Below are 72,089 nucleotides of genomic sequence, written 5' to 3'. Positions count from 1 at the left end.
GCAAGGATAGGGGACTTATTTCAGTGAAAGCAACTATAATTAAAACGTCAGGAAACCAGGGTACATAACTGAATACATGTGTAGCGTCGTTTTGGAATGTACGAGTTGAGAATCTTGTGGAACTTCCTAATTATAAAATTGACCCATTGGCCAGCAGGAAGCGAAAATGTTGTTCTTTTTTTTTGTTTTTTTCACGATACATCGTTTGTTTCTCTTTATATAGCGAAAGCTATTGATGAACGAGTTCCAGCATCTTTCTTTTTTCTCACGCTTCCATGTTACTTATTTCGCATTCGTAAATTTTCACCTGTATATGCATTAAAATATTGAAATCCTCGTGAGCTTGTGCCCTCGAAGTACACCACTTAGGGTGTATTTCAAGCATTCATATCAGAGAATTCTGATATTTCTTAGTCATGCGCTCATAAGGGTCAGCGGTCAGGAGTATTTTATTCTGTCGTCTGTGATATAAAAAATGAAATGACAAAAAGTATGCATGCGAAATATAATGAGGCAGGCAGAAAATGAACCAATATCCTGTAACTTCAGTTTACTCTGACTTCTTTTGTCAGATACCATCCGTTAAAATTGTGCCCTTTACGTTCAGAAGCCCCTAGAATTTTTCATGGATTGAACGCCGACCTCAGCATGTTTCTTACAAAACAAAGGCATCAGGTGCGTTCTGCTGGCAAAGAGAGTGATGTTGTGGCGACGTTATAACCACGCAAAACTTCATGGAGGAAAACATTTCAGATTTTTTAGAATATTCAAATCTGATGGTGCAAATTGCACAATGCCTTGAGCCTAATTTCGACCTGGTGAAGCTATTATTCACAATAATGTTTCCAGGAGAAATAAAGTGTTTAGTTTGCTCAGTTAGTGACGCAGCGGCACAGCCAAATATTTCCGCCTCGCATCAGCCTAACTGTAAACGAGTTCAGAACGTGCAGTAAAAGTCTTTCCACTATCGCGGTTTCGAAAACCATGTTTGCAATTTTCTTGCGCTGAGTCAGTCCTCAAGTTAGCACATAGTTTGCCAGCACGCACATTTCGAAAGATTATTACACGCGCCGGTGAGTCATTCAATAATGGGGCATTGATTTGGCTTTCAGGAGTCTGCGAAAGAGTTCACTTAAAAAATTAAAAAAGGCGAGTCACTCACTGTTCAGGACACGGCGATTGGCTCCGCTGTATCGCCCATATAGGAATCCGTTGGGACGATACACCGTAATGATAGCATCGCGCGCGTTTGCGCGGAGGCGGGGAGAGTATACGTTGACCTGTCAGCAGCGTCAGCTGCACTCAGCGAGTGATACATCGCTCCCCACCCAGGAAACGTGCGGGAAATTCGCAATGTACCCAGGCAAAAGACATGCACCGTCAATAACGCCAAATGTCGGGAGCCCCTATGATTGGAACTCCCGTCTTCCACTACCATAAAGAAACAGTATCTTGGAAACGCATTAGGCATGCGCCACTGCCTCGACGTTTAATGGGGCTGCAATTCTTATTTGTTGGTACTTTGGTTGTTTATAGTTTGCCTAGCAGAATACGCGTACTTTACGTTCGCGGTTGTTCGTATGCGGGTGGCAGTTCTTATGTGCAAGTGCATTTCCTTAGCCCTAAACTTCAACATCCCTGCCGGATAGTCAGTTTCATTCCTTCAATTCCACCAACGCGCTTTTAAATTACCTTTCGAGAAGTCTCAATGACTGGTTATTAGTGTGATCCGAACACTCGGCCTACGAGCGTGATGGTACTTCCCGAATACCTTTCTCCTGGAAAAGAAGTAATGAAAAGAATTCCTCGTGTCACCCAAAATTCGGAGCACTGTCGGCGATAGCTTTCCTAACTCCCATGACCCGCCAGTTAAGAATCTCATTCGTTCTTGTACTTCGTTGTTGTTGTTGTTGTTGTTGCCTCTTTCATTTCCTGTCTCAGCGATGCTTTGTCCTTTTTGTCCTCTGCATAACATTAATTCAATTTGTGGTTGCGTTGTTGCGTCCAGAACTTGTGAGCCCCAACTTTAGGGAAAACCTTGTTAGAAAAATTAGCTGGAGTCACAGGAAGCAAGTTGTAGGTGTCCTGAATGTAGCAATCCCAACGTGACAGTCAGATGGGCTTTGCGACATTGGGAATGTGGACATATTATTTGTGCAAATCCATGCGGACACATACGTCAAGAGTCACGAGAACTCTCGACCGCTACTAATTTAAAACTGACAAAACGATATTTACCAATCACGCTGTCGGAATTGTCACGTGAATAGTATATATTAAAATTTTGGAACAGAGACCGAGATATAAACTGCTGGACAGGGTAACAATCGGCAGTTCTGCCGTCTTGTTGTTTTACCTAGGTTTACCCTGTAATTAAAAGCAAGTATTAACTCCAGTACTTAGATTTCTAATTATAAAGTCTCGGACGGCCTGCAGCATGGAATCAGAAACTACATCTATGGAATAAAAGTATTATCAGCATATTTCTTGATATTTACTGTCTTTATTCTGTGTGTTCCTGGATCTGCGATCAGAAAGAAGAAACGCACATCTTACTATGCTAGTGGTAACTGCCCTTTTTTTTTCTTTATGTTCCTCAGGGCCTCAAACAGAAGTAATCACAGTCCTCCAATACAAATGTAAGATCAAGTAATGCGTGTGCCCTGTATTTTTTTTAATTCTTTCTTTCTGACTTATCTTGCTCGAGCCATGAGAACTTACCACAAATCACCGCTGTATACAGCTTGGCCTGCGGTTGAAGCGCGCCAATGCTTTTGCGCAGATTGAGAGGATTATGCCAGCCAGAGTCACCTGGCCACGCCGGGACTTTGCAGGCACCTGTACGGTTGATGGAGATGGAACGCGTCATCACAGCTTTCTCTTTTCCTGTACTTTCCGGTAGCGCTGACTCCCAGAGCGAGAACCTAGGAGGCTCGCCTCGCTCTCAAATAGGCTCTCATGGAAGGAATACAAAAGAGAAATTCAGATAGAATCGCTAGCAGTAAGGTTGAGATTTAGACCAGAATTTCCGCAAGTTTCGTCGTTGCTTGCGTGAAATAACGAGGGCATGTTTTTGAAGCACCCCGAGAGTGCCCGTTAAGCCGGGTTCTGGGTTTCGTCAATCCATCCTAATCTTCGGTTCTACGAATCGCTTGACGGTTTCAGCCCCCATTATTCATTCCAAGTGCTCCAACATGCAATCCGCTTAGAGGTGGGGAACTTAACGTATTAAAGGAAAACAGGTCTCAAAAAATTCACCAGCCCTTCCCCTGTCGAGAGAACTGGACGTAAGCAAAGCTTTCATGTGTGTATCTGACCTTCGTTAGGGTAACGTAAAGTTCAGGACATATCACGGTAATAAAACATAAACGTTTAATAAATACATACATCGAGAGCAGGAAACGTGCAGCGCAACAGAAAGAACCGTTGCACGTAATGTAAACAAAAGTAGAAGGAAAGGAAACGAAAAGTGACAGGAAAGGGAACAAAAACTAGTAGGAAAGGGAAGGGAAAGTAGTAGGTCAAGTACACACACGACAAGCTTCGCTTACCCCCCTTTTCTCGACAGGGAAGAGCTGGTGATTTTCTTTCTTTTTCTCTCTCTTTCTCTCTCTATTTCTCTCTTTCTTTCTTTCTCTCTTTCTCTCTCTCGTTTTTGCTTTCTCTCTCTCTCTCTCTCTCTTTCTTTCTTTTTTGTTCCTGGTATGTGCCACTGAGCTTGGACCCTTTCAGCACTATCACCAGGATCGGCCCACTTTTCAGCGTGACACCTCCACCAACGCCGAAACTTGTGAGCCTATAAAGCTTCGCTCAAAAACTTATCTTTCTATATAAAAGCGGCAATCACCGTACTGGAAGCAAAGCTCTGGTTTGTGTTCTTTGTTAATATGCTGTCCTCAGTTTTAATGCGGCATCGCTATACTTTCTCGACTTTCTCTTGCGTGATTCACGGAGGCCAGATATTGTTGCATTAAGGTGCACCGAGAGTTTTATTTATTGCTCCAGCGTTGACGATGGCCATTCGTTGTGTAAGCTTCTCCACAAGTTATGCGATGCAATGAGTGACCTGGTGGAATAGGCTTCTTTCATCAATGTCTGTACGTGGTGCATCGAGTGTTGACCACTTCACAGCCATGCTATTATATACAAAACAAGGTCCGTGTTTCTGCGTTCATACCCGTAGTCATGAAGATCGTACCCACAGTCACGAAGAGCATGTGATGTACAAGATGAGCCGTTCCTTTGAGGAACGCTTCATTAGTATTAAATGCGAAGCTTCATTCTCTACAACTTTATGGAAGGAAAAATGTGGCAGATGTAAGACCCAATCAAGATATGTCAGAGTCAGAAATTGAGTAATTGTATTTCATTTGAAATTTATTGTGCTATAATCTCTTGAATACTAATGAAGTGCTTGCTCAAACTTAGGCCCTCTCGACTGGGTATAAGCGATGACCAGTGGCGTCACAAAAATGTAGTGTGCCCGTCCACTTCTGCTTTCTCCACTCTGTTCAGGGACTGTTTCATATATGAGATGCTTCTTCGGCAATGGTGAACTCTCACTCGCTGGTGAATGGCAGTTTCCCACGCTATTCTGTACCGTCCCTCCGGGCCGTGTCGCTGCACTCCACTCTTCTAAAGCTCGCATCAAAGACGCGCTATCCGAACCCTAATAAAATGACCAAAATGTTATTACCTTCAAGACTTATTTCCCTCCTGTTGTCACTAATTCTTTTCCTACATTAGCTGTTCTCCACATTTTCTTCTGCACATTTGAACATTTGCGATATTTAATTATTCACTTTTGCTTTTATATTTTTATTTATTATATTACACACAGCCATTATTTAGAATTATTGAATATTGATTGATTGATTGATTGATTGCTTGATTGGGGTAAGGTGCCTCAGATTAACATGCAGTAGGCAAACAGTGCCGCTGCCTCTATTGTTGCTTCTTCTCCGCGAACTTTCCATTTCTCCGCTTCTGGTGGCTCTGTATAAGACAAAGGAATGTCGAAGCAATCTTGGATCATCTATGCAAACCATTTGTCGACGCATCAGATTTATTTCAGTGACCCGTATGGACATACTGTTTATGAGGTTCGATGGAAAGGGAGGACTTCAAAACTCTGTAATAGATATGTGCCCAGAAATAACTTCAAATATCTGAGTTTTGTTGTTGTCACTTTTTATTTTGCAGAGGATGACAATGAAAAGCTCCAGGAATACCCTTTCAAAATCATGTATGTACTATCAGCAAAAATATTATTACACAGGGTGCGAGGATTCATAGAATTACACATTCCATATATATATATTGATCAAATGCAAAAAACAGACCAAACTGCCAAAACAGCATTTCAGCAAGGCAAAAGTAAAGAAGTGGAAGAACATTTTATTCTTGGGCAGCATTGACAATTTTCTGCATTAATTCGCTCTCTATCTCATTTTATCCCACTATCCCCTCCCCCCATTCAGAGTAGTCAACCGGAGCTACCTCTGGTTAACCTCCCTGCCTTTCTATGCATCTTTTGTCTCTGTCTTCTGCATCAACAGTGTTTAATGGTCTTAGAAAAAGGAGTTGCTGCTTTTTCATGGCAAAATTTAGTCGCGCTTATATTTCGCACTGGCATCTCATTTTGTCTTCAGAAAAAGACCGTCTTTCTGTCTGTCTTTTTTTTTTTTTTTTACTGCAGAGCACCTTTACGTTTTCAGGCGAATCAAATAAGCATTTCACTTGTTGGTTTAAGTTTCGCAAATGCAAATAAACTAAATTGCGGCTTTTTTTACGAAATCTGTCTCTAAGCAGCACTCGTAATGCGGCAATCACGCCATTGAAGTCAGACGTAAGTGCACTTCATTAGGGCAAGTAAAGAATGAAAAGTTGTGCCAAACTCAGACGTAGAAATTTTGCTAACCCAGAGAATGTGAGTTTTGCAGCTGCATTTTTCTTCGCTCGAAGAGAGCATCCAACGTAAAGTTTTAACTCGCCTTCTAGTGATCGTAGTGTATTAGTCTGCATAGCCAATTATTTTGTGAACAGCTTTCCTTCGGGCACAAGATGTCCCAGAAGCTTTGCGATTAAAAGCCGCACAATTCTGACCCATAGAAATGCGAAAACAGAGAAGTAGTTGGATTGGGTGGACCGGTTGCAGGTTTTGCGATGATTACATCAAAACGCGCAGCCATAGCTTCCCGACAGTGCTTTTCTTAGTACATTGCACTATTAAGTATTTCCATATATATACTATGCGGTACTTTAAAATTTCCTGTTCCGTTTCATTCCTTAAGTATAGCACTTGTATAGTCGTACAATTGTGTAAATGGAATAAATAATTCATATGAAAGGCAGATGATCCATGCTTCTGCACATTTTGAGTATTGGTCATAGGAAAGTTCAACTCGAAGTCGAGGGGCTACGCTCAGAATACACAGTTCAATTTTGTATTACCTGTCTTTCCTGCAACATTGTAGCTCAGGATTTTTCTGATGCCTCACTGGAGCCATAGATTGGGAGGAGGAGGAGGATAATATCATCTCATACCAAAACAAAGCCAATGAAAGCAGGAAACATTCATTTTCGAATATTTCTTGCTTGAAGGAACACACCACCAGTCCTGGTGACTGGTTCATGTCTCTCTACGCTTCTGAAATTCTATCTGATGAGTGAATACATGCTTTCCTCTCCGGAATTTCACTTCACCTGCCACATGACTGCTGATTGGCTCCGTTCCAATCAACTATTTAATTCAGCGTGTAGGACCGTACGACAATAGGAATGTTTGTGTAGCACCACTTACGCTTTTAGCACGGTGGCATTGCCTTTTCAATACAGGCATCGGAAGATATATAACTACTCAGCAGTGTAGGCAAACAGATTTAGATTTTGTCCCTCGTGTGATTCCCCTTATCTGATGTGCCCGGTCTCGTGCTCCCCTTTGTTTCGTACTGAAATAGCAGTGCATACTTTGTAGACACCCATTGTGCGAGTGAAGCTGTTCTCTTTCCTTTTTTATCCTGGCTAAAGAAACACAGTTTCGATAATCAGTTTACAGAAGAGAACTTCGCAATTACCTAATTTGCCGGCGTTTCTGCGAAGCCTGTGCAGCAATGTTGCCTGTTTTCGCGCTTAGAAGTGAAGCCGAAAGTAAGAATTATGCAGATTGACTGTAGCAATAGCCAAACAATTCCTACGGGATAGCGATGCTTGTAAAAGTGGCACTGTGCCCATTTGCCCACCCGCGTGGAAATAGGGAAATTGCGCTATTGTGTTTCTGTATAAGCGGCAGCGGTACAGCGGCGTGTGACGCATAACTGCGGATGCTGTAGTGTGAAGGAACGAAGAAAGTAAATCGGCGTGTAAGCCTGAAGCGGCTGATTGCGTGTTCGATAATTGTGTTATAGCTGCGACGAAAGTAGATTAAGTGCCCGGAAAGCCCTGGCGCCAGGACTGCACTGGCTGCAAGCCTCTTCTGCTTGTTCAGGTAAAAAAGAAAAAGACTCAGAGTACTGGCTTTGAGCGGTGATTCCGAGAACTGACCAAGAGCAGTAGGAAATTCGAGCAAGTAATACCGTAAACAGACACTTTGAGCGGAGTTGCTAGTGTAAGCTGCTACTTTTCATGCTCCCAATGTGGGTGCTTTTGTAGCAGTGTGGCAGTTTATCCTACCTTGTTCGAGCCTTTGCTTTCGGGAAGAATTTAACGCCCCATTAAAGAAAGGCGGCAAACCAGAAACTAAATGGATATATATGTAGCTTACGTATACTGAAACCTCCTAAGGCTTGCGTGGACGACACGTTAATGGCGTTGTTGGTGCCTCACTGCACAATACCTGACGCGTTTGCAGAAGTAGGCGAAACGACAGAAAGAAAGGACAAAAGCACGGTGTCGTATCTTTTATGTTCTTCATGCGCGTTGTATTTAGTATTCGTATTTAATATTTGCAATCTCCATTACGGCAACATCAGCGCACTTTCTATTAAGTTTGTGACTAAGTAAATATGTATTGCTGTGTGCATAATTTGAATCTTGCGAAAAGGTAGAAATATTGAGTTATCGGTGTTCAATGCCGCGAGAGTGCATCCTATACCAACGTAGCAGTGAACTAACGAATGACATAGCTATACGCTAGGCCTCATGCATTGTCTTTTCAAGGGTAACACGTAAACAAAGTGATCTTTCTATCCTACAGAGAGAAATTGCAAGCTGTCTTCTGATGCGAAACATTTCTGTGTCAATAACTAGATAGTTAACATTGAAAATACATTTCCTAAAAGTCTTCATTGTGGTTTACGGATTAGGCGTGTATTAAGGGGCATAGGAGCTAGAAAAGTCCAGAGCTCGCACAAAAAGTGCACGGCTACCTTCAAATTCAGTGCTGGATTTGTATCACTTTTATGAGTTAGCAGCTAACGATGCTGGATCAAGTAAACACTACATTTAATTCTCATTCTCTAGCTATAATGGAACTACTTGCGCAAAGACACATAACAGGAATGTTTAAAACTTTCCATGAGAAAAGGGACACTTAGGAGGAAGGGCGCCAATTACACGTTTGACGCCCACGTTAACCTCTGCTCCAGAATATTCGCGTTAACAGTTCGTAATTTGTTGCGCATCAAAGATATAGAGCGAAGTCGCACAAACTTTAGCAGCCGTTAATTAAAGCCACTCGTAATACCTCACGCTCTCTTTTATCTTGAAGATAAAGGGAAACGCCGGGATTTACGATGAAGGCAACATGAAAACGCCGCTGCTTCAACGCAGCCATACAAGGGTAATCACGCTTATGCACCAATTTTCTTTCCCGGTCAGGAATCCCGCAGAGCCGACACAGTGTCTCTCGAAAGAGAGTAACCACTCTCGGCATCTCGCTGCGTGGTCTGTATTTTTCCACTGACGCTATTACTCACTCGCCCTTTTCATGCGGTAAAGGGGCGTGGCACAGACATCAGTCATTTAGTTTTGTTCTGAATACATGTCCTGCAAGTAAGGGGCGAACGCAGAGAGTAGTCGGTATTTTTTTTATATTTTGTAATAAGGGTACTGCAAGCTTTTAAAGTTTCCATCTTCGGAAATTTATGGTAGTGAGAAGGCTAGAATACACTCAATGACAAACGAAAAAGGAAGTGTATTTGGTTCGCGATCCTTGAGTGAGCAGGCACCGAATCCCCGATTATAAAAAACCCGAACACTCTTAAAACAAACCGGGATCAAGTGAATTATATTCTATATGAAACACGCGAAACTTACTGACCGATACTCATGTAAAAGAACTCGCTCACAGCAAACTGAACTGGACTTCCATCTCATAATGCCATTTGAATGCCTTGAACGCAGCGTTCAGCGTTATTTTAATGAGATTTTTTTTTGTCATGCTTTCTTTTTCGAGCATGCGTGAATATAATGCTCGGAAGCGTGCCAAGCGCGCATTAGAAGCGTATCAACGAGAAACCCTACCGAGTCACCATTCTTACTGATAATGAGAAACTGTTCGAGGCACCGGCTAAATTTACGGCCTCCTATCCATTGTTTTCTATATGAAGAAAAATATTCCTTCTGTGCTTCTTTTCTCCACTGCTGCAAACAAATTCGTATACAACGAATGTATCACAAAAGGTTGTTTACCTGGTATCTCGTACTGTCTTTAGCGCGTTAGTTTGTTCGTCATAACCGGGTTTTGCTTACGCATGCTCGCCTCTCTCCCCTCCCTCGTCTCCCTCCCCTCCGCCCACACAAACACACACGCACACACACACACATACACATACACACACACAAACTTGCTATCACGGAGACGCGCTGCTTATAGTGATATTGCTAGCACACCAATGAAGAAATAAAGCAGGCATAAATTGACGAATATCAAACTGTAAACCGATTTACACGTGTAAATCGTGTAACAGTTCCCAAAAGAACTTGTTGCTTTCAAGCACTAATAGCACCACATGATACTGTAGGACAGCACTCGAATTAACAGCAATGACTTTGCACGTACCTCCATCGCAAGAATGAAATCTTGCAGTTAGCATTTCATTTAGGTGCTTCCCTTCAACATTCACGATGCTGAGTACTCGCAAGTTGGGATAATAGTAAATGCAGAGAGAGACCTTTCTTTTGACACATAATATCAAGCGTATACATGGGCGCCGGCTGGTACGCAACTGTGCCATAAACTTATTTCCCAGTGAGGAACGCGAGGATGAATTCAATAATTGCGCCCGTTCTCGATATCGCTCATGTTCCTTTTTCTTTATTTATTTTTGTTGCTCGGTGCTTTTTGTTGCCTCAGCGGTACTGCGTCATTAAAATAAGTGGTGAGGAAATCTATCCAGACATGAGTACTGCAGCTAGAAGGGGGGGATGGGAGGTGGGAAGGGCAAATACTATTTTCTCAGCAGATCCGGAAAAGTTGTAGAGTATGTGCTCAGCGCGTGTAGCAATAATCTCCACACAAAAAAATCATCACTATGCTCCCCAATTCCTGCATGTGTTTCAATTTTTAAATTCCGGACCCTAAATACACTGCGAAAAATTGCATGAAATATATCTCATGCAAGGAAAGACTGCATTAACGAAGAGGTTACTAGTAACCTGTTTATGTTACAGAATGCGCTTGTTGAATAACTGCAATGTTGTATTTAAAACGTCACGTTACGCAATGTACATAGCATTAACATAGCTAATTCGCACACGTACTAACGCGCTAGCTTAGTTAATCGTCAAATAATTTTTTAATCTTTTAGTCGGGGAACTAGAGTTTCAAGGTGAACTGTGAACAATGCTTCATTCCGCAGCCAATCACAGAACCAAGCGAATCTTCAGTTTAAGTATAATGGGTCTCTTTCACACCTAAGTTGTTAGCCTCTAGTTGGTCGGAATTATTCGTCAGCACTTGGCTCATCCAAAAAATTCGCTGTGGCTTAACTCTGCTTTGCCTCTGTGTGCGTAGCGAGAGGTACGGTGAATCTTATTGTTTAGCTTCCTTCTCTCTGCGGTTACAACTTTATCGTTTAGCTTCGTATGTCTGAGTATTTAGGTTTAGTTGTTACCTCGCGTTAAGTTATGGTTACATTAAAGACTATACATGTTTAAAGTGTTACGCATTTATTTTGAAAGTCTTCATCTTGTTGTTTCTCAATTGCCACAAAGACGGCCCGATGGTCGGTGAGGCGGGAGGATAAAGGGTTGTCGTCCAGGTGACTTGAACACGTTTCGGGTGCTATCCTCATCTGAATCCACTCGCCTGGCCGCTTCGTACTTCCGACGCTTCTCGAGGCGTGCGGCTCGTTCTTCCACCGTCTCCTCGGCTAGCTGCCTCCTCTTGGTTTCGTTCCGACGACGAAGCCTGGCTTCTTTCAGCCTCTCCGACTCACTTTCCATATCTGCCGACGAATCCCACCGAGCCGCCCCTTCTTCTGTTGTTGCAATGCGGTTTCACCGGCTCCTCCTCTGACGTCAAGCCAGATGGCGCGGCGAGTGGCGCTGCCAGCTGCGGCGGTTGCTAGGCAACGGCTCAGCTCGCGGTGCGGCCACCGGTCACAGCGAAACGGCGAGAATACGGCCAATGTAGCTCTCGCTACGAAACAGCACCGCCACCTAGCTGCCGCAGCCACTCGGACCTCAAACGGCAGCTGAAAAAGGGCTTTGTCCTTGAGTTTCCGCGAAACCGAATTACTTTTTTTCGTATATTTTGTTTACAATCTCAAGCTATCATATCTGCAGCTTGTGTGCGTACGTCATACTTTAAGAATTTTCTGGCGCAATTTATTTTGAAAATTCAAATATTTTAATGAAGGAATTGAGCTTGGCGGAGGGCGTACAAGAATGCGGATGTATGCTGCACTTCGGCACACGTGCGTGCACGCGTGACGTACGTGTCCACACAATGTATGTCCTCGATACGTGGGCGCTGTGCTCGTTGCATCTGTCGCACATCTTGTGCCGTGGCCTTAATGGACAGTATGAGAAACACTGTAGAATTAAAAGTATTAAATCATCAGTTTGTGGTTCTCTAACGACGTCGCTTGTGTTGGTGATGTTTGTCTACTGTCGTCTAACGTTAGTTGGGGTCGTGGTACTTGCCTAACGTCGGCTGTGCTTGTCTAACATCGGCAACAGCTTCGCTGTACATGCACTTTCACATGGTGGAATGGAGGCTTGCGTTTTCTTCGAGTGCGTAAACGTAGCGTACAATTGTTGACTGTATGATATTTCGTACAATAATTTTTTTTTGTTTTTATAACTGTGACTCTGCTCTAACTCAAAACTCTGCCCTGATACACGCACACGAAACGAACGAAGAATATTGTAAGCCACTGCTAGCGTAAAAAAAAGAAAGAAAAGGGAAGGGAAATATCCTCGTTTCTGAAGTGCTGTGATAAGAAAGGAATCATCCGGATTTTTTGGTATCACTTATTCCGAACGCAAATAGCCGTTAGTGCACTACAAGGATAGGTGGTCTCATGGATAAATCCGCAGATTTTAAGAGACTTCTGAGAAACCAGTGAGCTATGCTTGCGATGTGCGTATCATGCAATACTTTCTGTCCGTCTATATTAATGGCAAAAGCACAAATCAAATTTATTGTGAGCTAGGGCATATTTCTTTTTGCCCCTAACATTTTGGAGATATGCTGTTGTGCTTTTCTTTGCACCGTAATTTGATGTCCGCTGGCTCACCACGACCATCAATGTCTCGCCTTGACGTGAAATAAAACGTCTTATAGTCTATATAGGCCCACAGAGACACAGAAACAGGAGAGCAGCGGATTAGAAAATGGTGTTACTTTTAATTCAGTTTTATTTTATTAAACATACTGTTTTATATATGCCAAAGGACGGAGCAAACTAATTATCAGGTCATTGTGCTATGCGGTCTTTCGCTCTGCATTGCAAGTGTCAGTTAGAACCTAAAACGGCAAGTGAAAAATAAATATTTCTTCTCCAATGGGTAGTCGAACGCGCGTGGTAGGCAACTCTTTACACCATCGCTTCTCTAGCAATAGGTATTACCTTGCCACCTTCGAAGGTATTATTAGATATTCAATATCTTTCTCATAAATATATTTGCAGTGGTAATGGCACAGTTCCCTATGACCTCTTCTTTTGCGCGAGAAGGTGAATCGGTGATAACGAACGTAAAGAATTTGGATCGCATACTTATTCGCGAAGCGTAGTGCGCGTTTATCCAAGAAGCTAGTCGGCTGATAACATGTGTCAATGTGAAGGTTTATCTTTGTGTGATTATGTCCTCGACAGACAATAACAAGGTGACCTATACTTTATGCCATGGCAGAATAAATGGGCAAGGACATAGAGGACACATCAAACAATGCGAAAGAACGGGAAGCAAGAAAAGGGACTCAGAATAACGACAAGCACAAAAAGTGTGGCGTCAAATAGGTCAGATTATTGGTATGGCAGCTTTTCACCGGCGAAGTAAATCTAGGCCATTTGCCGACGATCCTGACAATGTGTCCATTGGGTGTGGCTGCAACAGAAAGAAGGGAACACAATCTTTGAGGTCGGGCTGCGCAGGCAGACATTGCGACATCAAGAGCAGCCACATGGTCACAAGGGTACGTGGAAAAAGAACAAAGAAAGACGATAAAAGGTATTGGCGCACTGTCCACGCTCTTCTACTGCATCGACACTCTGACGTGAGTCGGTCCGCTGAGATACCCGGGAAAGAAGGCAATAAGTTGCCCTCCTATATAAGAGGACCTTCGGCGTATCCAACCTGCTATGTGGGGGGCTGCAGACAGAGTGCTTGGGAAGAACATCTGAGGGGCTAGATGATTTCTGATTACGGTAGGGAATTGCGGCGCTATTGCACTGAAAGGAACACCAAACAAGAATGCATAAAAAGCGTGAGCTCAGACGGAAGCTACAAATAAATAAATTAAACGAGGGATATTTTATCACAATGTTACCCGACAATCTAGGAAGGAATTTTCGGAAGCGGTAAAACAATATCGCAGTTCACTTTTCAAAATATCTTTCCGAGACAGCGATGGAAGGTTGTGACCAAAAGTCATGTATTCATTTCAATTCTGTAGAGTTGTCGTCTGCGCTTACATCATTTATATATATCTTCTTGCGTAGTGCTAATTTCTTTTACACTAATAACGTATTGCGTTTGCCGCTTCGCACAATTTCATCTCCCGCTCTTCGCCTTCTCTTTATTTATTGTCATAGCCTTATATGTAAACTTCACCTACTTTGGAGAAATCATGTTTCTGCGAAGAAAAATATGCGCCGATCCCGAAAGCAGTTCAGTCTAACTCAGTGACTCAAAGCCCGAGCTGTCACAAGAGAACAGTGCGAGAATAGAACGCGAGCGTACGCGAGCGCATCACAGTGTGCACTGCGTCACAAGTTCGTAAGAGGTACGATATATAGAAACGCAGCTTTGATAAACACAAGTGTGCAAAGTTAGCCTCACGGCCGACTTTGCACCCTTTTGAGATGTCACTGTCCCATTTTAAGTATCCTATCGCATACTTAGAAAGGGATAGTATTTTGTGAGTAATGCACAGACTAAAAGAGAGAAAGCGAGCTGGAAAGTAAAATTTTGTTATCACTTTGATGAAGCACAAGGTGGCCGAGTTTTTGAAAACAGTACGAATGACCCGTGCTATGGGGAAACTATATATATATATATATATATATATATATATATATACATATACGCGTACATGCGAAAATCAGCAAATAAAGTAGCATAATAACACGATTTTCAAATATGAAATGAAAGCATTCGTTAGCTTTGAGCGTGTTCGCTCCAGTTTATTCACTTAGTGTATCAAAAATATTCCCAACTTTAGGCAATTTTGACAGATTCGAATTCAACTTGCAGGCTTCCCCGCCTCGCTATGCACCATTGAAAATTACCTTAATGATGCCAGAGGTGGTTTAGAACATTCGTGCAGCCAATGGGTGACATTTTGCATTAGCTTCACGTGCCAAGTTTGGACTTGCTTGCAGCCGCGATAAATAGTACTGATGTTGTGGGGTTTAGGACGCGATTGTAAAATGTATTTTCTATCTTTTTTTAATATACAGGGTGTTCCAACTATAATGCACCATGCTTTAAAAATATAGAAATGCCACTTAGCTGGACAGAACCAAGGCAATGTTGTTTGCCATCGCTTGGAGATATTCAGAATATTTCTTGTATTCTGCCTAATTACATAATTAGTCTTAATTATTTATTGACTTCTCAAATATCATAATTAGACGAAAAGTGTCAATGAGAAAACTGTTGAGCAATTGTATATTTACGTGAATAAGTGAGGATATGTCCGCACCAAAAGATGCACCAACAGATGGTGCTGGCTACATGGATGAAATGGAAATGCGTCACGCAATGGGACGAAGGTAAGAAAGAGATTTTGAATTTAGGCAATATAAATGCCGCAGCCACGTTACAAGTGCAACACAGAGACAGATACTGTCACCTGAAAAGAAAAGTACGTACAGTGCATATACAGGGTGTTTTACTTATATTGGGTTAAACTTTAAAATATGCAAATGCCACGTAGGTGGAGAGAACCAGGGTAATGTTGTTTGCCGTCGCTTGGAGATCTCAGATTATTTTTGTTGCAATCTCTCTAATTACATAATTAGTGTCAATAGTTAATCAACCTCTCAGTTATTAAAATTCGTTGAAAGTGCCAATGATGCAATTGTTGAGCAGCATGAGAATCTCCCGATGCAGCTTTCTGGTGCTCAATACGTGCTATATAAAGGTGTCTTTACGAGCGTGAAAGGTGTCCTCATATACACGCAAAGTGACTCGAGCCGCCAATCACACGGTAACTTTGCGTCTATTCGCGCGTTTTTTTCGCACTGAGAAAAACACTTTTGTGTAGTTCGTATTGAGTAACAGAAAGCTGTACGGAAATTTATCAAGTTGCTATACAATTTCCTCATTGATACTTTTCATCTAATTATAATAATTCAGAAGCTGATAAATAATTTGGAATAATTATCTTATTAGGCGGATTGCAAAAAATTATCTGAATTTTTCGAAGCGATGGCCAGCAAATTAACCTAGGTTGTGTCTAGCCACGTAGCATTTGCATACTTTTAGCGTTTGGCTAAAAGTATGCAAATGTATGCAAAAATTAAGTGAAACACCCTATATATACAGTGCTATTTTCACCAGATACAACTTGCATGCATTTCTTATCCTAGTATTTCACCGCAATATGAGTGACTTCCAAAATCGGTATTTTCTGCGGATGAGTTATTCGCGCGAAACCACACAGAAACCGCTCCTGTTTCTGTTCCGTTGGCGCTATAGAGAGGCTGTTAGTTCAGGTCCATAATTCTTTTTCCGTAATATTCTTTCCCGATGCTCAAATACAAAGTAGTGTTATGCTTTAGCGTGTGATTTTCGAGAGGATATTACAACTGTTTGATGAGGACTATAATTCAATACGACAGTTTCACCCAGATGGGTCGTCAGTAATAGACCCGTCTCAGCGTTTTAGGTACATACAACTAGGTTTTACCGTAACTTGCAACTGTTTAGTCTGACAAGCTTTCCAGCATTCTGGAGGGATGAAAGAAAAAGAAGCTAAGAACAAACAAGTAAATACAGGCTCTGATGATTTTACAAGAATATACAGCTGGTAGTCGGACTTTGAGGTTTATGTATAAGCTTTGCATATCTAGCGTGTGTTTACAAGCAGTGCACACATAGTTATCGGATGACACATTCAAAAGCTTTTTGGTCACCCTAGCGAATTTTTGCATTCTAGTATTTGGATAGTTAGCCAAGCATAACTAATTAACTATTAGTGCATTATACTTAAGAAAACATTTCACGAGAAAGTTCCCGAGTATTCAACAGAAGGCTTGATTCAATGCTGTTTACCTTATGTATATATTAAATTGTTCCTTTGCTACTTAATTGTACTTATTATTTTTCTTTCGTTTTTACAGTTATGACAGAGAATGTATCGTTTTTTGTAATCGTGGCTTTTCACAGGTGCCCGCTGCTGGCTCACGCAAAGGCGGCCATCTGTTGCGTTGTCAAGCTTGATGTCAAGGTCATGTCATGTCAAAATAGAGGTAGTGTGAAAGCACTAGGCTTCATACTCTTGGGTAAAGTCCCGTATTTTTGTTCAGTGCCTCCAGATCACACCGAAATACAAGGAATACATGTATAACTTGTCTTTGCTAGAGGAGGGACTATATTCATCGCCTACTGCTCCCCCTCCTACGCATCTGCTTTTAACACTTGGAGGTAGTCCAGAGAGATATAGCCTCCGCGGCCATTTCTTGAGACCCGCCATTAGCGGAGTCGTTGGCAGCCCAGAAAGCGGCATGTTGACGCAACTTCTCTAGCGGTAGCGCAATACCATATACTCTGTCACAAGCACGTCTCTCGCGGCCGACATCTTCCCTTTCAGCAGTAGAAAGCAAATAGGCGCGTAGCCACAACCTCTACTAGCAGTGGCATAGCGCCCGGTAATTGACTCCCTCGTTTTCTCGCGGTAGAGACATTCTTAAAAGAAAGCGCGATGGATTTACCTTCGTAAATCCTTTGCACTCGTGCCGCTAAGTCGCAGAGAATATTCCTCATGCCGGTGCACACATCTTCACGAGTATCTACGCTTGGAATGTGTCTGCTGCTTCATTGCTTGGTTTATTGCTTTCTTGCTACCTCCACCTACGCGATTTGTCACCTTCTTGCCGGTGTCACTGTTGCATCCAATTTTCTCGGCATCCAAGTGCCTCAGAAGAAAAGTTATACGCGATATTTCACAAACACTTGTATAACTTTGTATAACGAATCGTCTGCAGCTAGACCTCTCGGCAATGGCCTGATCCTTGCCATATAGGAGCCAATGCCTTCATCCATCATGCTGTATGATAGCCTAACCTTCATGTGAGAGTTACGTCCTCACGGTGTGCTGTAGCTTTGAGTGCACAGACGCAAAGTATAAATCGTGCCAAAATCATCATAGAAGACACGTAGCACGGAATGAGCACGGAGAATAATCCTCGAGAAATGGGGAAAGCATGGTTCCTTTATCGAATGAAAGAGAGATATCACGCTCCCCAAAGACCATTGTAGAGATAAAGAAAACAAGATGAAAACTACTGCTTCGTGCTTACGTTGCGCGTATTATCCTCTTGGTATAGAAAAATATTCCACGGGGAGATACCATGGTTTTCAGCAAGCGTACGTGAGTAGCCCACTAGACCAGGAAGGTCTATATATCTTGCAATATTTCGACGATCACAATTTTTGCTCAACGCCTACTAACAATGTACTACGCCGTGATGATTGTATAGCCATTAGGTGTTCGATAGCCTTCCTTGCATCCATCGCGAAATACTTGTGTGGAGATCTTATAGTAAGCTAGAAAGTCGGGCGGTGACCGCTTCTTCATTTCTTCCCAAAATACGGAGCATGATAAGGAAAAGAGAATGCATTCTATTACTGTAGCAAGTGTGATGTTAATCGCATCAAGCAGATTGTTTTATTCGTTTATACCTTTCAATACGAACGTCGTCGGCTCTAAGATATATGCCTCGTTCGATCTTTCGATGATCACCCTAGCAGTGGCCAACAGCAGTGACCGTCTAACAGACAACATACTCGTGTCATGGCTATGAGATGTTGCAGGTTTTAATCCATGCAGGCGGAAAAGAGGGGCAAAGTCGAGGATGCATTCTTGTACGCTTGCATGTGGGGGTTGCCTCTTATAGCAGGGTTGCATATACGAACTGGCCACCGGTTGGGATGTGGCAGCGCTTGTTTCACTCAGAGCATCGATGTCAGGTCTGCGCCCTGGCTGTACCAGGCCTGTGGCGATGCTGACGGGTACAAGATGCAGCTCGGTGTCCGGTACCGTGAAGCAGGTATCAGGTATCAGGGACGCAGCAGGTATCCGGGACGCAGGAGGGAGTAACTTGGACGGCGAAAGGTGCGGGCTTTCCTGTTCCCACTTTTTTATTACTTTGGTGACAATAAAAGAGCCGCATTGTAATTCGAATGTCTGAGCTGTAAGCAACAGGAAACGTCATGAGCGATTCCACTCTGCAAAGGTGGACGACCAGCGAAGCTGTTTAGCACACGACACAGAGGTGGCACAAAATTTTGAACAAAGGTACGAACACATTTATTGTCTTGATCGGTGGTCATCGTGACGACACATACATTCTGATATCACCTCTGTTATTATTATAATAACTCCATTATATTCACGTACAGTCCGGATTCAAGAGGAGCAAGGCACCTACGAAGAGAGACGACAGGAACAGAGACGAGAATGCAATCGTCACCGGCGGGCGGCTAACACCACCACCGATGAAGATCGTGCATACAACGCCAAGCGAACGGTAACTTGTATTTCTGATTGCTTATATACATTTGCGAGGAAGACGGCACCGCCGCCCCGAGGAGCCGGAGGAAACTAAACACGCGTGACGTTTCGACGCACCGCCACCACAGGAGAGCGGAAGGAACGGAAACTAGATACGCAAGCGCTTGGAACGCCGACAAAGAGAGGGCGGTGAGAACGTAGACATGGCTGACGTGGGTCGGCCTTTTGGGCTAATTTCCGATCGTATCACGCGAGGTATACCTGCGCCAGTGTCTCAGTGGTGGCGCTTGAGCTTATGGACTTTACATGGACATCTATGTGTCTATATATTCTTTCACCATTTCTTCTTGTAGCACTCGACTTTCTGTTCGTTGCTTGTGTCAAGAACATTGGATAAATCTGTTCTAACCCGTGTGCCTGGGACCTCTTTGTGTTCCAGGTGTCAGAAGGGTAGTTCAAGGGCGCGTTACAGGTCTCGGAGCCCACTACCCGAAGTCCACAAAGGTATGTGCCATTGCTTTTGGACTCTTTCTTTTTCATCTCCGTGATCGACCCACGAGGCCGGAGTTTCTGCTCACGCACGTGATACTTTCAGGGGAGCCTAGCCATAAACAGCATCGCTGTAATACAGAAGGCAATGGCTTTATAGGAAAACTTTGGTGCTTTGTCGCTGCTGTCGCCACCTTATTCTGATCCAGCCTGCACGTACGCACCTGCTAACCACCTTACACGCAGTATACTCTGACGCGCATGCACGCTTCAGAATGCCTTGAAGGTTGGTAACCGCGACCATAAAACGGTAACGTGGAATTCTCGTGGAATTCACTCGTTCGGATAGCCGAGAGAAGTTTTGTGTCTTGGTGGCGTTCCCGCCAATCCTTGTAAAGCTGCAGTATACCGTCGGCTGCGGCTCAATAGACTTTGCTCTGACGTGCCTTACTGCGTATATGGATGTGAATGACTTTGGCCTTTTAAACAACGCACGAAGAATCATATCAGTAAATCTCTTTATATCTGACTATCAGCGACCTCCTTATTTTGTAGAAAAATGATTTTTTTTCTCTAATGAGCAAGGCGCTTTTCAGTTGTTTTTCGTACTTTCTCATTCGCCGTTTTTTTGTATTTCGGAAGTGCTAGTTTTTTTTCTTGTTCTTTTGCGCTGCATCGCGTCCTTGTTTTTGTTTTTTTTTTTTGTTTAACGGTGATAAACTTACTTCCTATGCAAGTTGAAAGAAATTCCTTCGGTTGGTAAAGTATAGAGTGTATTGCATTGGGAGGCAGTTCTTCCTAGGTTTTCGCATTAAATCTCAGTTTCAGGGGACCTGGATCTCACTACATATTTGATAATTTTTTTTAAGATCAACGTCGAAAAAAAGGCCAGCACTTGTCGGGCCAATAGCTGGAGGCTAGTTATTGGTTCCTTGTTCTCTTTTTTTGCAGATTTTTCAGGCAGTTGAGCATAGACTTAATGATTCGCATACCGTGCACCTAGGTGGCCTATTTTCCGAGAACGTCTTCGTGTCACTAACAAGACGAAAACAACTTCAGTTACCACACCGATTCGCACATAATACAGGGAAGCTGTTTAGCTGCGACAAGAAATAAAAAAGTCATAAAAATACTATTTAATATTATATTGATGTAAACAAACTGCACAATATCTAAAGAATAACAATATAGTGAAATTAAGATATTCTACAATTTACAAACGTCAAGCATCAATAACAAATAATTGCTGCATGATAACACTGTAGAGAAAAAAAAACTGTGTACACGAAAGACGTAAAAAAAAGTGGCACAGCCAGCTCTCGGAATTAGTACTCAGACAGTAATTTTTGCAACATTATTGAAGTTGGTAAGTGTATTGGTATTTTGGGTGGTAGATAAATGCAAGGCTCATTACTGACAAATTCCGCTAATCATTGTCTAAAGTTATTATTTACGTGGATAGATGGAAATTATCGCCGGAACGCTTTTTGTCCTCCGCAATTTGTCACCACGAAGGTACTACTAAGCCTAACGTGAAACTGTTCCAAAATTACGCTGTTTTCAATAAAGACATTAATGGAGTTTTCTCATATTTTCATCGCAGGTATGAGGATATGACCATTAGAAGGGACATACCCAGCACCTTCCACCAAAAACTGTTACGACATGAGAAAAACGGGGTTTATTGAACAGGCTTCAGGGCGAGCCTCAGACAGGCAAACACGTTCTCTTTCTCGTCTTCCCCGCTGACACTCCTTCGCCTTCCATTCATGTGGCTACACTGACTGTAATAATATTATTCACCAGAAACTCCAAGTACAAACTGCTTATTTTGTGCTGGGTGGACATGAAAGAGCAGTACATGGAGTGCACGGAACGACTGGTCTTTAGTTATGACATACTAATGGAAAGGTAGCGTAAGTCAACGGCTTCAGTGCCATATTTTCTAACAAAAACGTATTTTTTTCCGGGTTTAACATTGAGCGAAAGCTTGCTGTTCTTGACGGCAACAAAATTGAGTTGTGTTTTGGCCATTGCGAGCGAGTCACGAATTGAGTGAAGAAAGAAGCAAGTGCCTCGGGGTTGCGTGCCTGTGCGACAGAAACTTCATAGCACCGTCCCGAAAAACAAAAGAACAAAAAACGAATCGGTGAGCACTCAGAACTGATTAAAAAAATTCGTGCGAGCTTCTTTCCTTTTTTGTTTTTCTTCTTCTAAAGTCACGACCATAAGTAGCAAGAGTAGCACAGCAGTACGACATAATTTTGCTCTCCATTCTATCTTCGTTCGTTTGACAAACCGCGATTCTTGCTTCGAGTTTTGGATGTCTTCGCCTTCCATGACACGTAATGGAAGGCGAAGGCGAATATTTTCGTATGTAGCACTGTCTCATGCATGCAACAGATGTTCGTTTGACAGAAACCTTGATGTGAATTCCGCAACAAGTCACCGTGTTAGTACAACGCTCATGTCTGCAATTACAGGCGCTGCTTGGTAAGGGGGACAAAACAAAATGAGACACTGTTTCTAGGTAATAATTTTGTGGAAAAAGACGCATTTAGAACCAAAATATTTGATGTTTGCTCTGGACCTACGCCAGTGTCAGATCACATGCTCGCATACTCATGTTTCTGCTCGGCTATATACGTACTATCGTGAGCAATATGAAAGGGAACACAGGAGCGCATGTAAGATAACCTCGAACCCAGATAACCTCGAACCCTGCCCGTCGAAAACAATGTGGAAAGTGGGACGCTGTTCTAATAACTGTTGGTACTCCCACCATGGGTCTGTTTCACTGCGGCACATAGCCGGCTTTCGGCGGCCAGTGAAACGCCGTAAGCTGCCGTTTTCGACAAACGCAGGCGCGGTGGGAGTGCCAACAGTTAGCGGAAGAGCGTCCCCCTTTCCCCTCTGTTTTCGACAGCGCCATCCGCGTATTCCTCTAGCTCGGTTTCGAGGCTATTTGCCACGCGTTCGCGTGTTCCCATTCATATTGCTCACGATAGTAGATATATGAGCAGGTCAGAGAACTCATAGGGTCACGACAAAAACTGTCAATGTTCATTTACTATGCGTGTAGCCGTCTGTCACAGCAAAGTGTACTAAACATAGAGAATTGTTGACGCAGTGCAAGTTATGCAGCGCAATTTATGGATGCACTAAATGTTTAGATACCCATTGGTGACTAGAACACGGTGACCGCCTATGACATCAAAGTGTACCAAACGTGGAAGATTGTTGACGCTGTAGAGTTGGACACGTTGATGCAGTGTAACGCATCAATGCAACTAGGGGAATTTTTGTTGGCACTCAGGCACGAAACGTTCCGAACACCACTTGTTACGAGCAGAGAAGGGTGTTTTTTTTTGTGATGGTGGTCAGATGCCACTTTAGTATCCTGTCAAAGCTCAGCATACACGTCGTGGGCGTCTTAGCAAAGTGCATGTGGTAGTGGAATGAATCAAAGCCCGTGAAAGAGTGTCCTGTCAGTTTCTAGGTAGGTAAGCACCACTTCCGGAGTGAAAATGCATTACGGCAAGAAAGATCAGAGACAGTCACTCCTTAGCAAGGTCCCCGTTGAGAATGCAGAATAACACTATCACTCTCCAAAAAACATTGCTGTGCCCAAGATGTTTCTCGCGAGAATCGCAAAGTACACTGATGCTTATATTTTCTTTTCTTACCAACCACCCTAATGAATGCCGCCCGGTATATAATTTGTGTGGGGAGAATTGCCCGAAGAAAGATGCGGTCCCAATACATAGCGCATGATAACTATGCAGGCTCCTCTAAGCGCGCCGTAGGCTTACACTATAGCCAATATATATTTATAAAGGCTTCCTAACTGTTGCCGCTGTATATGTCATTTTTCTTTCCCGTGTGTTTGATCCATCTGGGGGTTTCGAAATAAATAACAACATATACACAAACTAAGTGCCACAATATTAAGTTAACGTATTCATTATATGATACAAGTACAACCTACCTTTATATTAATTCACAGGGCATTTGTCCTCATGTGTGCTCCGAAAACACAGCTCAGACATCTGCGCGTTATATTCTAGACTAGATAGACGTATGGAAGAGAAACCATTAGTCTAGACGATGTGGCTTGGATACGCGGTTACATATTTCATGAAGGCAGACCTCTTTAAGAACACGTGGCAACATCTGATAGTAATGTATATAACTGGGAAGTGGCTGTTGTAACTAATGAATAGAGCTATACTCTTTTACTCAATTTCTTCCTGGTGGCGCGCAGTGCATAGGGATCGCAAAATTAGTTATCAGAGCCTTAGAGCTCCACTACATCGACACGTGAATTACGGTACTCGTCCTTGCCAAAGTACTATAAATTTTCTGTTTGATGCGATTGTCTTACTGGCCCCTAAGTTAACCTGAGACACCTAAGTCTGTATAAGTTAAGGATTCCTTTGTCGGAATTTTATTATATTCCTTTCTTATCATCCATCGTTCACAACCAGCCGATCACGCTGACAGTATGGGCAGTGCACCGCTGATACCACTGAATAAGCACGATGAGGAATAAAAGTTTAATAGGATCGTTATAAGTATTACCCCCGCCCTATTTAAAAAAAATTCCGACATAGTAACATTTTAAGAGGGGACACATTTTTCGTTCAGGGATGTCTCGTAGCTATCCATTGTATCTATCTTTAACCCATCTAAAAAAAAAAAACCCGACAACTTTATTAGCCACTGACCTCTGCCATGAAAAATACCAAGAAGTCAAATAGTTTGAAGTCGTTCAGTTTACACGAGAGTTTCACTCATACAGCTTTCACCTGTGCCTACTGATCGCCATACGTTAAAGAAAACGCTTAGTTTCATAGTGTTCAGTGTTATTCATAATGCTAAGTTCAATTTGCAGAAGCCGAGAGAGAGAGAGAGGGAATAAACTTTATGCAAAAGAGCACGCGAGCGTAGGTAGCTCCTCCACTCTGCAGTGGGTGGGTCCCCTCAGTCCAGGAGTCCAGCTGCCTTTCACACTCGGTTGACCAGGTTGAGCTGGTCCATCGAGTCGGAACTGGACAGCGCTGCCTCTCATTGCCGTGTCCCATCTTAAAATGTTACCATGTCTGAATTTTTTGAAAATAGGGCGGGGATAATACTTATAGCGATCCTATTAAAATTTTATTCCTCATCGTGCTTATTCAGTGGTATCAGCGTTGCACTGCCCATACTGTCAGCGTGATCGGCTGGTTGTGAAATATGGATGATAAGAACGGTATCACTCTTATGTAGCACTTAGGACAAGTTAAGGCACAAACATGTTTCTCATGTTACGTAATACTCCTATCTGTTAAGTCGCACTGTTTTTGTAGTCAGTCAAAACTGTCGGCAGTACGGGTATCGTTTCATCCCTCTCTACGAATGCAAAATCGTTTCCGGAGCCTGAAGAAAATATATTTTATAGAATGACTTACGAGATATCCGTCCAACTTATCGCGCTCATCCACATTTTTACAATAATATATCACATATTCGAGCATGCAAATTGGTACGCCGAATGGCATGACAACATCCTGAAATAATTCCTCTTTATTCTTCCCACTATCGGGCACTCTTATAATCTAGAGGGTGCCTTATCATTTATTCCCTCTTGCCCTGTTTCTATGAAGTCCACAGGAACACCTTGATTCCCGCTTGATGATCTGTCGCCTTCTTGCTAAAAAAATTCTCTAGTGTATGTGTGTGTGTGCGTATGTTTTGGGGAGAGGGGCATGTTGTGCGTTGGTGTGTGCGTGTCACTATAATTTTAGTAATAGCTTAAAACTATGCCGAAGCGCTGTAGGTCGAAGACAATAAATGAATGTTGCCAGTTACGTTAAGAAGCATGTCACAATATTTTGGTTTTCTAATTTCATAATACACAGTATTGATTAGCTCAGAAAGTCCTGAATTTAGAAAACGCTGCCAATGCGACAGTTGTAGAGCGCTCAAGGCAATGCCATATTCGGAACGTTTTAGTTTAGTAGCTATTACGAAATTATTTTTTCGGCGGAATAAAGAAAGCCCGCTAAACTTAAAAACCAAGGAAAAGAGTAACGTAGTAGCAGTATTCAAGTCTGGGGACCGCACAGACCCTTCGAGTTATCGCCCAATCTCATTATTCTGTATCCCGTGTAAGCTCTTGGATGCATAATTCACACGTCCCATCAAATCTTGACAGTATTTTTTAAGGGGCGAAGCTCCTTATAGCGGCACCCGTTCCGTCCCCGTCGTCGTAGTAGTAGTGTGTAACCAGTAGTGTGTAACCAGTCTGAGAAAAATGAGAAAAAAAATTCCGAAGTTGTGTCCGTAGCGCGGAATCGAACCAGGGACCCCTCGCTTCCGAGCGCGCGGCGTTAGCCCACTACGCCACGAAGCGGACATGGACGCACGCACCACGATGGCAATAAATACCCAACATTAACGAAAGGCCGCGTTTCTAGCGCGTTTCTAACGCGTTTGTGCTAGTGCGTTACGGCCCGTGTAAGAAGCTGGTGTAAGACGCTGTGGCCTCTCCGCCTTACCTTCAACGCGTTTCGAACGCGCTGCCCAAAGCGGTGGCAAGTCAAGTTCAAGTCGAGGAGCGTTTATGAATACGGGGGTATACTCTCTCAGCAGTCATGTGATGGCGTCGGCAAATGCGGTGCACGTTCCGGCATGTGTAAATGGCTGCGTAAGACGCTGTGGCCGCTCCCCCTTACTAGAGAGTACTGCACGTTTCTAACGCGTTTGTGCTAGCGTCCCCTTAAGCGGGAGATCCGATGATTCCCTCCGGAGCTTCGCCTACTCATCATCATTCACCCCGTGGATATGCTGTGATTTTTTTCTTTTTTAGAAATCACCAGGAATTCCAGTATATTTTTGAAGCGAGACACGTCTTTTCGAGCTTACTACTGAATTACACCTAAACCTCAAGCGCTATAACGTAAAGCTATGCCAAACTGTTCCTATTCCATTCCTGTAATAAGGCCTCCAAGATTGGTGAAAAATTTCAGGCTACCCCCGATTTGCCTGTGTGTGACGAAACGTCGCGAAAACCGTGAAAACTTCTCGTCTGATATGACGTGAGCACACTGATTATGCACGATTGTACCTAACAAAAGAAAAGTAATTATTTCCCATTCTACGTGTTTCTTTACATTAGCCCGTTAATGGTAATATATATATTTTTTATGGGGGGGGGGGGGGGGGGCTGCGCCCACTTCGCTTGTATGTCACGCGACGTCACAAAACGACGAAAACGAATCACGTCAAAGTTACGTATACGCAGTGAATATGCATTATTATTCCGAGCAAAACTGAACTTACTTTTGGAATAGCCGAAGAGTGCCCAGTTCCAAATGTAAGATCACTGCCTGCCGATCACTTTGGCACTGGCTACTCGGAGCTGCCAGGGAGAATGAATTTATTTCTGTATAATATTTATTTTTAAGTTTTTTCCCTTCCGTTGCACTTTAAGTTTACCCTTCAGCATTTTTAACCTTCCATTGCACGCCGATGCCGCCATTTTGGACTAGCCACCGCAAGCTTGGTAAGGGCAACTAGCCAATCGCAGGCACCAGCACCACCTTCCTCCTCTATTTCGCTGCGCTAGCTCGTCCCTACCGAAACCCTCTCTACTTCTGTGTATTCCTCGCCACTTGTCAGCAAATTAGATAAGAAGAACCCGGCAAATAATGTTGCGGGTCACCGCCCGATGCTTGCGTTCGTGGTGACGCAAATTTTACGACAGGAGATTAGAATATAAACAGATTGGAATAGTTTTACGTTATAGGGCCCCTAGATTCTCTTTTCCAAACCGACGTAATATATCTCGACTTTTCGACAGCGTTCGACTGGGTTCCTCAACAATGACTGTTGATGATACTTTCACTCCTTCCCATTGACCCCTTTGTCCTATCCTTAGATTTTCTTATTGGTCACAGACAATTGGCAACACACAGGCATCGGAAGAATTAACTCTGCGTTTAGTAAAGTAACCTCGGGCGTGCCGCAAGGGTCTGCGCTCGGCCCACTGCTGTTCTTAATCTTCATAAAGGATTTTCCATCTATATAGTATCACATCGATCACCCGTGTTTTCACCAAGGCGACCGTCGCATTTCCTCTCGAAACGACCAAATAATGCTTCAAAAGGGCCTTACAATTATAGAAGACTGGTGTGCCCCGTGGTTGATGCTCTTCAACGTCTCCAAGTGCTAGTTCACGCAAGTGCACTAACCTCACCCACCATTATACTTTAAACTGAGTTAATCTTGAACAAGTCACATCCTACAAGTACATTAGCGTTATCATCACAAGTACATTAAACACGGTCTAATCATATATTACAACAGTAGCTGATGCTTCTAAATCACTTGGATTTATCAGACGATCTCGCTAGCTTTCGCCGCTCTGCGAACGTAAACTTGCGTACAAAACCTTTGTACGTACTAAACTAGATTATACCGCTTCAGTACTGAACCCTGACCAAGATTACTTAACCGATGCCTTAGAAGCTGTTAAAAATAACGCGACTCGCTTTATTGTTTCTAAGTACGACTATATACTGTACCCTATGCGATATAAAAACAACCCTTGGAGTTTCCACATGAGCATAACGTGGCAAAATTTCAGATCTGTACCTTTTCTATAAGCTGTTCTACAATTCCCCGGGCCTAGGTGAAACAGTACGTCTTCCACCGCGTTGAACTTCGCGCCGCCAATTTAATTATTTAAGCGTAGAACGATTACATGGTTCGACTAACGCTTCTAACCAGTCCTTTCTTCAAGTTCCCATTTATTGGAATACATTGCATAAATCAATAGTAAGGGAACGTAACCCATGCTCATTTCCGGGAAGCATTTTCGTAGTATCCATGCAGTCAACCACCCCCTACCATGTCACCATATTTCTGTTGCGTGATACTGCTGTGTAATGGCCTGTGTGTGTAATTGTGTTGTCTCAATTACATATGTTGCTTCTTTGTCCTTGTGTCCATGTTATTTGTTTTTGTCCTGACGATATTTTTTATTGTAAAAGTGGCCCTTGTTCATTTCTGATGAGGGACCCCCCTCCCTCTTTTTAATATCCTATAGGGGGTAGGTTTGGTATTTACCCCTCAAAGGTAAATAAATTATAATAGACACGTGACTACCCGCCTGCTTGTCTTGATCTCAGTGTCCTCAAATCGTCCCTGTATGAATGCATAGCACCTTTAGGTATTCAAGAGGTGCTGAGAATCGAGGGGCTCGCTCTTTAATTAGCGCCATGCACGTCGGTAACAGCCAATTGGGTTGTTTCGTTCATGAATCCAGGGCTGCTGACCGCCTTTGCATTGAAACTTGGAATATTTATTTATTTATTTATTTATTTATTTATTTATTTATTTATTTATTTATTTATTTATTTATTTATTTATTTATTTATTTATTTATTTATTTATTTATTTATTTATTTATATTCTAAAGGTGTTTATTCGGCAGAGCTTGGAGTAGCGCAACGTCAGCGGTCAGCGCAGTAACTGCTTCCAAGCACGAGAGCCTTTGCCAATCAAGAGCGCTCGACCAACTAGCGTCTCTCTTCTTCGCTACAATCAAGAGAGAGAGATAATTTACTTGAAGGAAGGCCGAGAGGTCGGCCTGCCTTACACCCTGATTCGCCCCGCAGATTCCATCAATACCGTCACATTTTTTGCGTAGGGGAGATTTATGAGATTTTGTGAAAGTCGCTACTACAATTTGTGTTTTCCTTGGCATTTGTTTTCAGTTATCTCTAGTTTTGACATTACTGTGTACACCACTCTTCTTCGTTTTTTTTTTTTGTGCGTGCCTGATTTGTAGTAATCGCAGCCACTTCTTGCTGCCCGCCAGGCAATGAGAGCCAAGTCTAGTGTAAACTTGCAGGCCTAGCTGATTCCTCTACCTTTGCATTTGATGTGGGCTATAACTATAAGTATTGTCACGAGCAATGGCAAAGACAAAGACGTTGTAGTGGGGCTGGGTCAGAGGCTCTCTTGGCGGACTGAAAACCTGCTGGAACCTGTGCACTCTGTGCAGTCTTGACTAGGCAAGCGCTAGCCGTTCACGGTTAATTAAATACTCCCCGTAACATCTTTTTGGTGGAGGTTGCGGGCTCTATTCCACCCGGCCCTGGATCTTCGGAGCGGACGCCACGTTTCTCCCGCCTCCATGGCCGAAGACAGTACGCAGTCATCGCAGGCCACGTGTTGAAAGGCATAGCTGACGATGCCTTCAACATCCTCATGTGTAAGAACTGCACCACGGTTGACTCCATTATCACAGAATGCCGGCGGTTTGAACAAGCAAAAGCAGGCGGATTACTCAGCGCTTTCACAGACTCCCGAATACAGCTGCGACCTCCTCGTGCGATGATCCCGTGACGCCCCCTCCGTTCTCGCCGCCTAACAACTTGGCCAGGATTGTTCGCCAGGAGCTCGAAGCCATGGCTCCAGCCGCTTATCAGGCACCTGCTCACGACCATTTGGCGACAATCTCTCTCATTCAGGCCGTCGTACGTCAGGAGGTTGCCAATATGGGCGTCGTATTTCCACAAGCGCCTAGTTACGCCCCTCCGCCCATGTGCGCGTCCGGTCCTCCCACTGAACACCACAACGCCCCAATTGTTGCTGCTGCCGCTTCCGCTCCCCGGTTCACACCCCGCTACCGCAACCCTTTTGAGTGGAGGACGCCTGACGACCGACCAATCTGTTTTTCTTGCTCTCGCGTCGGCAACATTTCACGCCACTGCCGCAATCGTCGGAATTACCGACCAAGCTTCCCTACTGACCGCCGCCAAGATCGTGGCCAGTACTATAGCACACCTCTTCTCGACGACCAACTCCCGGCCCGTGATCCTCACCGTCTGTCTTCGCGCTCTGAATCGACCTACGCCGATGTTTCCGCACAAGGACACTGGTCCAGCCGATCGCCGTCCCCTCAAATTCGCCAGTCGCGCTCCCCTCAACGCCGTCGCTCTCCTTCTCCGGCTTCCTCTGGCCACCACCCGGGAAACTAGCCAGTGCAGCTCCGGGAGGTGAGGCTGCATTGACGACAAGGACAGAAAAACCTCTATTGAACCCTACTTCCAGACGCAATTTTCTCGGTGTTCTCGTCGACGGTGTGCCCGTTACTGCTCTCATTGATACTGGCGCCCACATATCTGTTCTTAGTTCTACGCTCCGACGCCGCCTACGCAAAGTGCTGACACCTGCCGTCTCTCCTACTGTGCGAGTAGCTGACTGGCACCCGAACACCGGTTCTTGGTATGTGCACTGCCCGCGTTACTGTTGCCGGTCACAACACTTCAGTTCTTTTCGCTGTTCTGGACGCTTGCCCTCATGATGTCATTCTTGGTATTGACTTCTTGAGCGCCCACTCTGCCCTCATCGATTGTTCTACTGGCATTTTGCGGCTCGAACTGCCATTGTGTCCTGATTACGCCGCATCAAGTCACAGTCGCCTACGTTCCATGGAGTTTCTACGACTACCCGCGCAGGCTGCTACCTACGTCCTTATGTCACCGTTCCCACCGGTCCCTGATGGTGAATATGTGGTCGCTCCCCTCACAGACCTGATCCTCTCGCGCAACATCGCGCTTCCTCATACCATAGTGGTTGTTGCCAACAACAGAACGCTGCTTCCAGTCCTCAACTTTTCTACTTCGACCCATGTTCTTCCTCAAGGAATTTCACTAGCCGAACTGTCACCTCTGGAAGAATGTACTGTTTCTTCATTCACTGCTGACGCTGAGCCCATGACCCAACCTGTCATACCGGCGCCAACCCAGGCACTTCTGGACAAAATGATATCCCCCGACCTCTTACCGTCCCAAAGTGAAGCACTCCGTGGTGTCCTATTTTCGTACCTTGACGTATTTGATGTTGAGAACACTCCATTAGGCCGTACACAAGTCGTGGCCCACCGCATCGACACTGGAGACGCCAGCCCCCTTCACAAGCACCCTTACCGAGTGTCTCACTCTGAGCGCCAAGTCATCCAAAAGGAGGTTGATAAAATGCTAGATAAAGATGTGATCGAGCCTTCTTCTAGCCCCTGGGCATCCCCTGTAGTGCTTGTGAAAAAGAAGGACGACAGCTGGCGGTTTTGCGTCGATTATCGCCATCTCAATCGGGTGACGAAGAAGGATGTGTATCCTCTTCCCCGAATTGATGATGCGCTCGACTGCCTCCATGGTGCCAAATATTTCTCGTCGCTAGACCTCCGCTCGGGATACTGGCAAATTGCCGTCGATGAGCGCGACCGCGAGAAGACCGCATTCATCACACCCGACGGCCTCTACCAATTTAAGGTTATGCCTTTTGGTTTGTGTAATGCTCCTGCAACTTTTGAACGCATGATGGACACTCTTCTACGTGGTCTGAAATGGTCAACCTGTCTTTGTTATCTGGATGACGTAATCGTTTTCTCGCCCAGCTTTGACAGCCACCTCCCTCGTCTGTCGGCCATTCTCGACATATTTCGGCGTTCTGGCCTCCAGCTCAATTCATCTAAGTGTACCTTTGGGCGCCGCCAGATCAAATTACTTGGACACCTAGTCGACGCTACTGGCGTACAACCGGACCCTGACAAGGTCCGTGCCGTCCGCGACTTCCCGGTTCCACGGTCCACGCAAGAAGTACGCAGCTTTCTTGGGCTCTGCTCTTACTTTCGCCGCTTTGTTCTCAACTTCGCGGACATTGCTCGACCCCTCATGGACCTACTCAAAAAGGATGCGGCCTTTTCTTGGGGCGCGGAACAAGCGACTGCCTTTGCGTCGTTGATTTCTGCCCTCACTTCACCACCTGTGCTGGCTCATTTTGACCCGGCTGCTAGAACAGAACTTCGCACCGACGCAAGCGGCCATGGCATTGGTGCTATCCTCGCCCAAACACAGAACGAAGTCAACCGTGTGATCGCGTATGCTAGTCGTCTGCTGTCACCGTCGGAGAAGAATTACACCATTACTGAGCGGGAGTGCCTAGCTCTCGTCTGGGCTGTCGCGAAATTCCGTCCGTACCTATATGGACGGCCGTTCGTGGTCATAACAGACCACCATGCGCTCTGCTGGCTCTCGACACTTAAAGACCCCACAGGAAGGCTCGGCCGTTGGGCATTACGGTTACAGGAGTACACGTTCTCGGTAGTGTACAAATCTGGCAAGTTACACAACGACGCCGACTGCCTCTCCCGCCATCCCGTTGAACCACCCGACTCCACTGAAACAGACTCCGACACCTGTGTCTTGGCGATAACAGACTTCATCCATGTGGCCGACGAACAACGTAGAGATCCATCGTTGCTCTCTATTATTGACCGTCTGCAATCCGGCACCATCGACCCTTCACTCAACATGTTCTTGCTTCAGGATAACGTTCTTTACCGCCGCAACATGCACCCCGACGGCGCCGAACTCCTGCTCGTTGTCCCGCATCATCTGCGCAGGGATGTCCTCATCCAGTTTCATGACGCCCCCACTTCCGGGCACTTAGGCGTCTCCAGAACTTATGATCGCATACGACGACGCTTTTTCTGGAAGGGCCTTTATCGGTCCGTTCGCCGCTACGTAACATCTTGTGACCTGTGTCAGCGTCGGAAGAAACCTGCGACTCTACCCGCTGGTCTCCTTCAGCCAATTGACGTTCCAGCCGAGCCATTTCATCGAGTGGGCCTGGACTTGCTGGGTCCCTTTCCAATTTCCACGAAAGGCAACAAATGGATTGCAGTCGCTACGGATTATACCACTCGATTTGCAATTACTCGAGCGTTGCCAACCAGCTGCGCCACAGACGTAGCCGACTTCCTACTGTACGACGTCATCCTCCAACATGGTGCTCCACGTCACCTACTCACAGATCGCGGTCGCTGCTTCCTGTCTCGTGTGGTTGACGATCTACTTCGATCATGTGCTACTCATCACAACTTCACGACCTCATATCACCCTCAAACTAATGGACTCACCGAACGCTTAAACCGTACACTGACCGACATGCTTTCCATGTACGTTTCCGATGACCACCATGATTGGGACGTTGCGCTCCCGTTCGTCACATTTGCATACAACTCATCGCGTCATGAAACTGCCGGCTACTCACCCTTCTATCTTCTCTTTGGACGCCATCCCTTACTACCCTTTGACACCTTGCTCCCTTCTGATCCGGCCTCCACGTCCACGACTTCCTATGCGCAAGATGTCATCACGCGTGCGCTCGTCGCGCGCACAGTAGCCCGCGCTCGGCTCACGTCATCGCAGACCGCACAAAAGGCCATCTACGATCGTCAACACCGGGATGCTGATTTTCCACCGGGCTCTCTCGTCCTTCTCTGGCTCCCATCTCGTCGCGTCGGCCTGTGTGAAAAGTTAATGTCGCGGTACGTCGGACCCTATCGCGTGCTGCGCCAGGTGACTCCTGTCACCTATGAGATATCTCCCATGGCATCCACCTCATCGACTGCCGCACCGCGAACTGACATCGTACATGTTTCCCGCCTCAAACTTTACAACTGTGATAATCCATTTTGATCACAACAAGCACCGGGACGGTGCTTCATCGGCCGGGGATAATGTCACGAGCAATGGCAAAGACAAAGACGTTGTAGTGGGGCTGGGTCAGAGGCTCTCTTGTCGGACTGAAAACCTGCTGGAACCTGTGCGCTCTGTGCAGTCTTGACTAGGCAAGCGCTAGCCGTTCACGGTTAATTAAATACTCCCCGTAACAATATATATATATATATATATATATATATATATATATATATATATATATATATATATATATATATAGTAGTAACTGGATTTTTCAATGGGCCAAGCGTATTTAGGAAAGTCAGAAGCACAACTATATATATATATATATATATATATATATATATATATATATATATATATATATATAGGTGCGACGCACGAAAAGACGCTGCGCGGGAAAGTTCGCAGTGGAGCGCGTTCGGAACCAGCGCTGAACACGATTGCTTTTCGGTGGGATTAATAAAAATTTTTGCTTTCAAGTTGGGGGGTGAAAATCCTATTATTATCAATCCTGTTATCCTTTAATTCTATCCTATTATTAGTATTTTCAGAAATAAAGCGAAAGTATGAATAAAAGCCGTGCACGTCCGCGTCAACAATAGCCACAATAACATTTAATTTATAAATTTAAATAACAATAACATAGCTTTTAGCCACAATAACATTTAAAGGGAAAAGGTAGAGGCAACTTAAAAGAAACCATGAACGATTCGGGTAACAGGACTCTGGTAATGGCATTGTAGGACCGGGGGGGTCTTCAGCATCGCCGGGGGGAAAACTCCGGAGGGGCTCGTGCCCCGGAGCCCCCCGTAGTCGGCGCCTATAACTGACGAGCTCCTTGTTTCTGCCGACGAAGCCATGGATGAACAGATGGCGATGGTCACCAAGTTCTGCGACAATGGGGGCCTCATTTACCCTTCGGAGAAGCTCTTCTCATTAGTATAGATGCCCTTGAAACCACTTTTTTCGACTTGGTTCAGTTACAACGAACTGCACAGTGACAGCTTGGAAGAGCTTGTCTCCTGCCTGCAGAAAAACGGCGTCATACTGGGCTGTGCACCGCATAGCCCCAGCCTTACCAACCAGGTTATAAAATTCTTTTTGGTCACCCGTTTGCACTTCTACATGAAGGTACTCAACAAAGACTAGTGCGTCTTCCCGTGAAAAGATGAAGCACGTAAGCTCAGGCGCGTCACTTAGCAGGGAATAACTTAAGGCTGACAACATTCTCTTTGAATTGTTTGTGAATAATTTAAATATTTTTTTCTCATGAAAAAAAAAAAAGCACCAGCTCAGGTGTGTCGCGTAGCAAATTAAAGCATCATAGATGACTGAGAATGGTTTGTTTTAAACGGATTTTGAGCCACTCTTAAAAAATGAGTTCCTTGCGTAAACAGTTAGTCAAAAAATCGGAAGCCACTTTGTCGAGACTAAAGTGTGAAACGGCGGAAGCCTGACACCATTGCCTGTTAAAGTGTCTGTTGAAGTAGTTGGTGGCCGCCTGGAACTGTTGCAGCGCCGTTTGTGGATCACATGGAGGAAGACGCGTCTTCCATGGTGGTGCTATGCCAGCTATGCGCGCTACAGGCGTCAGGGTACAGCGTACTGTAGTCAGGGCATGAGTGGAGCAGACGACAAAACGGATAGGCAAGCAGGCGCCGTTGTTATAGCAACTGTAGCAACGACGAAGAAATAACCGCGCGGCGCCGAACCACCCCGACACCCGCACTTGACGACAGGGACGTCACGCACGCGAGCCAATCAGGAGGCGCACACCTGCGCCTAGCGACAGTGACGTCATGACACAGAGGAGACCAATCAGGTGGCCGAAAAGCTGTGACAGTTTTTGCTAACGGCAGATGACCTTGACAATGAGTCATTAAAGGCTTCCGCCTTAAAAAAATGCTTGCTTCCTTCCGAGTTACCACTGGGAATTGTCTTGCTTTGCGTTCGATAAGGTGTCAGCGGTGGTAAATCGGCTACAGCAAGCTAGAATGTAGCATGCATCGACGCGCGCTCAATCGGATTGTTACCTTGGCGCCTTTCAATTCCTAAGGAGCTAGCATAGCTACTCCATCAACATTTGCCACCATGCACGAGCGAGAATGTATATTACAAAGTGGTTTTTTTTTTTTTTTTTTCTCATTGCATGTTGGGTTGCGCGCGCGGATGATTGCATTCCACGCAGCGCCCTTGCACTGCGACTGCGCTGCCGTCGTGGCCGACGTTGGATGGATAGATGAGGCTGAACCCTTTAAATCAGGCAGTGGCACACGCCACCTAGCCGTGACTATTAACATATTTTGTACTTTGAGGAGGGTGAAATTTCACTTTGCTTTGGTTTTAGCCACCAATCAGATAACCTCCGTTTGGTTATTTCTACCCGCTTAAAGTCTATTTTGCCTCCACTGTCCCTAAACCCCAATGCTTTGGAAAAATCAACCCCGTTGCTTTGCACAGTAGGGTTAAGCCATAAGTGCAAGCGTGTGGTGTGGGTGTGGCATGTGCAAGTTGGTTCTTTATTCTATGTGTGCCCTACGTTGGATGGATGGATGAGGCTGAACCCTTTAAACCGGGCGGTGGCATACGCCACCTAGCCATGACTATTAACATATTTTGTACTTTGTGGTGGGTGAAATTTCACCCCTGCCTTGATTTTATCCACCAATCAGATAACCTCTGTTTGGTTATTTCTACCCGCTTCAAGTCTATTTTGCCTTCACTGTCCCTAAACCCTAATGCTTTGAAAAAATCAGCCCCGTTGCCTTGCACTGTAGGGTTAAGCCCTTTACAGAAAAGTATGAGGTGTTCAGCCGTTTCCTCTTCTTCTCCACACGCACAGCACAACGTGTCTATACCTTGGTACTTGACTCGGTACATCTTAGTCCGCAATACTCCCGTCCTGGCTTCAAACAACAAAGAGCTTCCCCTAGAATTATCGTAGATATTTTCTTTGGCAATTTCTTGCTTGAAAGTTCTGTATGTTCCCAGTGCTGATTTCGTCTGCATCCCTGTTTTCCACAGCCCCCTCTCTGTTTCCTTTACCTTTTTCTTAACCGCTGTTTCCTGGTTTGCACCCCTCCTGCAGTCTAAATATTTGATTGACAGTTTTCTGCTCAGCTTCCTCCATTTTGTATCAACATTCCTCATGTACAAATAACTGAAAACTGTTTACACGTGCGCTGCCACACGTTGATGATGATGATGATGTAGTAGCGGCCAGCCCCTTTGTAACGGGTGGACACACGCAATGTCCTGGCCTGGAGGGTTTAAATAAATAAATAGATAAATAAATAACAAAAGGAGAAAGAAAAGAGAACACAGAAAGGAAGGAAATGTGCACTTGTAGGTCACTATGCAAACTAGAGTCACATCCGGCGCACACTGGTCCACCACTCAGTCAGTCGCTTTTTGGTGGCCACTACAGCGCAGGTCCGGCCGACGTTGCGTCCATTCGCGATGTGGTTTCCATCCTCTGCCTCGAGCAAGTGAAAACCGAGTGCCCGAGGGAGATCTGTGTCCTCTGCCGGAGCAGTCTGCAGGCCAGCGCATCGAAGGATGAGATGCTCTTGCGTCTCGGCCTCCGCCCCGCAGAGCCTGCACTTGGTGCACATACCGGTGTCTTGGAAGCGGCTGCGGTATACGAGAGTGCGCAGTGCCCCTGCCCTCGCCTCGAACAGGAGGCTGCTTCCAATGCTGTTGTCATAGAAGCACTCCGCACTGATCCCTCGTTTGTTTCCCCGGTAGAGTTCAAGGGTGGATTTCGACTCCATTTCCTTGCTCCAGATGGTGGTTTCCGCTTCCTTCACGCGTCGGCGGACCTCGATCGACCACTTGGCTGCAGTGTCGGCCTCGATTTTTTCACCAAAGAAGCCGTACTTCTTCTCGATATGGTACACCCGGCGTGTCCAGTCAGTTCGCATGCATGTCGCCACGTGTAAACGTGTGGCAGCGCCACCTGGCAGTTTCCTCCCAAGGCGCCACGCGCGAGCCGGTGCGTTCAGCACACTTCCCCATTTTAGCCACTGTAGTAACATTCTGGATTTGGCTATAATTCGGATCTCACGTGGCTCTTACTGGCTCTGACAGCTCTGACCAGTTTCCATGGTTTTTTTCCTTCCTCCATGATGCTGGGGCTGTTTTTGACCGAGCGTGAGCAATACAAACAATGTGAAATTTTAAGCTGAATATGCTGCTTATAAGTAGCATTTAATGCGGTTTAGGTATAAATTTTGATTGATTTCATGGTTTCTGAAGGAAAGTATGTAAGGAAGATGGCCGAAGCAGCCGAAGGTTTGTTCAACTGCGGCTCTAACTCGTAACTCGTCTCCGCATTAACGCAAGGCTGGCTCACTGCGCTCGCTGGCTTACCGGGTAGTTGCGAAGGGTAACAGTGGGAACGTATTTCTTATCGCGAAAATACTTAGTAGCGTGATGAATACGAACTACCCATTAAAGTACGGTGTTCAAATTGCCTGGACTAATCGACAAGGCATCTGGAATTCTCTCCGTTGTCAAGTGAGTAAAATTACTGTAGCTTGTGGCGGCTATCGTCTGCACATCACACATCGGTGCGCAAAGAGCGTAAACGTGTGTTGTAGGATTGATTCACTGCCTTTTTTTGTATGTGTCCTTGATTTTGCTTAGGGCTAGGTGTTTCTAGAGCTTAAAAAAGATACGGCTTAATTATTTGCCTGACCTTAAACTTGTTTTATCACTTCTGTTCTACTGACGATTTGTTGACGCGCAATTCGATGCACGTGTTGGCTCTTCGCTGAACACCGATAGTGATTCCAATAAAATGCAATTGCAGTTTATTTCTGGTCTTAGAGAATATTAGTTGGACCAATAATCCTGCTCAAATTCAAGCTCATTGTAAGTCAGGCGACACCCGTACCACCAGTCAAAAATGGTGGCACTGGCGCCTTTTTAAATGCCCGATTGTTATTCTCATTCATACCTCGTTGCTAATCTTATGCTCTCGCTCACGAAAATTCTGCATTGGCAACTTTCAGGTCTTGGAAGGGAAGTGTCCGGGAGTGAGAGAGAGAGATGTCATAAGGGAAGGGAGGCCGAGCCCGGTTGGGTATTCCTTGCACTATGTAAAGGGTACTGAAAAATGAGAAGGACGAGAAAAGTACGCCCTTTGCACGGAAAGTACGGAGGACTTTCAGTGATGTATATGAGGACGCCATTATGTTTAATGTACTCTGCTGAAGTGCCTGCGGTTTACGTTTCTTACGCCTTTTTTTTTTTTTTTTTTTTCCTTCTCGCATTCATTGCATAGGCGAGGCAAGCTCATGTTCTCGCCCGCGACACAAGCGCTGATCGCTCCTCTAGCGGACAGATTCGAACGTAGACGGTCGCGTAGGAGCGATTGTGCGCCCGTTTGCGTTGGCGCGTGGGCTGCTAGTGGTTGCATTTTCATGGTGGGGAAATGCAACTTCGTCTTCCTGCAAGCCAGGTACACAGTATTACTGAGTTGTTCAATTTCACAACAGCCTCGAGCACACGAAACGCAGAGACCCGTCCGTGAAATTCAACAGGCCTCCATTCAACTGGCAAAGAATAGACTAGCACGAAACTGTCTGTGGAGTTAAATTGCACATTTTCCTTTTTGCATGACCTCTCTTCATCCATAGTGGAAGTCGAAAAGAATAAACTTGGGCTAAGTGCCTCAGATCGGCTGTCCAATGTTTCAACAGGTGGACTTGTTTTTTATTTATCAAGACGGCCAATGTCGCGCAGTAAATTGAGTGACCTTTACGTGTGCAGTGGAAAGCTTTATAAGCTTTGTGCATGCGGGCATATAAGCTTTGTGCATGCGGGCATATAAGCTTTGTGCATCCCCTCAACGCTGGCCACTTTCAGGATGAAGCACTTTGCGGGGCAGGCTGACGGAAACCATCTAATTGTGATTATACACCACAATGCAGTCTTTTCTAAATGCTGTAACAACGACAGCATGTATTGGCGGCAGTGGGAAGGGCAAGATTACGAGTATTTTCCATGATCTATAGACTACTCTCGAACACTGGTTTAGAGCATGCGCACTTAATCTTGAAGAGCGAGCACTGGCAGCAAGCATGTGATAAAAATTGGCTGAGCAATATTGCGGTTGTTCTTTCATTCTTTCCGCCAGTTCCCCCAGCAAAACATGGTTGCCCCCCCCCACTGCACGTTCTGGTCTATATCCTCAGCCTGCAAGTCTTTGAGTCAGCTACGCCTTATAAGACAAACAGCTGTTTTAGTACGCACAATTAGCAATTGTTCGCAGTTTGCATGCAGTCTCTCATCAGGCACTTACTCTAGTCTGTTGTCATTCACCTTTGAAAGTTGCTGCACTCATAGCATGTAACTGTTGCCCAAGCAATTTCATTTATGATTTTTATAAATATGGTGCCACAGCTCGGAATTGTGGGATAGTAGTCCGCACTGCTATGAACTAAACGCCGCCTGGCTCCCGTCGAAAGTATACTGAAGGCACCAGTTGACGGCATGCCTACATTTTTCGATTCAAGATAGCTATCTGTACGGTTGTAGTTTCCAATGTGAGCATACACAGTCTCTAATAAGCACAAGACGAAGCATTTTGCGGCTAGGGTAGATAAAGTATGTGAACTTCGATGCAGTGACATCCAATGTGCAAGTTTGCTGGCACACACTTCATTACAAGTACCTAAGCCCGTGAGAACTCTCCGCAGACTAGGCGACATGTCAATCATAAGAACGTGTGGTTGGCTTCATTTTGATACAACGCAAGGTACACTTTCAACATATTTTCAAGGAGACCGTCGTTCAAGGATACTCATACGAACTGTGCTACAAATGTTTCGTGAGGCTACAGCACCAAGCCTGAAAGTTTTGTGCATCATGAATGCCAAGAAAAGAGAGTGATGAAGCGGACAGTCGCGGCAGAGATGCTCTGTAGAGAATGAGGAGGGAGAGCTTTGTACCCACAAAGGATTCTGTTTTGTTGACAGGTGAACTAACAGTTGCTGATAAGATATTGCACAGAATGTGCTGCTCGTAAAGTTTAGAATTCAAGAAAAGCTTCAGCATACCTTTTTAAGTAGAAGCACTTTATCTTCCTGGAGCCATTTTGCCAACAGGCTTTTCACTCATCTGCTTGTGAATTAGTTATGAATTCCAATGACTTTCAGGCTTTCATTTGTTCGAGGGTAACAATGTTGGCAGAGAAAACAAGATAGCTAATAATATCAACATGAGTTATCTCCAGGAAGACGCTCACATCAGCAGTCGTGTCCGCTTCCGTGTACAGATGAGTGTCGCAGTGCCGCATTTGCTGCTTGTAGCATGAGTGTGTTGATCTGATCAGCTGCAAGTAGTATTCAGCGAGTTGGTAGCATTATGAGTAAAAGGCTGGACAGCTCGTATCACACCACCACTGACACTTTACCGCTGCCATCACGGTCATGGCCATCGCAGTGGTTCATAAACATTGCCAATGCACGAATGAGCCTGCCAGTGTGACGTCATATGCAAGTTATGTATGAAGTGACACTAAGCATGTCTCAACTACGCAGCAAGAGTAAAGTTGGCAGTACAAGCTATTTAATGTATGCTTTTTTAAACTTGTGCAATAATGTTAAAATCATGCAGCATAAATTCTGCTAATGCCTGAACGTAGTGAGACGTGTGGCTAGCGTGTACAAAGCCTTTGAAAGTAGTTTGTGCTTGCGTTTTTGTGGGAAATGAGCACAACAAAGAAGTGATACAGTTAAATCTTGATACAACGAAGTCAGTAAAATTAGTACTTTATTTCATTATATCAAAATTCTGCTATATTGAAATTCAACCTTTTATGCAAAGTACAGTTGCCGACTGTTTCTTATTTACATGCAAAGGGCTGCAAAAATGTTCGGATAATCATGCAGCTTGACAAAAAAAAAAAAAAAAACTAATTTCAATAGCAAAAAACAAACATTTTGTTGAACTTGAGAGCCAGTAATCACTTTTATGGTTTCATGCTGCACTGATGAAAGTCCTCTTCACAATGGCCCTACAGCATGTGGAAAGCCAAAAGAAAGAAACGCAGGTCCAACACACTGTGGTGACTGGTGAAGGGAAACTTCAGCGTCAATTCCACTGCTACAGCTTGCCAACATAACCTCTGGTGTTGGCCAGAGTGGTACAACACCAAATGCTATGTTCATGGAACCGAACCACTGTTCTCCACTCACAACAAAGAATGCAGCATCAAAACCCATCCGACGCCATAAAAACACTTCGTTTTAAAAATTCTTGGAAGTGAGGCGATAACCTGAATTATGGCAACTTTGTTCACGGTTGCGCCATTTTCGGTTTTGTAACATCTTGCGTACATCATGTCCGAAAAATTGAGCGAGATCCGGTATGGACATCGTACAATTTCAGTCATTGTTATACGCATTGGTTCAAGAGAAGTCCTATAAATTGTTTTTTGACAGAACACCCTCATATTTTTGTGGAGTAGGTTGTGGTACAGGTGATGACAGCTCCGAACAACCATGTTGACTACTTATATCCAATACTTGTTGCAGGAGTGGTGCACACACCAAAAATGCTTATTTGTGGTAAAAGCGTCTTGGAATTTGTTCTTTCCTTCAACTAGTCGATAATAGCGTCTTTTGACTTCAAGATCATGAGAGTGAGTTCTGTGATATCCCGAAACAAGCAGCGACGTCATTTTTCTTGCCGTTTAGGATTGCTTGCAAGATACTAGCCTGGTCCGCAAGTGAGAGGGCGTTGCGTTTAGTGCTATCGTCCCTATGTCTACTCGTTCTTGTCACTTGCCACGTGGTGATGACAAAAACAAGAACACCAAATTGAACATTTATGGAATACGAAACTATGCTGCATAGAGTGCGTGATACGATGCGCCAATACTTGTGCAACCTAGTGCCTCTGATCGACACCGCAATCACCAGCTTATGGCCTCTGAGATCTGGCGGCGCATCTTTGAGGCCATAACCAACTAAATTTGTTGCTGCTGGAAAATATGCTGCTCTGTTTCGGCAGCCACTCTCTGTCACACAGAGCGCGACTTGAAAGGTGCGTTTGCAAACAACCGCTTGTAATTCAACCATGTGACAAATGGTGCTCACAGTATCAATTTGTTGCGTCGGTCTTCCTTGCGGCAGCAGTCAAATTTGTTTATATTGAAATCGCAGATAAATACAGTTGGTTGTATTGAGGTGAAAAATACATGGGTGTTCTATGGACATGAAGCTATAAAAAGTTACATACTTCGCTATATCGAGGATTTGGTTGTATTGAGGTTTAACTGTAGTTTGTATACGCATGCACCTACCACATAAGTGAACGCCACTCAGTACACCAGGAGTGTTATTAGTGTGCTTCATATTGAAAGGAACAAACCTTCCTCACTTTTGTTTCACACATTGGTAAGCAGGGTGGCTTGTGAATTGCACTGAATTAGGTGCATGCCTAAAGCTTGATGTTGTAGATGTTGCTGACAAGTGAAACATACTTGCGCCTCTTACCACTTCTTTGTCCACATACTGGATGCCATAAACGAGGCACAATAGCCACTCGCCTTGATGTTTCTGCCTTGAGAAGGTGTTCCGCATCAGGCAGTTTTTGAAAACCTCACTGGGAGCCTACACATTGCCCTTTCCCAACCAGTGCACAAGCTGCTGTTTAAAATAGTGTGAGTGCCACAAGCAACAAGAGAAAGAGCACGGAGCCAGCAACGTAAACAAACTGCTGACAGAGGGCCGACATCAATTATTTCACGAAGGTGGCACACTGAGCACGGCATATTTGCGCTATCTGGCCGAGGTTTTGGGTCTATTGTTCACATCTGAGCACATTCAAATAAATAGTAAACCTATGATTGTAGATGTGTTCAGTTAGCTCTAACATTAGTACTCAATTAACCTGATAACAAAAGTAAGGAATTGGTTGATGTATACACCTTGCTCACAGAAGTTCCGAGAATGTGAAACTGCATTTGCGGCCCAAGTGCAGTGCCTGGAACTAAAGGTGGCATCGCATAGGTCGCCACACATAGTACACCTATATATACTACTCACACTGACCTGCATAGCACTTGCCATTATTTCTGGTAGCATGCTTGGGCAGGTGTATGTGCATGCATACCTAAACTACAGAAACTTTTAAGCAGAGTAATCTGTGATGGTTACTTCCTTCTTCAAAATGTCAAATCTGTTTTTTTCTTTTAGCATGCCCGATTACTTTCAGTTAGAAGTTGTCAGAGGATGCCATTGTTGAAGTCAAACAGCATGAAATACACATCTTTCAATTGCCAAGTATCTCGAAGACGAGGGTTGTCGTCGGAAGCTGGCAAGGTGGAGGCTGTGACTGCATCAGTTGGGGTATGTATGCTTTGCACTTAAGCAACATATTCAGAAAATGTTACATGGTTTGTGTAGGAGCTCAACACAGGGAATCATTCTTTCTGCAATTATTTTCATGTCTGCACTTGCTTGTCTTGTATAATATTCAATTTAAGGTATGCAGGTGGCTCCATTGCAACCTTCGTTCTTCATGTTTGGTGGCAAGACTGGTGGCAAGAAAAGTTGCCTCGTCATCTTTGACTGAACGCTGCATTTACAAACAGATATTTTTGCTGACTTGGACAACTTACAAATCCCGGTTGTAATGACTGTGGTGCTATGGAAATGGTTCAGCATATCCTATTAGAATGTCCAGCCCCTTGAAATGAAAGAACAATTTATGAAACAGCAATGAACAAAATTATTTGAGCACCACTGACGCTTAGAAGCACATTAGATCCTATGCTTTGTCTTTCTTGGCAACGGCAGGCTTTAAGGGACACTAAAGAGAACCACTAAATCTGTTTAGACTGTTAGAGCTTTCTTTCAAAACTCTATCTTTGTTTATTTCACGGTGAGAGGTTGATTATTATAAAGAGAAAATGAAAGTCAAGGTTTCATTTTTCCGATTTCGAGCCTGCACCCATCAGTGTGATGTCACTAATTTCAAAATATCTTTTTGTAATTGGCCCATTGTCGCTCCTTAAAGTTCTTGAAACTTGCTGAATGTAGTCTTTGACTTTTTTAGGATACAATGTAGTCATTGTTTGCTGATAAAGGATTAACTGGGCGTAAGCACATGCCGTCAAAACTGATGACATCACAGTGAGCTGGTGCAGGAGTTTCAAGGCGGCGTCGCCGCCTGTCTTTTATTTTTGCATTTTTTCTGGCTTACCAGGTCTTTTGTAATTGTAAGAGTGCATTTTTCAGAACTGGTAGAAAGGTAGCATTATAATTCAGCTCGTTGTTTTTTCTAGTTGTTGCCCCTTTAAACTTGTTTGCTTATTTTCGGGATATTGGCTTGCTTGACAAGATTTAAGAAATGCTTCATGTTAAACACTTTAAAGTGACTGAACTTCTTCATTTTGAATGTAACACACAGAACATCATTTTATATTTTAATACAAGTCCATCTTTTTCACTCCTGTTTATTTTCTTCTGCATTCTTTCTCTTGGGGCCTTTCAATCCCTCATCTCCTCCCCCATGTAGGTGACTATATGCACACCGACAAAAACCTCAGGGTTTCATTAAACAGCTTTCTCTCTCTCTCTTCAGCAATAGTCTCTTCGGCTCTATACTACAAAATTCTAGGTCGTAGGTTCGATTCCCGGCTGTGGCGGCCGCATTTCAGTGGAGGCAAAATGCAAGAACACTTGTGTACTTAGATTTAGGTGCACGTTAAAGAGGTGCACATTAAAGAGCCCCAGGTGGTCAAAATTAACCCGGAACCCTCCACTGCGGCATCTCTTATAGCCCTGTAATCGCTGTGGGACGTTAAACGTCGTGAATCAATCCATCAGTAATATGCTTTATAATCTAAACGTTTTCTTGAAATGTGTGTGGAGTCCAGTGTGTCCCTGCAAAATGGTACACGTGAGTTTCTCAGGTTGCATTTTCTCAGTTTAGTGTCTTGAATTGCCTTGACTAGAACAATCTGAGAAAGCAGGGACATTAACAACTTGGGTGATTGAACTATGAGCCACCACAAAATTTATTGTGGCAGAGATTGAAATAGTAATCTAGGTTCCAATGTGCTTGTACAGTGACCTGCTTTTTTATTCTAACAACTATAAAATAAGATTTAGTGCTTACTTCTGCTTTGCTTTTACACAGATTTTGCAACTAGTTTACATTTCTTGGTCCACATCCTTCACTAAAACAGTTAGCATCATTCTTTGGTTAGAACCAAAGAATGATCCTAACTGATGATGAACACAGAACCAGTCTATGTGTCTCCCACAACTCATTTTTGCACTGGTGAGTTGCATTTACGGCAGTGTTCTTTCATGTATTCGAGATGAACTGGAGCAGGGAAAGATGCCAGGAGCTTTATTCCATTATACAAACCAAAAAATTCAACCTTGCTGCAAAATTTAAGTAACAAAAAAGCAGTGGTAAGCAATACATTTTCTTTTAAAGTTGTTAAAATAAGAACACTGGTATCAGTATAGGGTATTGCATGGAATTGTAGTCAAGCTAGAGCACATTTAACCCCTAACTTAACCAAGTTAACATTTCATCCAGAGAAGAGGTGCGTATGACAAAAGTTGTTGTGATGTACAGTCATAGCCACTGCTCTAGCACTGGCTATGACTGGGTGCCCCAATTTAGTTGGCCTAGGTGCCAGATGTTTGTCATCAGTAAATGCAGTGAGAAAGTGTATCTAGAAATACTTTGCATGTGTTAGTCTGGATGAGCTACTGATGTCACATTTTGTCTACCATCCATGTATGACCAACAGTTGGAACAGACAAATGCAGAGACAGTCATTCCTGCTGTCCCACCAGCACCAACAGTAGTGCCTGTCGAAAGCTTTGTAGAATCCCTGGGAGACGACACGGTGGTGCCTACTCTGCAGTCCGTTGGGTTGGGAGGCTGGTCACCATCAGGCATAGTACAGCAGCTGCTTGACTTACTGCACACAAGTACTGGACTGCCCTGGTGGGCCACTATAGCTGCTAGTAAGTACATCCTGCCCATTGTTTCTCTATGACACCAGGATGGCATTTGCTTGAAGTCAAAACAAGGCGCCTACAATGGCCATAGACTGTTTACAGTGCTGCTGCATGGGCGCTGCCATCTTTGAACATGTGACCGCGCTGCCATTGAATGCCTGTTGGCTTCCCCTTTCGAGTAGTGGATGATGTGCTGAGTAAATGCATAAAAGTGCTATTTTCGCTTTATGAGTGAATCATTATTTGCCAGTTATGCGACGGTTTCAACCGAAAGCGCAAATGGAATGTTAGTGCTGGTGATAATTTACTGATGGCCTTATTTTAGCTTGATGGCCAGCAGTGAGCGAATAACTCCCAAGTTGGAGCTTGCGCATCCTCCGATAAAGTGATACCCGATTGTGCTTCCTTCTTTTTCATTTGTTTCCTTATAACAACAGGTTGCTCTTACCACCTCAATACTGTGTAATTTTGTGACAGTGGCTATGTGCGAGCAATCTGTCAATAATATTGTCTTCAGTGCCATTAAAAGTGTATCTCTGTTGTTTTCACTGCCTCACGTATCAGTTCTGAACATACGGTATACTGATAGTCCTTGGAGATGCATGAGCAACGAGTATAATATACCAAGGCACCCAAAGTGCCTTGGTATATTACGCTTTAAGAAACTATAGTCATCCAAGGATATTTTGTTATGCTTTACGTATTCAGAACAAAATATGCAATGAAACAGCACCTTTTTGATTCCTGTACTTTTCACAACTTGGGAAAATATTGTTTACACGGGAGATGTCTTAAGTTCATTATCATGACTGCATGCGCAGTTCACTGCAATTACGTGTACTACAAGCCCTGGCTAGTCGTCTCCTCCTGCTAATAAAGTGTGTATTACCGGACGCAAAATCTTCATTAAGAACACAACAGTGCAGCACAACACAACAGTGCAGCAACATTATAAGTGTACAAGAGGACACTCAATTGTTCTTAGCTTACTCACACTTGTAGCTGTTCATATCGTATTCATATTGGACCTAAACATCTTTTTTGAAAGCTGCAGCTGAGAAGCCTCATCTGCAAAAATACTCATTCGTCTATAGCAGACAACAATTTATTTGCTAGAAGTCACTGTCTGCATAACACGCTAACTAACGTTTCCTCTCATTGGTACTGCAGGGTACACTGATATCGTGTAGTGTCGGAAAATACTTTTTCAGGTGTACCACAGCACAATTTGCTTCATATGGGCAATATGTTATCCTATACAGTCAGTAGAGTTAGCACAAGCCAAGCCACTTTTTGCGGCAATTCGAGCATTTGGCTGCACTTGGAAGGTGTCTTAAGACGTTGGAGCCGACAGCACCATCTCTTTTGCACTCTGCAACCTAACCGCTGTAAACAGTCTATACATGGAATGTATTTGGATGCCACAATGCAAATTTTCTCTGGATACTTGCATATGTCAGCAAAATGAGCAGAACTCACTCGGACTCCCTCGCAGAACAAATTTCAAGCTTTGGCTTCACTCGCTCAGACTTGCCAGAACTCTTACTTAGCTGGTCTCACTTGGATTCAGACTCATGAGGTCTGTGTGCTCTGGATCACTTGGACTCACCATTGATTGGACTCGGGTGGGCCCACTCACGACCATGTAGAGTCTGGCTCATTCGCACTAGCGAAAAATCACTGCCAAGCTCACTTATACCCCAGTCAGATGAGCAAATTTAGTGGCACTTCGAGCGAGTGCACTTTGCTTCACTGAGTGTCACATCGGCAGTGTGGTGCTAGACGGCAAAAGGAAGTGTCATTTGGAATTGATGGGAGTGACTATCTATGAAGCCACAGGGCTTTGTATGATTCTCAGCATTTTGAATTTTGAAAATGGTTACTCTTCTTTAGGAAAAAAAAAGCTTATTTAGAAAAATGTTCGCAATGTAAAATAGAAATACTATAGTTTCATTAACATGTCTATTCGTTTTGAGCCAGTGCAAGCAAGAAACAAATCCGAAATCCAGAGGGTCAAAATGGCGCTAGACAATTTGATGTGCCGAAAATGAATGTTTTAAGCTGAAAATGAACATTTTTGACTTCACTGATGTCACAGAGACACTCGTAACATTTGAAATCACGAAAAAGTTGTCTTAGAATTAGTGCCAATTCTTCAGTGAGTATTTATTTATTCATGAAGCACTGCTTCATGAATAAGCACTGCTTCAGCTTAGGCTGCACTATTGCAAGTGTTACAGTGCATTGTCTTTACTACAATGTGACTCGTATGACAAAGGAATTTAGAGGGCCCACATGCTTCATTATAAAGGCGTTTGACTATTTTTTAGTTTACCTTTCAACTGCTAACAAAAATGCTGGTTTTGCTATTTTTTCTGTGGTATTTAATCAATGTATATAGTTTTTTTGAAGCTTGCATTGCTGCAAAATCAGTTTAGTCTGCAACTATTCTTTATGCTGCAATATATGCTAAAGTGTTAGCTGTGGCAATAAAAATTTGTTAGACCCCTGAAAGACGGTCATTTCCCAGCAGTGATGAAAGTTAAGATTGCATGTTATATTTTGTTATACCTGGTCAGAGTCCTTATTAGAACTTAAAGCTCCACCCACCGCTCATGCCACGTTACTTATGCAATAATGAAGACAGCAGCTAAGAGCTTAAGTGAGTCAGAAATATTTCACAAATTACACGATGTTCTCCTGTGATAGATGCATTTCACTTCGGGATCAATGTACTGGATTGCATTTGTTGTTTATTTTCTGTTGGCCAAGGGACATATTATAGCCCAAGGATATACAGTCAAACCCGGATATATAGAATCTGAAGGGGATCACAAAAATGTTTGATATATAGGTAATTTGATATATAAAATAACAAAATTATACAAGAATTTTCAAGGAGATTTTACTGCTCTTTGTTATGCACAATAATTCATTATATGTGGGTTCGATATATCCAGGTTCGACTACATATCTTAAGTCATGTTGTAACCCTTGATTCACTAAACAAACTTCAGACTACCTTGAATTCACTCGTACCCCAACTCACGCCCCCTTCACATTCCCTGCTTCACAAAGGGGAGGAGTGTTGTTTTTGTATGCAGAAGCCTTTAAGCCTTTGAGCATGTTCGTAATGTGTGGCTAGAGCTGTGAACTACTCTGTATCTAAGCACGTAAGTGAGCTCTTTGCCTTAAATATGTTCTGAGAATGAACATCCCTCTTGCAACACAAAAGCCGGTGCTTTTAAATCACGCTGGAGCAATGAATGTGAGTTATTTAATATAATGACACAGGAGCATTATAATGGTAGCTGAAGGTATGTGCACTGTTGCCTAGGTTTCTCACTCAGGAAGTTAAATTGTGGCTACTTGCCACATGTTTTATAATTTCATGTTAACTAGGGCTAAGGATTGATTAAATAAGTCTAGCCCATTTAATTAAAATTGTTTAATCATTTGCTTAATATACTAATTAAATATTGAAATTTATGTATGTGACCGAAAAATTAAAATACAGTTTTTATTTGAAAACTTTGAAGAAAAGCAAGCAATGTTTTCTGAAGCGGCATTTGCCTTTGACATCATGTCGGTGACGCCATGCTTCAGCAGACATATGAAACACATCAAATTTACTCGGACACAATCATAAGTCTACCTACAGTGAGAGTATTCATTCACTCGTCCCCTTGTCCTGCTGGCTTAAAGTGCAGCATGTATGGGTGGCTTTTGGCTTGTGACGTACTCGGGCAACATCTCACCATCGGTACATTGTAGCTCAGTGTGTTGTTCCCTCTGTTTCTGTTGAGCAAGTGAAGCGGTTACATTGGTACTGACACTTGCCTGACTTTCTCAGGTGATCTCAGCTGATTAATTGCAATAAAAAAATTGTTCCTATTAAAGAATTAATTGATTAATTGGAAGGTTAATAATTTAGTCATCCTTGCTGATGGCAATCTGATGGTATGGAGTGATAACGCAAATTTGCTGGCAGTGAAAATAGAATAACAGCTGCTTTACTTTCTACTGCTCCTTGCTTTTTATTTATGTTTTTATATTGGGGAAAAACGAAAAAAAAAAAAAACGATAGCTGATCACATTGCAGTAAAAAATAATACAATATAGTTGTCTCGTTAGTTGCTCTTGCCCCTAGAGACTGCACTGTTCATTGCAGGTTTTTACTGACATCTAGTGTGTGAAATAGCCAGCTTGTGCAATCTGGTGCTTCTTTCCAAGTTTTGTAGGTATGGAGTAATAATGCAAATTTTTTTGCAGTGATAATGAAAACAGTTTCCTTACCTTTTACTGCTCCTTGCCTACATTTCGATAGTGATAGTGATAACATTAAACATTGTAGGCCAACTATGATTGCCGGGTCAAGTAAACACATAGGAAATGTTTGTTCATCGAATGTTAATTTATTTTTTAATCATTGTACTTCTCTCTGATCCACTGAACATTCCAGTAAGCAAAAACCAAAATGCATGCCCTCAATTGCTATGTGTTATCAGCCATGGAGCCATCATGTACAGCTAAGAAATGCATCTTGCAGCATCGCTTTCTCAATGTATGCTGAGGAAATGTTATACTGGCCCATTGTATAATTTCAAAATTCTGGAACTCTTGTCTGCTTGGATCCAGGATGTGTTTGCACGACTTGCTTATATTGAAGTGTCGTTTTATTGATTCAGTGTGCCTTTTTTTCCCCTTTAACTTTATAGGCACTGTGGTCGTCAAAGTACTCCTACTGCCTTTGATCATCAAAGGCCAAAAAAACTCTATTCATATGAACAACAACCTTCCCCAGATGCAGCATTTGCAAGCCAAAATGACTGAGGCTAGAAACATGGGCAACCAGCTTGAAGGTATGTGCAGCGCACAAGCTACAATTGGCTGCTGTCTTTTCCTTTCTTCCATTTTGCGACTGCCAAAATGACTGCTTAGTTCTGAAAAAATAATGAGCAAAATGTTAAGCAGTGTGTATTCAAGCAGTGCTTCCTTCTCCTCCCGTTTTAAAATGTTGCTTCTGTCTTCAGCATCATTTAACAAGAGCAGAACAGATAGGCAGTTATAAACTTTTCAGTGTGCTCAATGAGCCCAGAAATGTGCAATCCATGCCTGAACTCTCTGAAAAATGTCAGCTATAGAAATGAAATTAATGTGAAATATTACTCATAAAACATGCAGCAACTTCTGAAATTTGCCTCATGTAAGTCACTGCTGTAAAAGCAAGGAAAGTTATGAACCCACTGCATGAACACATGTTACTGATGACAAACACCAATATGTGTACTGTTTAACTTCTTTCACTAATACACTTTGGAAGATAACAATTTTGCAGCACAAGTCCAATAAGAAGTATCTCACAATATGTGCAACACATTCTAAGCACTATACTCATTGGTACTTCTGCTTTTGAGATGTCTTGGCATGTGCAATGGTACCCATGGTGCTTAAAAGGGTTACGACTGTTCATGTGTAAAAGAGTATTAAAAAAACTGAGTGAATGCAGGCTGGCCACGGCCACCTTTCATTAAAGAGCACAAAGCCTGTCTGCCTTGAAGTTGAATAAGACATTTTGAAATAAGAATACACCACTAAACATAGCTGAGACTCCTGATTCTTCATTATCATTAAAAGGTTCTTATTAAATCACTGTAAACCATTCTTGGCTGGAGTGATGATGCACTTTCACATCAATTGATGGAAGCATTCGACATAAGCAGATTTGTGTCGACGATTCCTCTGTCATTCTGTACCACTGTGGACAAAGATTTTTTTTATATATGTAATTCTGATTAGGCCATATCGATTGATGAGTCAGTTAAAAAGATGGGCTATCTTGCCCTTATTTTATATTCTGAACACACTCTTGTTTCATCAAACATGTTTTGTCTGCTCAGAATAAAATTTACAGTAGAACCCTGTTGATACGTTTTCAATTTTTCTTAGGGGACCAGAGAAAAACTATGCATGATCCAAGAAAATTTTATATCCGTTAATGTGCACTGCAGCTCTCGCGATAAGGCAGAAAGGTACTCTCACACAAAACTTTACTTGAAGTTGAATAGAAAGCCAAGAGACTATTGAAAACCCAGTAAATAAAGCTCACTATTACCGCCTGGCGATTTTATTGAATAATAGCCATGTAATGCTGACACGCAGTTTCACATCAAGGAAAATTAGAAAAACTTGCTCACCTTTAGTTCTGGCCATGCAGAGTACAGTTGTACAAAAAACCGCTGTTAAGTAAAAAAAAGCGTGCAGGATCGAATGACAAGTGTCACAATGTTCTGCTCTCACGATCCATCTTTTATGTCATGACAGTCATGACACATGCACCTCCTGGAAAACTGGACCGAGATTGGTTCATAGAAAAGTTATTAGAGTAAATTATTTAGAGCACTCTGAGGCTTACCAGTAATAAAGCGACAGCTTTCCTTGGATAGTTGTCCGCACTTTGATGTTGTAGTATGTCAGTTTCTGGCTGTTTATGTGACCTTCACACATGGTGTGTGTGTATATATATATATATATATATATATATATATATATATATATATATATATATATATATATATTGCCACCTGGTGTTTTGAGCCAGCCAACAATCATCATTGGGTGCCCAGCAAGAACGGAGAAGACGACGAAGTCGAAGATCCCGCGCCAGCTGGAGAACCGTCTTCCTTCGTGTCTGGCATTCTTCGTGTCTGGCTGCTGGTACTGTTGCTTGCGCTTGCCTTAGCGCGTGACAAACTGGTGGAGGTGCTGGGTAATCTAATCTATGCACCAAACCCCTCCGAGCAGCAGGAGCTCCAGTCCCGTACCGGTGGTTACGCCTGTACACCGCGCCAGCAGAAGGATCCGTGGACAAGCCCCTGAGTTTGGACTCCTCCCAGAGACAATGGCAGCTCCGACCACCCCAACTGGTATGGAAGGTACTACGCCGATTCATTGTACGCTACTCAATCCGCGAACACCGAATCCCTTCCACGGTGCCATGCATGAGGATGTTGAAGATTGGCTGGTGCACTATGAACGTGTTGCCGCGTTCAACAAGTGGGACGATGTAGACAAACTGAAAAACGGATATTTCGGCCTTAACGATGGCGCACGTGTTTGGTATGAGAACCGTGCAGATACCCTAACTTCATGGGAAGAATTCAAACGCCGTCTTTTTGAGACCTATGCGAGCCCTGATCGCCGAGAACGAGCTGAGCGTGATCTCCAGTCCCGTATTCAAATGCCGAACGAAGGTGTCGCAATGTATGTCGAGGACATGACGCGTCTCTTTCGACGAGCCGACCCCAGCATGTCAGAAGAAAAGAAGGTGCGGTACCTGATGCGCGGAGTGAAAGAGCAGCTGTTCGGTGGTCTCGTACGCAGTCCTCCCAAGACTGTGTCAGAATTTCTTTCCGAGGCCGTCACCATGGAACAGACTCTTCGGCAGCGGGCAACATCATACGAACGCCAAGTGAACGCTGCCTCACCTACGGACTTCTTCGGAGCTCTCGGGGGCCACGTCGATTTCTTCCGAGAGCTCATCCGTTCCGTCATCCGCGAAGAACTCCAGAAACTGTCGGTACCTTCACAGCCGACGCTCAGCTCTTTGTCCAGCGTTGTCCGTGACGAAGTCCAGCATGCGCTAAGAGAACCAGCCTTCAACACGGAAGCTCAACCGGTAAGAACTAACAGCCCCCGTATGTCATATTCGCAAGCTTTGCGGCAACCTGCACCACCTTCCTCCCCGTTTCGCACCGCGTCCCCGGCCATACTACCGCCCGACCAAGCGGCCTCGTATTACCACGACAACCGACAGGAGGCCCCAAGAAAATCAGACGTGTGGCGGGCACCTGATCGCCGTCCCCTTTGCTTTCACTGTGGCGAAGCTGGGCATGTCTACCGACAGTGCTCATATCGAGAGCTCGGACTACGCGGATTCCCAACAAACTCGCCGCGACCTAGGTTCGGCCAGCATCCTCCTGCAATTGAAGAATACGTTGCCCAGCAGCGCGGATCCTCATCAGCTCGACACCAGTCACGCTCCCCTTCGCCGCGGCGGTTTTCTCCGACTCGCCGTACGTATTCGAGCGTGGTGCAGGGTCGGTCGCCCAGCCCGCGCCGGGAAAACTAACCACAGCGGCCTTCGGGGGCGAGGCCGCTCAGTCTGGACGTGCTCAAGGACCCCTGCTGACGCGTACGCGGATCGACGATACATCGACGACGACAGTACCTGCTGATTACGGAAGAAAAATTTCCTTGGACATTCCTGTATTGCTCGACGGTCGTGAATTGACTGCTTTAGTGGACACTGGAGCGGATTATTCAATAATCAGCGAAAACCTGGCCACCCTTCTAAAGAAAGTGACGACGCCTTGGAATCGAACGCCAGTTCGTACAGCTGGCGGGCACATTGTCACACCACTCGGCATGTGCACGGCACGAATAGAGATTCGCGGCTCTACATTTGTTGCCAGCTTGAGCATTCTCCCTCAGTGTTCTCGAGACCTAATCATCGGCATGGACTTTCTCAGGGAGCACGGAGCTATCATCGACATTCGCCAACGCCTCGTCACTTTCTCGACAAAGAGCGCCGCAGCGACGACCAACACCATCCACCCTCGAGCACCTCTTCGTGTTACCGACGACGCTGTCACGTTACCACCGCGTGCAAGTGTCGTGGTTCAAGTGGCATGTGACAGGCTCTTACACGGTGAAGCGGTCGCAGAAAGCAATCACTCGCTCCTGCTTTCTCAAGGTGTTTGCGTAGGAAGAAGCCTTATTGATCTTCATGATGGCCACTCTGACGTTCTTGTCACGAACTTCAGCTACGAACACCGCCACCTTTTCCCCGGTACTGTCATCGCCTACGCCGACCCAATCGCCGATGTCACTGAATGTTTTGTTTCCGAGGCAATTGACACTGCTGAAGCACCTTTACGCAACGTCGACATTAGTCCAACGCTTCCTGAAGACAACAAACAACCCTTGCGCGAGCTGTTACTCGAGTTTCACTCTTGCTTTGCACGGTCGTCGAAGATACGTCAAACGGCGATTACGAAACACCGTATCATCACCTATGACGACGCGCACCCCATACGGCAACAGCCTTATCGTGTCTCCCAAACCGAACGACATGCCATTCAAACGCAGGTGAAGGAAATGCTTCAAGACGGCGTAATACAGCCTTCATGCAGCCCCTGGTCATCGCCAGTCGTGCTTGTTAAAAAGAAAGATGGCACGCTTCGGTTTTGTGTTGACTACCGGAAGCTAAACAACGTCACAAGGAAAGACGTGTACCCGTTGCCTCGTGTCGACGATTCTCTGGACAGGCTGAGGCGTGCAAAGTATTTCTCCTCTATCGATCTGAAAAGTGGCTACTGGCAAATTGAAGTAGATGAGCGGGACCGCGAAAAAACTGCCTTTGTTACTCCGGACGGCCTTTACGAATTTCGAGTACTCCCTTTCGGCCTCTGTTCCGCTCCAGCCACATTCCAGCGAATGATGGATACCGTTCTCGCTGACCTCAAATGGAAAAGCTGCCTCGTCTATCTCGATGATGTCGTTGTCTTTTCGGAATCTTTTGACGAGCACCTTCGACGCCTTCGGAATGTACTCGAAGCCATTCGATCGGCTGACCTTACCCTCAAGCCAGAGAAATGCCATTTTGGTTACGAGGAACTGAAGTTTCTCGGACACGTCGTGAGCGCGGCAGGTGTTCGGCCCGATCCCGAGAAGACTGCTGCCGTAGCTGCTTTTCCAGCTCCAACAGACAAGAAAAGTGTCAGACGATTTTTAGGCTTGTGCACATATTATCGACGCTTCATTGAAAATTTTTCGAAGATTGCAGAGCCGCTATTTCGCCTTACGCGTGACGACGTGCCATTCCTCTGGACTGATGAACAACAGACCGCCTTTGCGGAGCTACAACGTCGATTGTCTTCTCCTCCCGTGCTTGGTCATTTCGATGAGGACGCCGACACAGAAGTACGCACTGACGCCAGCAGTATCGGTCTCGGAGCTATCCTGGTGCAAAGGCAAGACGGGACTGAACGAGTTATAGCCTACGCGAGCCGCACTCTGTCACGCGCCGAGTCCAATTATTCCACCACAGAGAAGGAGTGCCTCGCGGTCATTTGGGCTACTACAAAGTTTAGGCCGTATCTCTACGGGCGGCCATTTAAAGTTGTGACTGATCATCACGCTTTATGCTGGTTAGCCAACCTTCGAGACCCTTCTGGACGATTAGCGCGTTGGAGTCTACGACTCCAGGAATTTAACATCACCATCGTATACAAGTCAGGCAGAAAACATGAAGATGCTGACACGCTATCACGAGCACCTGTTGAATCTGAGAATCTTGACGAGGAAGATGACAGCGCCTTCCTGGGAGCCCTCAGCGGGCCGGATCTGCTCGCTAAACAGCGATCGGACCTTGAGTTAAGGCCCATCATCTATCACTTAGAAGGCGGCATCGCGTCCATTCCTCGCTCGATTTCGCGACGGTTGTCGTCGTTTTGCCTACGAGAGGGCATCTTATACAAAAGAAACACAGGTGCCGGCGACAAACCACATCTTCTAGTAGTGCCTCAAGCCCTTCGCGACGACATTCTATTAGCCTGCCACGACGAGCCGACATCTGGTCACTTGGGCTACTCAAGGACTCTGGACAGGGTACGAAAGCTGTACTACTGGCCTAGACTGACTGCTTGCGTCAAACGCTACGTGAAAGGATGTCGTGAATGCCAGCGCCGCAAGTCACCCCCCTTCAAGCCTGCAGGCCTTCTACAACCCATCGACCCTCCGCGTACGCCGTTTGATCAAGTTGGAATGGACCTTCTTGGCCCTTTTCCCTTGTCTTCCTCCGGCAATAAGTGGATCATTGTCGCAACTGATTACTTGACGCGTTACGCTGAGACGAAGGCACTACCACGCGGGACAGCATCTGAGGTTGCCCAGTTTTTTATGCATCATATTGTGCTTCGGCATGGCGCACCGTCATTCATCATCACTGACCGAGGGACCGCATTTACGGCGAAGCTCCTGGACGACATCTTCAAGTTGAGTTATACGAGTCATCGAAAGGCCACTGCATACCACCCTCAGACTAACGGCTTGACAGAAAGACTAAACAAAACACTGGCAGACATGATATCTATGTACGTGGATGTGCAACACAAAACGTGGGACGAAATCCTGCCGTACGTAACGTTTGCGTACAACACTGCCACGCAGGAAACTACACGATTCACGCCGTTTCGTCTCGTTTATGGTCGAGATGTCCAAACTATGCTCGACGCCATGATTCCGTATGACGACATCGATGAGCTCGACCAGTTAGCTCCTGACGTCGAGGAGTACATTCAGCGCGCCGAGGAAGCACGTCAACTGGCCCGTGTGCACATAAGACAGCAGCAGTCTACAGATGCAATAAGGTACAATCTCCACCATCGACAAGTTACCTATGAGCCCGGCGACCAAGTTTGGGTTTGGACCCCCATTAGACGGCGAGGCCTCAGCGAGAAACTCCTGAGCAAGTACTTCGGACCGTACACAGTGCTAAGGCGTGTTAGCGACGTGAACTATGAAGTGATTCCTGACGGAGACCTGCCATCGTCCAAGCGCCGATTACCCCGTGCAGAGATTGTACATGTCGTCCGCCTCAAGCCGTATTTTACACGGTGATGTTCACATAGCGTACTGTTGAACAAACTTTTTGCTGTAGTCGCATCGTCCTCCGCAGAACTCCGAAGCGAATTGTTTTTCCCGACCACAGAACGCATTTTTTGCCTAGTGTGCATGTCCGTATCTGGGCTAGCACGTTTACATTTTTTTTGTGCGTCTTACCTCATTTGTGTACTTTCCATGTACGTCTTCTGTTTGAGCATCGAGTCGATGCTTCATTGGGAGGGGGAATAATGCCACCTGGTGTTTTGAGCCAGCCAACAATCATCATTGGGTGCCCAGCAAGAACGGAGAAGACGACGAAGTCGAAGATCCCGCGCCAGCTGGAGAACCGTCTTCCTTCGTGTCTGGCATTCTTCGTGTCTGGCTGCTGGTACTGTTGCTTGCGCTTGCCTTAGCGCGTGACAATATATATATATATATATATACACACACACACACATACATATTGTAAAGGAAAATTGCACAAAATAGCAAGTGGGGAAGAACATGGAAGAAGTAGGAAGTAAACAGGGCACTCTGGCAGATGGCCGGCTGTCTGTTTTCATTACAATATATATGTAAAATTACATGTCCGATGGTTCGTTTCAAACCTGGTTCCTGGGGGAACTGGGCACAGAAGCCTTATGCTCTAGCCGCTAGGCCATGGACGTATACCTGGAAAGGTGGAATAAAACACCCTTAAGAATGTCCCCCATGCAAGCCAGTGCTTTGAAATGCTTGGCATGTTTGCCTTGTCACATAGCAACAATTTACTTATAATAAGTGGGTGTGCGAATCTTCTCGGTGACAATTAAGATACTAGAGGTTACGAGATGTGTTCATTGCTGAAATTCGCTGTGCTGCATTTCTACAAAGTCGAACTTGTCTTGTGGTTCAACACCATTTAATGTTGAGTACCACTTGCTCTGCGAGGTCCACTATGGTCGCTGAGGGATGCTTTTGTTACTGAAATCTGCAGTCAGCCTCTCCTCATAAAGGGCCACTTTGTGCCTTGCTGGCTTATGTAACCCTCGCTCTTGCCGATTCCCACAGTTCATGGGATCTGCATAAATTTTTTTCTAGGCTTTCAAAGTTGGACTTTCATTTAAAATAATTAAAGAGCTTACAAATTGAAATTGTCATGTCAGTATAAAGGGTCCCTGAAACAGTTCGGACAAATCTTGTAGATGTGTAGGGTGCAGCTACAGTAAAACATTCACACTGCAATTTAAGTGAAGCGTCTCATATTAAAAGAGCTACGGACAATTACAAGTTATCCTCCTCCCTAACCATGCCTTTTCTCCTCAACTTGTTCATCAAGTGATCGGGGCTAAGCTCTGCCTTCATTGGCTCTGTGTCATGATGTGACGCCGTGTCGTCTACTTCCGGTTGTCTTGGAGCTTCTCCAACCTCTCTGCGCTGGGCTGTCGATCCCCTACAAGAGCTATCCAAGCAGCGCGCATTGTGAGCGTTCTGTCGTAGCGCCGAGTGTGTCTGGTATTCCAGTAACCACAGGTGAGCTGGGCATTTTGACGAATGGGCAGAGGCATTAACTAAAGCCCTTCCATAATTGTACCACTGTGATGAAGGAGCTTTAGCGTAGACATACGTTAGCGGCCTGACTGGCCTGCACAGTCCAGCCACCTGGTGGCGCAGAGCTTAACCAACCAAACACAGAGCTAATATTGCTGTAACCAAGTGTAAAACATTTTAAACATTTCAAAAGACGTGTTCACAATTACGCTCCTGCCGAAAATTTATACCAGCAGTAAAGTAGAATACACTTGGTTACTGCTATATTATCTCTGTGCCACCAGGTGGCTGCACCGTGCAGGCTGTTCGCACTTGCGCCTCTGCTCATCCCATGAAACTCCCAGTCCACTTGTGCTTGCGTTTACCTGAATACTGGTCACGGTAAACTCTATTGTGGTTGTTATCCTTCAGCGTAAAGTGATGGCTGCAAACGTGTAGATGCTGGTGCCAGTCAGATACCGACAGCCCGATGCACTGCAGCCACTTTGCTCGCATGTTGCCTTGCAGAGGGACACGATGTCGCCTATTGCTACATTTGCAGGTCAAAACCTAGCAAAAGTGAGCCATGGTGCTCGCGAAAAGAATGCTCGAGACCAACACTGACTGCGCAGCTCACGTTTATACAAGCACATGGCACTTGCTGCATACTGGAAGTGCTTGAGTGTATTGATAAATTGTCATTGTGTATTCTCATTCTGTTACTTATTTTTTATAGAAACAAATTAACCAACATTCCAGCTATTACGAACAACATTTGTTCTCCATAAAGTTGGAAAAATTATCGATGACATGACCTGGCTAGCCAATTAAATAGCTTGCACAAATGTCGTCAGTTGGGCCTAAAGTGTCAGTTTGGATGGATCAGCTGAAAACTCATGGTAGCAGCGCTGCTGTGATCGGTAGCGATGCACATTTTTGAAACCTTATTAATCAATACACGTTTTATGTGGAGCGCTTAAATGTGTCACTTAATGATCAGAAGGACCTACCCTAACAACTCAGTACGTTTGTCATAATCTTGCCAACTGTTTAGTATGTGCATGTGTGTGTATGCATGCATGTGTATTAAATTTACTGTGGCAGAAATTAAGAACTTCAAACTGAGTTTGCTGTATCCATCCTTTCTGCTAAGGTGTTGGCATCACGTTGCAGCCGTCATTGTCATGTTGTTGATGAAGAAGTAAAACAAAACTTCATCATCATTGAAAATCAAATTCGTGCTCCTGTCACAATACAGTTGGGAACTGGATGTGCAAACCCCCGAGCTATTGCACAACATTCATGCTTGGCAACATGTGGGAGGTATTGTGTGCCATGCAGGCTTTGGGAGCGGGGTCATCTGTGCGTATACTTCAGAGGCCACAGTAGGCAATCTTGTAGTAGATGAAGCCAACATTGTATGCATTGCAAAGTTGTTTTTGAGAAGATAGCACCGTTATTCGAGAGAGCCTACTGCTATAGTAATCAGCAGGAGTTCAGAGTTCGGGGAAATAGTTGTTTCTCTGTCTCCTTTTTAACATTCTGACTTGTTTTTCAAATTGATATTTATGATGGGTGATTTTTATTCCTTTTAGCTGCCCGTATTGCTAATGAGCTGATGATTTTCATGAAAGAGAAAAATGTAAACCCCTTGAAGAGCATGATCATACCATTCGCTCAGGTATGTGTCACCACTTCATTACCTGGCATTTTTATGTGTTTTTCAACCATATGTATCAATGCATGCAATTGCTTCCCTTAATCAAGAAGCCTGTGATTCACTTCTCGTTAACTTTTCTTGCAGGCTCCAGTGTTCATCAGCTTCTTCTTTGCCTTGCGTGGAATGGCCAACTTGCCTGTGGAAAGCTTTAAATATGGTGGCATGTTGTGGTTTACTGATCTCACTGTGCCAGATCCTTTCTACATCCTGCCATTAATCACCAGTGTTTCACTCTTCTGCACTCTTGAGGTGAGCTGGTTATTGCACTATGAAAGCAAAAAAATTATGGAGCATGTTACAGGCATGGGAATAAGCATTGTTTCAATAAATACACTGGTGTTCTAGTGCCTGATGTTCTAGGCCTATGGCAACACTTGAAAATTTTTATCTGTGCACTTATGACTCCCCCCTTTGTAGCAGTGGTCTCATTTCCAGAATGGCACTTTGCTCTTGTAGAAAAGGCTGTAGTAACAGCAGAGCAGTTATTCTGCTTGCAGGAAATGTTTGCAATAGTCCTGAATCAATCAAGGCCAAGCTAGGCCATAGTAAACAGTGAGTGGGTTGTCACAACACATGGCAGTGCTTTTCTGTAGGACCTTTAGTTAAGCTTTTATCAATGGCGTAAGTTGCCCAAATGCTCTGGTGTGTAATAAGTTAATCAATACAGGTTAATCTATTGATGTTTACATTTGTGAAATTTATTAATGCGGTCATAAACCTCTGGTTTAGTGTCAAAACTATCTTGATGGCTTATACTATGAGGTGTTAGAGTGACTCTACTTATAATAAATCTTCCACTGCAATACCCATTTAATCAGTCTCATTTATTTAATCAACCTCTGTTAGCCCTTCGAGGAAGAGATCGGTAGTTAGTGATAATTATTTTTAGACCATGGAAAAGAGGATCATGGCTGGCAGAAACAGTCGAGGAAGGGATCGGTAGTTAGTGATAATTATTTTTAGACCACGGAAAAGAGGGTCATGGCTGGCAGAAACAGTCAACGGAGATTTCATTGTAGGTACAGTGTGTAAGACAAGTGCAAGGGGAAATACAAACACAGCACTGACTGCTTACTGGTTTATTAATTGTATACCACTTAATGTACCAATACAGTTTAGCCGACTTCTAATCCCACTTGTACAAGCATCAATTACCCGTAGCTGTGGTAACTCAGTGGCTACAGAATTCTCCTAAGCATAAGCAGGGTGTCGAAAAGAAAAAAGTACTGGTTCGGTTTGGTTCAGATTCAGCGCACTCTGATTTCATTCTGGTTCAGTTCCAGTTCAAAAAAATACAAATTTATAACAGCTTGCGAACCGGTTCAGCACAGAGAGAGAGAGAGAGAGAGAGAAAGGATGCATAGAAAGGTAGGGAGTTTAACCGGAGGTAGGTCTGGCTGGCTACCCTGCACGAGGGGAAGGAGTAGGGGGATAAAAAGAGAGTGGAAGGGCGAGAGAGATAGAAAAAGAGACAAGCACAGTAATCTTTATCCTGCCCTATGGAGAAATGCTACACAGTGCCATTGACTTGTCTGCATGGCCCATGTGCCGGCTTTTAGGGAGGTGGAAGAAATGGGCTCCCTGGCATATGGTAGATAGAAATCGGTGTTTTTACACGAATATCAATGAAGTTTAATGTTGTACAGCTGCAGCAGCCATACACATAAAGATGCTGTGTCATTGCAAGAGTGTGCAGCACATGGTGCGTTGCATCAGACGCCCTTCCTTTTCGTAGCGTTTCCTTTTACTGACATCTGTATTAAGTAGGGGGAAAACAGTAGAAATTTATAACGGCATTCAAATAACAAGATTTTTTAATCTAGTGTTTAAGAAAAACAGCCGTCCAATATAGAATAGAATACTGAATATTTCGAGTTCAATTTTCAATTTCGAATATCTCTAATAGGCTCCGCGAAAAATTTCGTGGAGCTGTACAGCCTCATTTGCTGCAGAAGTGATGTCTTCCACTTAAAATAGTCTAGCTGAGGACGCTGAATTACATTAACTGACTACAGGCACTACAACACCTACATAATGAATGGTCTGCAGCAGAGCCCTCATAGATGAACAGCTGTCTACTTCACTGAATTTGAAAATGTAGCTTCCAGGTTAGCATTACAAACAAAAAAAAGGAAAAAAAAAAGAAACATTGCATTATTGATTTTTCTTTCCACAATATATTGCAGCTCTTGATGAAAGTCCACTTATTGCAACATTTAAATATAAAACATACAGTAAAACTTTGTTGTAACAAAGTTGAAGGGGGAGCCAAAATTACTTTGTTATATCCTGTTATATCCATTACTTCGTTATATCCATTGTTGCACTTTACTGCACTATATTCCCTATGATGTGCACAACTTTAAACAAGCATCGAAGGAGATGGCTTTGCATTCCACGGAACCGCTACACGGCCACATATGTGATGAAATTTTAATAAAACAGTAAAGGAATCTCCAGCTTTTGCAACACACGACTTAGCACCTGACGCGACTGCCTTTACGATAGCTGCCTTCTGTTCCAATGTGATGGCCTTTCTTTTCGGCTTTACACTTGGCTCGTCTATAGCATAGTTAAACTGGCAAAATGGCAACGCACCAGTGCAACCTGGGGGGCCACACCCAGCTGTACCAGCCTGCATAGCACCACTGTGAGAGACAGAAGTGCGATGATGATAATGATCCGCTGCTTACGCTCAGCCACACACAGTGGTGCCTGGAAAAAGTCCAGTGTTGCTTGATGGCATATTTAATGCCTGGGCATGAGAGTTTTGAACTTCTGCACCGAATGTGTGCTTAACACCGTGGAAAGCAATATATTTGGCATGCAGGGATCAGGTATTTTTTTGGTTTCGGAGACAAATCTAGTTCGTTATATCCATTGGCTAGACAATTTTACTTTATTAAAACAAGGCTTCAAATGCATGGACCTCTCAGAGGATTTAAAAGGGAATTTCACTTACTTCATTATATTAATTATTTCATTATGTCCCATTTAATTATAACGAGGTCTGACTGTAAATTCATGTGACAGTCAGGTTTGTTATATGTATACTTGACTTCACAATCAAAGCAGATGTAATGTCGCAACAGTCAGTATGCAGTTTCATTGTCGATAGTCTGACGGAACCTCGTCTTGTCATTAAGAATGATGATGAAACAGGACAGACCTCAACCAAGATTAAAATGATAAATTTGATGTTTCAGCCCAGCATGTAAGCCTTGTTTACGGTGTGTTTAGTTTCATTCCGATTTTAACCAAGGCTCCCGTGTTAAGGCCTAGACGTAAAGATTTTAAAACCTTGGCTGGTGTTTATCCTGTTTAATGATTATGTAGTTTGCTGTCAGTCATACTTCTGCTTTTCATACCACAAGATCTTTAAGCTGGGCAAATATTTCTGTTAAGGTTTGACGACATAAATGAAGGTTCTCACACACATTTCCCCAGTGGAAGAACGGGACAGCCAGATGGACAAGGCAAGACAGAGCACTATGTATTTGGTACATTTGGTTGTCCCAGTGTTGCTCTGGAAAATAGCACTACGTCAAACCAGCTAGCCCAAAAGCACTTTTTTGTAAGCTTGGCAGTCACGTGTCTCAGTAATTTCCCTGATGAACTGCACTTTTGCTTAGCCACCACTCAACATTCTTAAAGGGCCCCTCACCAGGCCACATAGCAAATTTTGTTTATATGTTGGAAGTTGTTACGTGCCCTCTAGGGAGCGTCCTACCGCAATAATTTTTCAAATTGGTTCATTAATAGCCGAGATATAAATATTTCAGTGCCGCGAAACCATGCTTTCAAAAGGCGAGCGTCACTGCCAAGAGAGACACTCTCTGCCCTTGCGCCATCTAGCCTCCGCAAGCAAAATTCCTTTCCTGCATTTTCCCATGCCGAAGCTGGGAAAATCGCGTGAAGCATACTTCACGGGCATGCCTCTTTCTTTTTTATTTCTCGCATTTTTTGCTGTGCAGCACACTTCCGGTGACGGCCTCGAGCGCAAGCTGTTGCGCTTGTCTTGAATCGCGCTGCGCACGATTTTGCGCACGAGAACACCCGACTAGCAGTATAAGTCAGTGCTGCATGAACCCTGAGGCAGATGCAAGCGGATCACAGAGCATGATCGTGCGCTGGAACATAGACACAATTTCGTTGACATAATTTCAGAATGACATAATTTCGTTGTCAGCGCGTGTGACTGCACGACGTGGGAACAAGCAGACAAAACGGAAGTACGTCTCTCTTGCTGCGGTGCTAATTAAAACAAAAATACGCAGACATTCAGTTTGTATGTTTTATTATTTCTGTAAACTTTCATTTGTCTATTGAAGCACCAGATTAAGCAAGTGATGTTACCTTGAATAATTCTCGAAACCACGTGTCACTATGAGCGACGTCACAGCACTGCGATTTACGTAGGTGCACTTGTGTGATATACGTTGACTCTCCGGCTGGCAGCGCAGCACCCGTGAGGAGAAGGGCAAACTGCGTTTAGTTTTAAATTTGACCTGCTTCCGTGGCACATAGTGGTGTCTGTAATACTTAGCAGACACGGTCGTTAGCACACATTGTATGCACTGCGCTTCTCAGCTCAAAATGGCCAGACCTGGTAAGGGGCCCTTTAAAAGAGTGCCACAAGGACAAGGTACTCGAGTGTCTAGGTTAGTTCTATTTTGTTGTGTGCAATTAGAAAGTTTTGCGTGCAAGTTTTGACGCTGTTTTGTACTCAAGAGATTTATTGCTCTTAGCCAAACATAAAACTAGTTTTCTCTGACCTTACCTCTATTCTATATTTTGAAGTATCTCAGAAAATAGTGTGTATACCGCTATTGCAGAGTCTTACGTGCCATTATCTTTCAGCTTGGTGCAGAAAGTGGTGTCCGAGCTGACAATCTGCAGTGGACACGATATGTTTTCCGGTGCCTGCCAGTGGTTATTTTCCCAATCACCATGAACTTTCCATCGGTATGCTTGTAATTTTGGGATCTTTGCTCTTGATTCTGTATTCTCCTGTGTTTGCAACTACAGTGTAGACTGCTTATAACGTAAGTTGCCGGAGTCGCAAATATCCGCACTATAAGCGGTACCGCACTATAACCAAAGCAACAATTTTCAAGGCGCGCACATATGCAAAACATGTGCACCCAGCCGCCACGCGTATGCGACAGTCGAGGAATGCGGCTAAAACGTTTGCATTCAATTTACAGTCGAATCTCGTTAATTCGAACCAAATCACGCGGCGGCGCCTACGACCAGCATTGCTCCGGCACCGCCATAGAGTAAAAGCTTAGGAGAGACCCCTCAATGTCACGCGCGAACAGAGCAAAAAAAAAAAAGAAAGAAAAAAAAAATGCGGCAGAAATTTCACCCTCTCTCAAATGGCAAGGTCGCCGATTCTGCGTTGTGCCGGAACATGCCTGTATGTGCCGACTAGAGTGTACTAGATATTCTAGTACACTCTAGTGCCGACATCTCAGCCACGCTAGCGTAGCCATGCGTAGAAAAACCCTTCTTTCTCCTTTATGCTTCCTCTACTTTCTAGTCACGTGTTGACCTTGCACGCTGCGGCTACGGTGCAGAGGGAAGCAGCGGCGCTGTCCCAGGCCGGCCAACGAAACTGCCCACGCCGGCAAATGCCCGCTTCCCGATAACGACAGAAAACTAAACTTCGGGGAGCTGGTGCCGGGCCGTTTGTAGCGGCGGCGAGGCGCGCACGGTGAAAGTCGTAAGTGAGGGAGCTACAAGGGAGGGCGAGGGGAGCCACCGAAACGGCGGAGTTGCCGAGGCGAAATCCGCTTCCCTGCCGCCCTCCTCCCTCACATTCCACGGTCTCCGCGTGCGGCCTTCGCCGTGCCGTGCCGGTGCCGCTTGTTCCCGAAGTTTTCTTTTACTGCCGTTATTGTGAAGTGAGCGTTGGCCGGCGTTGGCAGTTTCGTGGCCCTCGCTCGCTATGCGCGCCGTGATATTTCACAACTCGCACTCAAAATTCTGGTTTCAGCCTTACTGGCTGTTCGTTTGCACCACGTGCCCTTCTCCTCCACTTCGTCTCTCTTTCTTCCTCGAGCACTCCTTGGGGCGCCCGTTTGAGGGGAGCGTTCGCTGTCTCCGCTGACTTCCGTACTCCCACGCAGCCGCACTGTAACCGGTATTTCGTTTCCCGCAACTGCACTATAAGCGATACGTGTATACATGGAAATGCTATGGGAAAATTAACGGGGAGTCTGAAAAGACCGCACTACCATCCAGTCCTGCACTATAAGCGGTTACGTTATAAGGGTTCTATACTGTATCTAGCTGAACATGGGAAATGAGAATGTATTGGTGTTATTACTTCCCTGAGGCATTTTTTCTTGAAATGCGTCCCCCCCCTTCAGGATCACATTTTGATGGCTGACTTAAATTTATAGTGATTTATTTGGAGAACAAACAAGCAAATAAATGTTTGGTGACAGTAAGCGGCAAAGCTTTTTTTAATGTGCAGTTTTATACATGATTTATTGCTGAATACATGGATAAACTAGCATAATTTATTTTTTACAAGTGTAATAAATTCACACAACCTGTTTTTTAAGTTTTATATATATGTTTGACAAAACTAGGGCACAGATTTTGAAACTTTCCATTTCATTTCCCACTTTTGTTGTGTCATGCCGAGGGTGTGATCCCAGCAAAGACAGCGATGTAGCAGCCTTTGAGCTATGTCCAAACCAATGATGAATGGCCAGAAGAATGGAAAATAAAGTTTATCCTTGGAGAATACGGCTCCTGGGATGGTGCACCCTTAGCATATGTGAGGCATGCCATGTGAGCACCCGGGAAGCAAACTCAGTGGTATGCACCCCAGAAGAACGAAGCGAGGGAGAAAGTTGCAGTAATCAGTTGTTAGATCACTAGGTGAGATTCAATTAGTTCTTTTGTGTCTCAAAGAGATGCACGCACGGCAGTATCATGTTTCGCGAGCACCTGCCCGTAAAGAAAGTAATTGCGCCCCTATGGGAGAGCCATGTGGGCTAGCATTCTATAGTAACTTTCAATGATAAGAAACCAGATAGAAATCAGTTTTCCTGACGCCCATAACTCAAACGATTCGTGCAAGAATTAAAAATTTAAAGAGTGCAAGCAGGGCGTGAGCATGTGGCAGTAGACCAGGCGCTAGTGGGAATACTCCCATACTACCACAGTGCCAGCTACCACAGTGCCAGTCATCAAAGCAACCCTAGGCAGTGCTTCATTCTGAAAAAAGCAAATATTTTTTTAATGCTTGGTTGCCATCATACATATACGGCCGTGACCACTTGAGATTATTTCCTACTGCCATACTTGTACAGCGGTGACGCTCAAAGGGTTAATGTACAGTGGTTTCATTTAGTTAGCAAGAGTTGTTCTCACTACGAGTGTCCGTGAACGTCAATGTTTATGCTGCTTTAAATTCAGTGTGTTTTCTACCAATTAGCCACCATTTTTTAAAGACAAACTGTCACTTCTGAAGATGCCTTTTGCACATGGCTTGTCATGGTAATTTTAGTGTACATATCAGCTCCAAGCTCTGATAATGCTCATAGTGATGAGCCTGTCAGTGCTTAAGACATGTCTTCTTGGTATCTCGACCCTAGGACCAATTATGAGATATCCATCAGTAACTTGCAGGAAAGTGTGTTGCCGTTTCACATTTTCTCAGAAAGCTTTTTTTAAACACTGTGGCACAAGACTGTGTAGAACACCAGTGTGGTTTGGGCCGACTTTGGGGACAAATATCTTAGAACTCATAGTAGTCTCAGTAGTCCTTAAGTGGGCATCCCTTGAGGAATGACTGACTTCAATTCCACAATTGTAATTTGTGCCTTCAATTAACTTGAAGTGTATTTACTTGTGAATTTGTTAATTAAATGGTTACTGAGTGATTGTCACAAAACTTCTTGTTCGCACCAACACAATAATGCGCCACCAATAAACTAACAATCTATATTGCAGTGTTTTCAAAGGTCATTAGGCATTTTGCTAGTTTAATTGATTTAAAGCTTTGTCTTCCTCTACCGTATGCCTTCATATGGGGTTGGTTACTGCAATGCAATTCTAATAATAAATGCAGGCTCTTCTGTGTTACTGGGTCACAAGCAACGTGTTTACCCTGTGTCAAGTGGGTGTGCTTCGCATTGAAGCAGTGCGGAAGCGTTTAAACATACCAGCATTGGTCAAACACAAGAAGAGTGAACTGACCCTTTCGAAAAGGGATTTGTAGAAGTGTCAAAGAATGTGAGTGAGCATGAGCTTCCTTCCTCTTTTCCACAAGTGTGCATGTGCTTGTTACATATTGCTCTATTGCATTTATCTGTGGTTAATGATCTCTGAAAGTGCTCAAAAATATCTGTGGCTAGTGATCTCTGAAAGTGCTCAAAATTCTCTTAGTGAGACACTGAAACTGAGAAATATGTGCTAATTGTACACTCATTGGCTGTCTTTGTTCATAGCAAGGCTCAACACTATAAATACTTGCTGTGTTCTTAACCACATAAAGCCACAGACAATAAAGCAACAGGAAGCAAGAAGCCAGGAAAGCCTCGGGAATTAAGTGTAGTTGAAATTGGAATGTATAAAATAATGAAGAAAGGGAAATGAAAGTGGACGAAAAGATACTTGTCACCGGCGGGAGCCGAACCCGCAACTCCGCATTACGCGTGCGTTGCACTACCAATTGTGCTACACCGACGGCCATCAATTCGTCCACTAACTTGGGTATTTATGTTTACTAGATCTAGCCCTAGGAGTGTTAGCCAGCGCCACTCAGAACCATGGTGGGCGGATGTGGAAATCTTTTTTAGCCCGATGGCGTCACGATACACGTGATCTTGAGAGAGCAGGCACGTGGCTATAAACCCTCGTATGCTACCTAATGACATCAAGGCTGCCAGATTCGAGACCCTCGTAATGAAATACGAAAGAAGAATGGGAGCGAGGAGCTCGATTTTATTAGTCATAACCACATAAAGCCACAGACAACGAAGCCAAGGAAAGCATCGGGGAAATTAAGTGTAGTTGAAATTGGAATGTAGAAAATAATGAAAAAAGGGGAAATGAAAGTGGACGAAAAGATAACTTGTCGCCGGCGGGAGCCGAACCCGCAACCTCCGCATTACGCGTGCGTTGCACTACCAATTGTGCTACAGCGACGGCCATCAATTCGTCCACTAACTTGGGTATTTATGTTTACTAGATGTAGCCCTAGGAGTGTTAGCCAGCGCCACTCAGAACCATGTTGGGCAGATGTTGGAACATCCTTTTTAGCCCATTGGCAAGTCGTCATGCTGTATCTTTGCTGCATTTATTTTATCATGCAGCTAAACCAGCTACTGCGTAATTTATTGACCCTTTTCGCGGCGATCCCGTGGGCGCTGCCATGTTTTGATCACGTGGTGACGCGTCCATTGCTTGCCTCAACTGCCTCCGTTGCCTCCTTGTTTACAATGGAAGTGCATGATGCCGGCGCGGCTTAGAAAACCTGTTTTGGGCGATATCGTGGATGGTGACTGGGTGAACGACATGAAGCTTTAATCACCGCTTCAGAGGACATGCAAAAGTGCTTTCGGAGCTGATTAACAGCAGCGTATATTGTTTTGTTCTAAAAGCGGGCTAAATATGTATTCCAAGCATTCCGCTCATGAATTGAATCAGGATTAGTGTGTTTTGCTCTTTGTACTTTATTTGGCAAATATTTTGAAGCAGCGGCTTGTCAGTTTCTGACTCAGTGAAGTTCCTCGGTGCGGCCACTATCTGATTATATTTTGCCTAATCGCTCGCGGTGTGCTCAGTTCCGACAGATT

General features: G+C 44.3%; 1 protein-coding gene across 1 annotated transcript; it reads left to right on the top strand.

The window, feature by feature from the left end:
- Window positions 1–38,613: 38,613 nt before the first annotated feature.
- LOC119450088 (mitochondrial inner membrane protein OXA1L-like) lies at window positions 38,614–70,510 on the top strand. Its single transcript, XM_037713447.2, has 8 exons — window positions 38,614–38,895; window positions 44,586–44,738; window positions 47,162–47,381; window positions 52,094–52,237; window positions 62,147–62,232; window positions 62,356–62,520; window positions 67,132–67,236; window positions 70,361–70,510. Exons 1-8 carry the CDS (start codon window positions 38,812–38,814, stop codon window positions 70,508–70,510), a joined length of 1,107 nt encoding a protein of 368 aa, XP_037569375.1. The 5' UTR covers window positions 38,614–38,811.
- The last annotated feature ends 1,579 nt before the right edge of the window (window positions 70,511–72,089 follow it).

The sequence above is a fragment of the Dermacentor silvarum genome, chromosome 4 (assembly GCF_013339745.2).
Source record: "Dermacentor silvarum isolate Dsil-2018 chromosome 4, BIME_Dsil_1.4, whole genome shotgun sequence".
Classification (NCBI taxonomy): domain Eukaryota; kingdom Metazoa; phylum Arthropoda; class Arachnida; order Ixodida; family Ixodidae; genus Dermacentor; species Dermacentor silvarum.
This window is presented reverse-complemented; position numbering and strand designations above follow the sequence as displayed.

Bases quoted from the DNA above. Each gene is read 5' to 3' on its own strand.
- LOC119450088 (XM_037713447.2), top strand. From the start codon at position 38,812: ATGAATACGAACTACCCATTAAAGTACGGTGTTCAAATTGCCTGGACT. The intron at 52,238-62,146 runs GTATGTGCAGCG...TATTCCTTTTAG, and splicing joins CATGGGCAACCAGCTTGAAG to CTGCCCGTATTGCTAATGAG. The intron at 62,233-62,355 runs GTATGTGTCACC...CTTTTCTTGCAG, and splicing joins TGATCATACCATTCGCTCAG to GCTCCAGTGTTCATCAGCTT.